General features: G+C 35.5%; 3 protein-coding genes and 2 long non-coding RNA genes across 7 annotated transcripts in view; 4 read left to right on the top strand and 1 right to left on the bottom strand.

The window, feature by feature from the left end:
* Positions 1 to 20,828: 20,828 nt before the first annotated feature.
* LOC144838542 (uncharacterized) lies at positions 20,829 to 22,204 on the bottom strand. The gene is made up of 4 exons (XR_013611654.1): positions 22,118 to 22,204; positions 21,485 to 21,514; positions 21,157 to 21,336; positions 20,829 to 20,886 (listed from the first exon to the last, which is right to left on the bottom strand). It is a non-coding gene; the product is annotated as an uncharacterized LOC144838542 (long non-coding RNA).
* An 886-nt stretch (positions 22,205 to 23,090) lies between these two features.
* LOC144845884 (uncharacterized) lies at positions 23,091 to 27,392 on the top strand. 3 transcript variants are annotated; one of them, XM_078703389.1, is made up of 6 exons: positions 23,091 to 23,203; positions 23,729 to 23,776; positions 24,600 to 24,810; positions 25,610 to 25,780; positions 26,005 to 26,216; positions 26,561 to 27,392. In XM_078703389.1, exons 2-6 carry the CDS (start codon positions 23,765 to 23,767, stop codon positions 26,786 to 26,788), a joined length of 834 nt encoding a protein of 277 aa, XP_078559515.1. In that variant the 5' UTR covers positions 23,091 to 23,203; positions 23,729 to 23,764; the 3' UTR covers positions 26,789 to 27,392. The 3 variants fall into 3 exon arrangements, with proteins under 3 accessions (XP_078559515.1, XP_078559523.1, XP_078559506.1); XM_078703397.1 differs by having other exon boundaries at positions 23,110 to 23,199; XM_078703380.1 differs by lacking the exons at positions 23,091 to 23,203; positions 23,729 to 23,776 and having other exon boundaries at positions 24,530 to 24,810.
* A 20,273-nt stretch (positions 27,393 to 47,665) lies between these two features.
* Positions 47,666 to 51,707, top strand: LOC144853348 (tRNA-specific adenosine deaminase 1-like). The gene is made up of 6 exons (XM_078711118.1): positions 47,666 to 47,689; positions 49,196 to 49,274; positions 49,493 to 49,547; positions 49,916 to 50,043; positions 50,534 to 51,326; positions 51,617 to 51,707. The coding sequence occupies exons 1-5, from the start codon at positions 47,666 to 47,668 to the stop codon at positions 51,244 to 51,246; spliced, it is 999 nt and encodes a 332-aa protein (XP_078567244.1). The 3' UTR covers positions 51,247 to 51,326; positions 51,617 to 51,707.
* A 2,451-nt stretch (positions 51,708 to 54,158) lies between these two features.
* LOC144835162 (uncharacterized) lies at positions 54,159 to 55,872 on the top strand. Its single transcript, XR_013611049.1, has 3 exons — positions 54,159 to 54,251; positions 54,473 to 54,658; positions 55,640 to 55,872. It is a non-coding gene; the product is annotated as an uncharacterized LOC144835162 (long non-coding RNA).
* A 7,648-nt stretch (positions 55,873 to 63,520) lies between these two features.
* Positions 63,521 to 63,826, top strand: part of LOC144849734 (dnaJ homolog subfamily C member 9-like) — an 8,854-nt gene continuing 8,548 nt past the window's right edge. The window contains exon 1 of the mRNA XM_078706800.1: positions 63,521 to 63,703. Within this exon, the coding sequence (XP_078562926.1) occupies positions 63,613 to 63,703 (91 nt within the window). The 5' untranslated portion in view covers positions 63,521 to 63,612. The remainder of the gene's footprint in view (positions 63,704 to 63,826) is intronic.

The following is a 63,826-nucleotide window of genomic DNA, read 5'->3' as shown; positions in this document are numbered from 1 at the left end:
GTTTGATTCTTATTTATTTCAAAATATTAAACTAGGTAACCTAATGAGTCTATGATATTCACTTAAACAGAAGTATTGACTTGATTTTGTAAATACAGGTGGTATTGGATTTATGTAATATGACAGGCCTACATGTGTAGGCTTTAGATAACCTTTGTAGGCCTGAGAGACTAGGCTAGACTAGCCTAGGCCTAAATATCTGTGATGTTACAAGACAACTGGCATGATTTCAAAATCTTCAATTAATGATATACTATATATAATAATTTTTATATAAGGTAACATTTATTGTTTAATTACACTATTATAATATTTGTAACGATTTATATCTTTCTGGTTATTGCAGGTTATTGTTTATTGCGAATGAAATCCCAACAAGCATCTTTTTAAGCTTCAAGTTTGAAACTAAAATCTATAGTACAGTTGTAAGTAACACACTTCAGACCTGTTTAATATTTTAAAATACTATATCAATCATGAAATTCTTATTAATATACAAAAATAGGCACATAAGCCAAACCAGAAGAATTTACTTATCTATTTATAAATGCATAACATTCGTAAACAAACAGTATGATATCAATAGTGGAGGTATAAATTGTCATTTCAGAAAATGGGCGAGCCTTGTGTTATCTGTAAAGAAACATTATCTGAAATTGTCGTCACTGTAGGGGAGAAAGGGCGAAAGACACTAGTCATTTCAAGTAAAGAACGAGGAGATGGATTGCATGATGTAATTGCAAAGGCAACACCACTCTCTGTCCATGCAGATACACGTAAGGATTCCATCGCAGCTAAAAAAGGAAAATCTGTTTGTCTGGAAGAAAGTGAGGAAGTGCCTCAGTTGCGTTCAAATAATTCCCAATTATTTAACATAAAAGATGAATGACTGTTCTGTACAGAGCGTATTATTTATGATAGCAAGATTGCATGTCATAGAAGAAAGTGGGTGAGCAATGTTGAAACTTTAACTTTCCAAGAAACAGTGTTACATCAGGCAAGAGAAAGAGGTGATGAATGGGGAGACCGTGTAGTAGAACGTATACAACTTTCGTATGATCTTGTTGCAGCATAGGCGAAGTACCATAGAATGTGTGCACAAATGTTCCTTAAGAATACTGAAAAGTCAGAAGAAAATATTAATATCAAAGACAAAGCATTCACTATGTTGTGCAAGTTTCTCAATGATAATGATGAATGTCAATATTCACTACAGGAGCTTTCAGACCACATGAACAAATATCTGAATGGAAATGAAGGGTACTCTTTAAAGCATCTGAAAATTAAACTCAAGAAACAGTATAGAGATGACATTGTTTTTACCAACAGATAGTTACAAAGAGGTACAACGGTTCGAGAATGCTCTGATATCAAGAGGTGAACCAACATATAACTAATGGTTTCACACAGTTTATATTTGACAATGCTGACTTCAATGTAGCAACAGTCACTGGTCACAACACATTCCATAGTATGGGTGGACTAGCATGTGTGACTCCTCCTGGGAGTGTAGATGATTCGCCAATACCACGTACGGTAAAATTACCATCGGCAGAAATAGTTGGAGCCTTTGGACACATCCCAATAAAAACGTATACAAAACCTGCTGTTTCCGGTTTAAAGACTGTTGTTGTAGATCCCATCAAGATCCACGACAAAAATCGCCAGGCTCTGTGTTCAGCAGTTGCACTTGACTACCTCTGGGTTGCTGGTTTTACTCTTGAACTCGCCCCGTGTCCGTCATGGAATGGGTTCATGCAAGTGGCTATGCGAGGTGGCATATATGAGACATCAAGGATAGAGACTCTACCGTTCATTAATTTGAACCCTTCAAATCCAAGTACTATCTACACTGCATTATCTTTTGCACAAGGACTATGTGAAAAGCATGGACTGATCATGTATGCCCGGTTACGTTTGACTAACCGTTGTATATCAAAGCAGCTGAGATTGTTTCTTCTTCGGAAGACAGTAATAGTGCGTCTCGGGGGATTCCACCTCCTTATGTCTTATCTGGGTAGCATAGGTAACATCATGTCAGGAGGTGGTCTAGCTGAGCTTTGGGAGACGGTATACGCAAAAGGAACTGTTGTACATATGTTAACTGGACATGCTTTTTCTCGAGCCTGTACGTGGTCACATCCTTACTTCAGCTGCCCTTATGTCTGTCTTGCTGGCTACACCAGGCACATTGGATAACATTGACAAAGATTCCATAGAACAAATTTGCAGAAGCTGCCTTGATCGGGAAAATGATTCCACTGAGTTAGCCAAAGATGAATGTGTAAATAGGTTACGAAATGTTTGCAACTACTTGATCATACTAAAAATCGAAGTAGAACTGGAAAGCTGTGGGCTCAATACATCACACAAGTGACTCATATACAACACTTCATTCGAGCTGAAAGAACAGGGCACTGGGAACTCCATCTTGGTTGTATAAAGGAAATGATTCCACATTTTCATGCCGCAGGACATCTTTCCTACGCCAAATCAGCAAGGTTGTACTTGCAGCAGATGGAAGGCTTAAATGACACAATGGCCACACACGAGTACAACCTATTTACCGAAAAGGGGTATTTCACCATTCGCCGATCAGATTCATTCTGGGGAGGAAACTTCTCCGATCAAACAATTGAACAGTCGTTGATGCGGTTACTGAAAACATCTGGAGGTATGACACATGGACGGGGTATTACCGACAGTACATTAACAAAGTGGGTTCATGCACTACCTGGCTGTGTTCCTATATGTGATGCACTAGAGCAATTTACAGGAGTACACACTGGTACATCAGAGCAACACAAAGACCTGCGGAAAAGTACCATATCAAGAGATACTAAAGATCACTCTGTCTTTGTTGAATGGTTGCAGTCTCAACCACCATTCACTGGATATGAAAAAGATCGTTTGGTTTCATTGTCAACAGGTATAGTTGCAGATGCATCTGTTAACTGTGACAATGCTGTAGAGATTGGCGAAAAAGCAGCATCAGAGATTTCAGGAAAGAAGTATACTGAGGTTAAGCTACGTCGTAACGACAAAGTAAAGACGATTGGTGCAAAGTCCAAGACGCTGAAAATTAGAGGGCAAAATGTGGACGTCAATCCGTCATTGCTGTTTAATAGAATAACATGTGTATTGAATAACAGTGATGACATGGCATCATTCCTTTCTTGTGAACTTGCTCTCCAACCACCTTCCCTTTTCCATGCAGGTGTGATGAGAAAGCCAACAAAACGTTCATTAGGACTTCTGCTAAAATCATTTACGCAACAGTCTTCTAATCTACCAGAGAATGGAATCTTTGTATTAGATGGTGGTAATTTACTTCAGTCAGTTATTTGGCCACATCCAGCCACTTATGCTGATGTATATCAGGCATATCTTACATATGTCCGTATACATTATGGAACTCAACCAACTGTAGTGTTTGACGGATATGGTAGCACTTCAACAAAGGTTGTTGAACAGAGACGTAGAGCACAGAGGTCCACATCTAGTGACATCTTATTTGATGATAATATGCCGACCACAACTACCCAAGCAGCATTTTTGGCTAACAGTAACAATAAGAAGAAGCTAATACACAATTTAGCTGAAAAAATGCTAGCAGGTGGCATGCACGTCAAACAAGCAGAGGCAGATGCAGACACACTAATCGTTTCAACAGCGTTAACTGTAGCAGAGGCAAAAAAGCTACCTGTTGTTGTCGTTGGTACAGACACTGATGTACTTGTCATGTTGGTGTCTCGGGCAACTCCTACCACAGATATGTACATGTTGTGTTGCAAAAATCCTGTAACTGTCTACAACATTAATGAAATTCAAAATGCTATAGGCGACACTAAGAATCACTTGATGTTTATACATGCTGTAACAGGATGCGACACGGTTTCTGCAATCTATCGACAAGGAAAGCGTAAAGCATTTAACATGATTCATAAAAGACAAGAAAATGAATTGATGGAAACGTTCACAACTACAAGTAGTCATGACGAGGTGAGAAAAGCTGGAGAAATGTTCATACTTAAACTGTATGGAGCAGCCCAACAATTTAAATCACTTGATGAATACCGACACATTGCATATAAACGGGCAATCAGTAGTAGTTCTATAAGTTCAGAATTTCAGTTGGCAAGTCTACCTCCAACTAGTGCGGCAGCAAAGCAACATTCGTACCGCACTTATTTAACAGTTCAGGATTGGATGGGTAATACACTTCCTCCTACAGAATGGGGATGGAGATTGCAAGATGGGTCTCTTGCACCAATTGAAACAGAACGTCCTGTTGCTCCTGATACTTTACTCAATATGGTATCATGTGGGTGCAAAGAGGATGACTGTAGAAGTTTGACATGCAGTTGTAAAAAACTTGGATTATTTTGCACTTCTATGTGTATTAAATGTTTTGGGCAAACATGCAACAACACCCAAACAATAATATTAGATGATCATGATGCGCAAGAAGCAACAAACACCAATGTTGAACTTGAAGATGGAACATCAGATGATGAATTACTGTAACAGAATGCTGCTGATCAATGTTGCAGAAAAAGGGTCTTTAAAATTTGTTTTGATAATCAAATGTGCCGTGTAGTTATTTGCCAATTGTTTGAATAACCAACTTTGATTGGCCCACTGTTATTCTCTGTACTTTGTTTGAATTGACATGTTTTCTTTTTGTAACAATTTACCTATTCACTGTGCTATGCCCAAAACATGTTTTTAGGCAGATTTAAACTGTTTGATTTTGATTTTATCTATTCATACTCTGCCTATGCAGCTCTTTGATTTTTCATTATAGGTGTTTGCTTAAGAGAATATCTCAATAACTTACTTCCGATCGTTTTAGGGCAAACTATTGTATTAGACTAAATAGAAACATATATATTACAAACAATTTGATACCAAAAGTAACGCTCTGCGACAAATATTTCTTGAGATACGGTAAAAGATATATGGATAGGTCAATAAGAGGTCAATAACCTCACTTCCGGTCATTTTGGGATAAAATATTTCATTACACCAAATAAAAATATGCATCTTCTCAACAATTTGGGCCTAATCTCAATTCTCTATGACAACCCATTACTGAGATATGATAAGCCCATGTCAAAGGTCAAACTGCCAGAAACTGCAGTAGTGGCCATTTTTTGGCAAAATGTTCTATTAGAGCAAATATGAATGTATAAATTGTGAACTATTTGACACCAAAATCATTTAACTATGACAAGCGGTTACAAAGTTATAGACCATTTAAAATGGCGTCCATTTTGGACGCCATCTTGGATTTCTCGGAGAGCACAAGGAGGATTTTTCAGGACTTTTAGTATGATGTTCCAATCATAGTTCTGGACCTTTCCTGAAAAAATCAGCTTGTTACCAGAAATGTCCGGGTCAAACTCTAATGCTCTTGGACGGTGATTGGGTTAATACAAATTAATACACTCCACTGGTACCGAATGATGATAATGTTTCAATTGATTTGTCATCAGACGGAAATCGCACCGAAGACGACGCCGATGATTGGCCGGCCTCATATAAATCAAGACACTCCACCGGTACAGAATGATGATAATGTTTCAATTGATTTGTCATCAGACGGAAATCGCACCGGAGACGACGCCGATGATTGGCCGGCCTCATATAAATCAAGACACTCCACCGGTACAGAATGATGATAATGTTTCAATTGATTTGTCATCAGACGGAAATCGCACCGGAGACGACGCCGATGATTGGCCGGCCTCATATAAATCAAGACACTCCACCGGTACAGAATGATGATAATGTTTCAATTGATTTGTCATCAGACAGAAATGGCACCGAAGACGACGCCGATGATTGGCCGGCCTCATATAAATCAAGACACTCCACCGGTACCGAATGATGATAATGTTTCAATTGATTTGTCATCAGACGGAAACTAAAACCGAAGATGCCACTGATGATTGGCCTACTACCAATACACTCCAATGGTACTGAATAATGTTTCAATACATTTGTCGGACAGAAATCGAACCGAAGACGACGACTAATACTGAAGCCCACTATCACAAAATAGTGGTAGTAAAAGACCATCGTGTATGTACAGCGCAACTTCGCCCGGAAATTCGCAATTTGTTATTATCCCGAGAATAAAAAAAACATTAAACCAACTGTGAAGAAACATAGGCTTTGCAATAATTGGAGTTACATCGTATATGCAAGGTTTACTGCTATATACAATCGTGTGCACTTCGGAAAACCATAGGCCCTTGGGTAAATATTAAGGCAGTATGTACATTTGAAGGGTGCGCAACATACGTATTTAGTATTCTATACCCGAAAAGAAAAAGTATTGTAAAGATAAACGTGGTAAGAGAAGGAACGATAGTTCACAAAGTCAAAGAAGGCGACGACATGAAGAGATAAAGAAGAAACGAAATCTGGTACTACCACTGCCATGTCGAAAATTAGCTGGAAATCAAGTTGTTCTTCGCCAAGATGCTACCGGTTCCATTGCAAAGTAAAAATACCTGGACTTTATAAAGATGTTTTAAGATCATGGAGTCAGTACAACTACGCAATTCCATGTTCCTTAAATGAGTTCTACTCACAGAGTATTTGGTACAATTCCCATTTAACACATTAACAAACTGTCTTTTAATACCACACTTTTCAGAGAAGGTTTGACATTTGTGTTCGACATATTTGGTGAAAATGGGAAAATATATTCGCTAAAGGAACTGCAAAAAAAGCAAGAGGTTTAAAATAAATGTTATGGATTATTTTAGGATAGGTACGTCTATTCCTAAAGAATGGAAACATAAAACAGCAAAATACATATGGTAACACTCGTGAAATCAGTAAATTAAAAAAATTACTTCAAATCGAACATAGTAGACAAACCATTGAAAAAGAAATGAAAATTGGTATACCTCTAAGTATGCAACATTTTTTCATAGAAGAGTAGCAACAAAAAGTTTCCTCTTTAAAATACACAAAATAGATTCACCTAAATGTCATGGTCTAAAAATGAATGCGAAAAAGACCAAAGTCGTGACTGTTTCTTGGCAAGTGGCAAATGAAAACAAGCAGAGCATAGAAATAAGTGTATCTGCATTGGAGGAAGTTAACAATTCCATGTACCTTGGTGCCAGGATACAAGGAGATGGAGATAACACCAAAGAAATCAGAAGTGGATTGGCCATAGGATTGCAAGCTCTCACTGGTTGAAAAAGCTGTGGCGTGGAAAAGTGTGACCAAGTTGCGCATTCTCAAAGCATGTGTCTTTACAGTGGCCACATATGCCTGCGAGACCTGGATACAAATTCTACCGAAGGAACTTGCGAGTTCAATGGAATCAACACCGCACGAATGATAGCATAAGAAAGGAGCTTAGAGTATCAAATGACTGGTTGCTGCAGTATGTAAAAAGCAGAAATTGTGCTATTTTGGTCACATTAAGCGGCAAGATGGAATGGAGAAGAGAGTGTTGGAAGTCCTTTAAAGGTTTTAATTTTAAACAATGTTAATATATGTTTTTGTATCGGAAAATGTCATAGTTTCGATGCATTAAAGACACTAATTTTGAGCTATAAGATTCAACTGTAACATTTCAGAAGACACACTGTATTTTATCATATTTAAAGTCATTGAAAGAGAATGAGAAATATTGAAATAGAAAAATATATAGCTTTTGAAAATGATAATATGCATGCATAAGCCTATAACCTAAAATGGAAAATTAGGAGTATAGTCTGCCATTGAACTACTCATGATTTGTATAAATTGTTGCTTGAATGAGTATCATTAATGTTATTGATGTTAATATAACACTATGAATGCCAACAGGGTTAATTTTAAAAATGTTTGTAATGTGGTAAAAGTACAGAATTATACCAAAAATACTATAGGCCTATACCAGAAATAAATATTATCTAAAACCTTAATTCAGTTACTGTAAAAACTCATTTTAGAAGGGGGAAGAGCAACAATTCAACCATATCTGTTTAAGTTTATGAAAAAAAGTTTCCACACAAGTCATTCTGCTAGTCCGTCTCTTACAGTTACATTGAAAACTAGAAAGCCACTCCGAGAGTGCATACCTCCGCCTACTGAAAAATTCTTCTACATCAGATTTAGTCACCGGAAAGTGTGTGTCCTAATGCTGTGTGTGATTTAGGCTAATTTCACTAAAAGCATATATATTCGAGTTTGGTGTAAAGGTTATGTAACCCGCCTTTCAACTAACAGCTTCAGCCGACTAACAATAGAACAGAAACGCAAAAAACAAAACTACTCGCATCAAAAAACTTGTACATTAAATCTAATTATGTTTTACAATTACAAATCACAAAATATAATTCTTGCCTCTTGTAACAAAATGAAGTTTTTTTGACAAGTAGTTCTCGAGAAAATACAATTTTAGTTTACTTTAATTTCACAAAAAACACTAGCAAATCTGAAAATAATTTTAAAAAGTGGTCCAGAATTGGGACCGTGGTCCGGATTGCCTCCAACATTTAACGGAGTGGTCCTTTACCACATATCTATCTGTATTTTCATTTTAGGAAAGACCCACTTTTCGATCGATCGTGAGGCCAAAACAAATGGCAGACTCCTAAATTTTCAGCGAAAATACCGGGTTTTCCCCCAATTTGTATCAACAGAGTCTGGCAAAAACAGAAAGACAATACAGTAAATGCAGCAACTATACAACGTCAGGCTAGGCCTATAGCTAGTGTACGATGTTCGTACGTTACCGATGTTTATCAGCTAGGCCTACAAAACTAAGCTAGGCTAGGCCTAAAAGACGGCCAAGGAGTGGACATTCAACGCGAGCTACTTAGGTAGTGCATAATTTACCATTAAAAGAATGACCTGGTTTAAATTGGTAAATTACATGCAGAGTTGACCATACAGATAGTCTGTCTTGGTTACAGCTAATGCTGAAAAGTTATTTAAAAAAAGTTTTATAGAATGATCATTTTGCAACTTGGGGTTGTGGAAAATTGCATTGTTAATTTAAATGCGACTTATTGTACCTCATTTGTTGTGCTAGGGTATATTTCAGTTAGTGTAGGCCTATATGGCTAACAACAAAATAGTATATTTCTATTCTAGTAGTGTCAGGAACTGATTTTTTTAAATTGTATTGGATCTATTTTTATTATACACATCGTTATGCCCTGTGGTGTAACAGTCGCGGATGTTTATATTTATGTTGGCGCCATTGTGATAAGGTCGTTGGATTGAAGTTGAAAGGCAAGAAATGCAAGCTACTACAACGTGAAGTAGAATACTTGGGCCAAGTAGTCAACGCTCAAGGAGTTTAAGTATCTGATGAGAAAGTGAAGCGAATTAGAGAGTGGCCGGCACCTAAAGCCGGCAGAGAAGTGAGTTCATTTTCAATTAATTTCAACCGTGAGTTTATATTAGAGGTTGATGCATCATTCAAGGGATTGGGTGCGTGTCTGATGCAGAAGGATGCCGAAGGAAAATCACACCCAATAGCCTATGCGAGTCGAGACCCTAGAGGCCCAGAGAAGAACTACAACGACTTATCTAGTTTTAAAGTAGAGTTGCTAGCTTTGAAGTGGGCCGTGACGGAAAGTTCAGTTCTTACATCCTTGGCAATAAATGTATCATCTACACGGACCACAAGCCACTAGTACACCTGGAAACAGCGAAACTGGGCGCTACGGAGCATAGGTGGGTTGCACAACTTGCTACATTTAACCTTGAAGTGAAATACAAACCTGGCAGAGACAACAAGTGTGCTGACGCATTAAGTAGTGCAGTTCCAGCTACAGAGATACTAAGCTGTGCAGTCGGTAAACATCCCAAGGAAGAGTTACTGTCTGTAGTTGAGGTCGATGCAGTCACAGTCAAAGAAGGTCGTCCAGTTATATTCCCCTTATACTGTAAACAACAACTACACCAATTACTTAGACTGTTACTTAGATTGTTTAGACTGTTAGAGTTAATTGCGATAGACTCAAGCTGGATAGAGGAAAGGGAGGGTTTGAAGACGTTTTAGTGAAGTGAACTGATGCCTACTCAAAGTTTTCAGTAGCTGTCGCTTGCAGAGATCAATCAGCACGCGGTGTAACAGTCGCGATCATAGAGAGGATGAGTATCAGTCATTATATGACAAAACATTTGTAACCCCGACTCTAAAAAGAGAGTCAACTGAAGGCAAACAGACACCAGTGATTCTGCTAACTTTTCTAATAAGACGTTCTATTAATTCTTTATCTTTGTTAATGGCAATAACTCCAACCCCCTACCTCACCCCCTCCCACCCCCAGACACAGTCTAGCTATGCTGCGCTTGAGGTAGGATGTGCCTTTGTTTGCTCCTCGTTGTTCTATTGTCTTTTACTGAACGTGCATGAACCATGGCAGCTAAGCCAAATACTCGCTCTACTGAATTTGAACAATTCGTTAAAATGTCGCTGAAATCGCTAATGGAAGGGCAGGAAATAATAAAAAATGAACTGAGCCAGGCAATTGAACATAATCCAGCAAGAATATTAGCAGTGGAACAAGCTGTGAATGCCAAGGCTGATCAACTAAAGCACGTGCACAATAAAATAGACGAACTATCTTCTTCTGTAGCTTAACTTGAACAGGAATCTAATAAATCCGAGAGGTTTAGTCGTCGCAATAATATTCAAATTGTCGGTTATAAGGAAGAAAAAGGTGAGAACTGTATTTCTTTGGCCACGAAGATTTTAAGTGACCATTTTGAATTTTCATTATCGCCTGTTGTCGAACGCGCACACCGAGTTGGCCGCAGTTCTGACGGGAAATCTCGACACATCGTCATCAAGCTTCTTAGCTACAACACCAAAGTGGCTGTTATGCGACAGAAGAATGTTGTATTGCAGAAGGAGCCATTTCATACTTTCTCTACTTGATCACCTTCAATGATAATAACATCAGCAGATGCCTTGAATTTAGTGCGAATATCTATAACCATTTCTTTGGTCTTTGCAACATTAAGTTTAGGATAGTTTCTATTACAGAACATTACAAAACGGTCAATTTCATATTTATAATGAATATAGTTGACATGTTTGATAAGACCAAGGCAAATTTGATGATTTAAAGTCTGAAGTGTAAAGGAAAGGTGCTAAAACCAGTGTTACTATTAATAATGTAAGATTTAACTTTGCTGTTCAGTTTAACATATATTGAAATATGTTTATTTGTTCATTTAACAACTTATTTGTCAACAAATGAGGTTGCATAGTATTGAAGGCCGAAGAAAGATCGAAATACATTCTGACACTGTGTTGGTGTTTAGTTTAGGATTGGATTGGATTGTTAATACTTTACGAATTCATTAGATACCAGGTTAAAGGGTTTAATTTAATATTGAGATAGGTACAAGTTAAAAAGTCTAACTTGATCCTGAGACAGATGATATTTCATAATTACCTGCGTGTAATTGAGACTTATCGGTATAATGATGTTGATTTGTTCTTACATGTGTATTTTCTCTGATTGTTATTTCAGGGGTTTGTTTTAGTGAGTTTTAAGTTTTCGTTCAATGGTTCGTCCAGTTTTCCAATAAACGTTATACAACATTATACAGAGAGTCGTTTCTTTCAATTCAAACTGATTCAATAAGAGGCTGTTTAAAGTCTATTTGAAATCAATTCAAAGAAGTAAAATATTTAATGTTTAAAATAAAAATGTACTGTGTATTAAAAAAGGACATGAAAAGTACAGTTTCTACTAACTCTCATCCGAAAATCAACATTTCTTGCAGAGGATTCGGAATGCCGTTTCAAAAACAAGGGCAGTCAGTTGTTCCAATACATGTAGAAGTAGACTATTGTCGGGCCATGATTGAAGGTGTTCTCCGAACATTTTAATTCTGAAGACTGTTAAAGCTATCTTAAACGGACGTGGTGAGTTGCCAATTACAAGTCACGAAATCCAAGGTTATACATAACCAGGTATCTGCGCCCCACATTTGATACACAACGTTCCTCGTAGGGTGAAAAACCTTACAAAATGCAAAATTCATGCTATTTTCTCTAGCTATCGAACATTCTCTGCAAGACAATTTGATGAGATGCGCGTTGAATACAATAACAAACTGTATACAAAATCCGTTAAATCTTCTGTCAAGTACTTGAACAAGGCCATTGAAAGAAGTCTATAAAAAAGATGTTCAAGAAACGAATGTAATTGACTACAGGAATCAAGAATCCACACTTCCCGATACTATAAGGAACAACGGTCTTTCAAAGAATTTGTGACGATGTCGATAATAAGAACCCATCCTCAAGATTCACAAGTAGGGGATTTGTGCAATATTACACAATATTTATATTTAAAGTATATCTGATGATGGATTGTCAAACAGAGCTGTCAGTACCAAGTAAGAAAAAATCAAGTTGTTCTTCATCTAGATTCTACCGGTTTCATTGTAAAGAAAATACCGAGACACTGACAAACAAATTTTCTACTAAGCAATGCTACTGCCATAAAGGGACGTGCCGGCATACCAGTTTGCGAAATGCTGAGTTCTGACATTTCTTGCAGCGGATTCGGAATGCCGTTTCAAAAACAAGGGCAGTCGCATCAGTTGTTCCAATACATGTAGAAGTAGACTATTGTCGGGCCATGATTGAAGGTGTTCTCCGAACAATTAATTCAGAATACTGTAAAAGCTATCTTAAACGGACGTTTCCTCACGTCCCATTACTATAAGGAACAACTCACCATGTTATGCGGTCTTTCAAAAAATAAGAAAGAAAAATAAGATTAAACGAGAACTTACCTGTTGTGAGAGATAACATGCCCTCCACGCCCTACCCTAAAATTAAATGAGCTTTAATAAATGGAAGACAGCGGTCAAATAAAGCATAATGGAATACATTACTTCTTACAAACACATGTACTATCGATAATATGCTGTTGATAAAGAAAGGATTTGTGCAAAATTATCCAAAGGTACAGCATGTCATAGCGGAGCGAAGCTTGCCAGGCCCGTAGTCAGGGGGGGTTTTTATGGTTCGGGCGAACCCCCCCCTTTACAGCGAACCCCCCTTAACCGACTGCGAACCCCCATCCCCGACATCCCCAATACCTCACCACCCTCATCTCTGAAAATCCTCCAAATACGTGCCCCACAATACAAAAGGTTATTTGTAAATTGAAAAATTCGTTAACTCGTTCGTGAATAACTCATACCTTATTGTTAAACAAATGAATTGGTTGCCGAAAAATAATACGAATTTTTGGTACCAGGATGTAACATGATATTGACGTGAGCTTGGGCACGAACGAATCGTACAAAGGACACCGCTAGACAACCGCGTACCTATTGTTTCGATCACTGGCAGTCAGCATGCATATATAGCCTTCCGACGTACATCAAAAAATGGAACGCTGCGGTTACCTACAATATGTATGTGTGGCTATGAAGTATAGTGGATTATAGTGAATTTAATATATTACACTATAATATCTATGGTATCATGTACTGTAGTTTACACCTATAGCATTCGATTATTTTTTTCTAGGCCACCAGCCGATACGTAGGCCTACTCAACTGTATCAATACCACCTATTTACATTGATATATTTAGTTTCCTCAACAAATTGCTGTAAATAAATATAGATAGAGCTATCAGGGGCGGTCGCAGGACTATTTTAAGAGGGTTGCCCAAAGACTCCAGGGCTGTAGACACTGAGTATTTGAGCAAGAAAATTGTTAAATGACACCCCTAGATGGCCGCAAATGGTACTCTCGCACGTAAAATTCATGATAATTTTTTTTTCGTTCAATGCGAACGTCACGGGGAGGTCCCCGATGAAGGTACTTTTGGTACGGTAATACATTCTAATAACTGTACTCAATTAATGTAAATTAATTATCAATTAATAATTTTAAAAAGTTATACAAAAAATATGAAGCTGTTGCTATAAATATATTGAGCAAAAGGTTAAATTGTATAATTTGGAATTTTAATTCATTTAAAAATGCTAAATAAAGTCAGATGTTAAAACCACCATTTCCAAACATTCATTTTTATTTATCCACTATAAACTTTACAAAAGTGTTGTTTTAAACCACACTCCAAATAAAACATAGAAAAGAATGATAGGACATTTGCAGAAAGAAGCAAACTTTGCTCTGCTACCGGTATAACACGGTTCAAATTTCGGAACGTCTATAAATTACTACGGAAATTCGGCCTAATATTTACGAACGTACGGAAATGAAGATAAATAGGGTACTACACGCATCAGAAATACAGAATACGCACAATTATGATTTGGCCTAAAAATTGGCCTTAGATTATGGAAAACCCCCGGCAAAACGCAATAATTATGGACAAATCGATTATTAGCCTTGGCAATATGCCTAATATTTAAAAGGAATGAATATAGGCTATATTTCGTTTGTCGATGAATTTTTGAATTCATGTATGAATGATTGATCTATTAGAGGTAATCTGTGATGGCTCTAGTAACACTGCTATGCGTGGGTAATTTGTGAATAACGTAGTATGCTACATACACGAGCCTAGATAGGGAAGATCTGTACTGTCATTCATTGCGAGAGGAGGGGGAAGTCCGGTAATGTGGCATGAAAAATGTAACAAGCCAGAGATGAAATAAAATCACTAACATTTAGCTGATTGTCGTTGTTTTAGTCGTCGTCAGAAGTTTATCGACCGACATCTATTTCTCATGTGTTGAGCGTTTCTTTAATTGAATAATTTTGGATTTTCAGTAAATTACCAATGGTTTATTCAAAGTCAAACTGTAACTAATCCCTCACTATTCAATCAAAATGTTATTATTATACTACTATATTGTTGAAAAATGGATTGCGTGACATGAAAATGGATTGATAGTAAAACGTAACAAAGATACATTCTTGTCTGGTTATTAGGTATTCATGCTCCGATGAAGCAGAGGATTATTTTTGTAGCGTTCCATTTAAAATGAAAAGAAATATTTTGGTTGTGAAGGTCGTTTTAACAATTAGGCTAATATCAAAACATTCAACAATAATAAAATGCCCTGCAACTCTGTAACTACTTTATGACTAAGCCTATCAAGTTCCGGGTCCGGATAGATATTGTATACGATGAAATGGAACTCAATTTTAAGAAAAAGGTTATTTGATACAAGAAATCAGCGGCAACAGCGACAGCAGCGTACGTGCAAAATATTCGGACAGATGGAAAGATAGAAAAGACACCGACAGCGAACGCTAGCCCGTCTGTAATGCTGGTGATTGTTATTGACAAGGCGGCTTCGCTAAAAGCTCTGGACATCCGGTCTTCAACTGAGCTGTGAATGTTTGTGTTTCTCCAAGCAGCTAACATAATAAACATATCATCTACAGGCCCGTAGTCAGGGGGGGTTTTTATGGTTCGGGCGAACCCCCCCTTAACCGACTGCGAACCCCCATCCCCGACATCCCCAATACCTCACCACCCTCATCTCTGAAAATCCTCCAAATACGTGCCCCACAATACAAAAGGTTATTTGTAAATTGAAAAATTCGTTAACTCGTTCGTGAATAACTCATACCTTATTGTTAAACAAATGAATTGGTTGCCGAAAAATAATACGAATTTTTGGTACCAGGATGTAACATGATATTGACGTGAGCTTGGGCACGAACGAATCGTACAAAGGACACCGCTAGACAACCGCGTACCTATTGTTTCGATCACTGGCAGTCAGCATGCATATATAGCCTTCCGACGTACATCAAAAAATGGAACGCTGCGGTTACCTACAATATGTATGTGTGGCTATGAAGTATAGTGGAATATAGTGAATTTAATATATTACACTATAATATCTATGGTATCATGTACTGTAGTTTACACCTATAGCATTCGATTATTTTTTTCTAGACCACCAGCCGATACGTAGGCCTACTCAACTGTATCAATACCACCTATTTACATTGATATATTTAGTTTCCTCAACAAATTGCTGTAAATAAATATAGATAGAGCTATCAGGGGCGGTCGCAGGACTATTTTAAGAGGGTTGCCCAAAGACTCCAGGGCTGTAGACACTGAGTATTTGAGCAAGAAAATTGTTAAATGACACCCCTAGATGGCCGCAAATGGTACTCTCGCACGTAAAATTCATGATAATTTTTTTTTCGTTCAATGCGAACGTCACGGGGAGGTCCCCGATGAAGGTACTTTTGGTACGGTAATACATTCTAATAACTGTACTCAATTAATGTAAATTAATTATCAATTAATAATTTTAAAAAGTTATACAAAAAATATGAAGCTGTTGCTATAAATATATTGAGCAAAAGGTTAAATTGTATAATTTGGAATTTTAATTCATTTAAAAATGCTAAATAAAGTCAGATGTTAAAACCACCATTTCCAAACATTCATTTTTATTTATCCACTATAAACTTTACAAAAGTGTTGTTTTAAACCACACTCCAAATAAAACATAGAAAAGAATGATAGGACATTTGCAGAAAGAAGCAAACTTTGCTCTGCTACCGGTATAACACGGTTCAAATTTCGGAACGTCTATAAATTACTACGGAAATTCGGCCTAATATTTACGAACGTACGGAAATGAAGATAAATAGGGTACTACACGCATCGGAAATACAGAATACGCACAATTATGATTTGGCCTAAAAATTGGCCTTAGATTATGGAAAACCCCCGGCAAAACGCAATAATTATGGACAAATCGATTATTAGCCTTGGCAATATGCCTAATATTTAAAAGGAATGAATATAGGCTATATTTCGTTTGTCGATGAATTTTTGAATTCATGTATGAATGATTGATCTATTAGAGGTAATCTGTGATGGCTCTAGTAACACTGCTATGCGTGGGTAATTTGTGAATAACGTAGTATGCTATATACACGAGCCTAGATAGGGAAGATCTGTACTGTCATTCATTGCGAGAGGAGGGGGAAGTCCGGTAATGTGGCATGAAAAATGTAACAAGCCAGAGATGAAATAAAATCACTAACATTTAGCTGATTGTCGTTGTTTTAGTCGTCGTCAGAAGTGTATCGACCGACATCTATTTCTCATGTGTTGAGCGTTTCTTTAATTGAATAATTTTGGATTTTCAGTAAATTACCAATGGTTTATTCAAAGTCAAACTGTAACTAATCCCTCACTATTCAATCAAAATGTTATTATTATACTACTATATTGTTGAAAAATGGATTGCGTGACAGGAAAATGGATTGATAGTAAAACGTAACAAAGATACATTCTTGTCTGGTTATTAGGTATTCATGCTCCGATGAAGCAGAGGATTATTTTTGTAGCGTTCCATTTAAAATGAAAAGAAATATTTTGGTTGTGAAGGTCGTTTTAACAATTAGGCTAATATCAAAACATTCAACAATAATAAAATGCCCTGCAACTCTGTAACTACTTTATGACTAAGCCTATCAAGTTCCGGGTCCAGATGGATATTGTATACGATGAAATGGAACTCAATTTTAATTTAGTGGCAGAAACAACATTTAGTATGAAATTAAGGCTGTTGCCCGGGCCACAAGGGAAACACCCCTGGGTCCGCCCCTGGCTATAATAAGCATTGAATTTGCCTTCTCACCCAAATTGTGCTTTTTTTGGGGGGCTTGTAACTTGAACGCAAAACAAAATACCGAGTGAATGATCAAACAATAGGCGGTGGTTCCGCACACAGAGCACGCGCATCTAACATACGGCGGCAACAAATGTTATCGTGAGGAGGAGGAAAAAAGTACGATCGTTTTGTTCAATCGTAGCATGCTGCATGAGAGTGTTTTTCCGGCCACTTAGAGGTGCCATTTATCATGAATGTTATGTACGAGAGTACCATTTCCGGACATCAAAGGGTGTCACTAAATTCGCCTCAGACCCCACCCGCGGCGCAGTGACCCAAATACTTATTGTCCGAACCCCCCCTTGACAGATCCTGGCTACGGCCCTGCTTGCAAACGTATATTGGATATCATCAAAAACTGCAATGATGGTGAATGGACATTATCAACATTAAAGTGCTTAAGAGACATTCCAAAAATACTACTTACACATAAACCTCGTCAAACAATAGACGCTTTTGGATCAGAATACACATTACATACATTATGAAGGTTTTCCAGCAAAGCCTGTACAAATCTGTATGCTCCAATAAACAGTGTGGCAAAATCCTACAAAGTTTATAACAAGCCAATCAATTGTGCTTAAGAGACATTTAAAAAATACTACTTAGCACTACAAATGATTGCGAAGCATGACGAGATTCTAAAAAATCACCCTTGCTGCCCTTTCAAACATAAATCCAAATATCCATCACCTAGAATTCAAAATGTTAATGAATAAAACATAATATTGCTATACCTTATAGTGACAGACCTCAATACTGTATCATCATGTCGATCACTGAGAATATGAAAACTGGCAGCAGAGTCTGTTGATACGCTTTAAAGCAGACGATATAAACAAAATAAAAACACGTGATATAACTAACTAATCCAGAGATTTTCGGAACTAGATGCCATGTGTTGCGTCTGGCAAGATGAAAGGGGATACCTGTACATTTATAGATGTTGTGCCGCTGCACAACAATTAAAAGATGAAGGTGTTAGCAAAATGACCAGGTACAATTACTTTGGCTACATGCAGTGTTTGTTGAAGGCATGGTGAAGGGATTTAAATCTACTGGTACATGTCTTGAACTGTTTTGATGTTGCACATACTTTTGTGTTATGTTCCTGTGCTTGGAGAATGACTGTAGTTGACGAGGGATTCTGGTGGTGAGAGGATGCATTACCATTACGGGGAATGCATCCTCTCACCTACTGATTTTGATGTTGGAAGTAAATGTTGGGATAGTATCTGTACTCACATTGGTCATGATGTAGCATCGGTGTTGTTTAGTCTAATAGTGCATCTATCTGTCTGACGGCTGTTTTATCAACTATGAACTTGTCTTGATGAAAAACATAAATAATAAACTCGTCCTAAATATTTAAAACCTAACCCTCTAAATAATCTCTCTCAAACTAAAAAAAAATATTTTAGAAAAAATATCAAGTAGAGAATCGATATAGCCTCAATACAAGCCTACTTTGTATATGAATGAATAAAACATACATTATACGTAAGCATTTTAACCGACCAATCAGAACAGGGTTGACGTCTTTTCTTGAACTTTGTTTGACATTTCCGAGCATCCTAATGCTTCCGAAAACATGCCGAAGATGACGTTCTTTGTGACGTCACAGCTCTTTTAAATAAAATCATAAAATTCACTTTTTGGCTCAGATATGTACTGTTTCGTATGTTTTTCAGAGTTTCCAACGCTCTTGAAACCATTGTAAGGCGTTCCATGCGATACAATGTCAAAATGTTGGCTACAACATACATATTTTCCGCTACGAAAATAATTAAAGTGTCCCGTTAAAGCTATATTCGTGTACAACGCCACCTACCGGTGGTTCCAGGGTACATTGCGTCTCAGAGGCCTATTTGAACCATGAGGTGAAAATGGCAGATAATTTGGTCGATTTTTCAATTGATAAATTACGATTACAGTACTCTTTAGATAGACATGTATTTGGTAGAGAAAACTTTTGATGTCAATTACCAACGTTTCAATCTATATATAAATCTTAACAATTTATCTGATGCCCAGTGTGTTGATAAATTTCGAACAAAAACATACAGAGGTTGGTACGAGTTCTGCGCTTGCCAGTAAACAGTGTATGCATTGTTGCTGCAGAAGATGCTCTATGTATGGCATTGAGACGCCTCGCTTTTCCTAATAAACTCACTGATCTTGAGCAATTGTTTGGTAGGCCTTCATCCACTCTATCCTTGGCCATCAATGAAACCATTGATTTAATTTACACTGAACACAATCACTTGCTTACTCAACTGAACCAACCATGGTTGGATGAAGATCATCTGTCATTCTACTCTGAGGTGATTCATGCAAAAGGTGCACCTCTGAATAATAATGCCGTCCTACGCGTTTCCAAGGTGTTTATTGTCTTCAATGGACACACAAGGAGTTTCAGTCGATTGTTCTCCCAAATGGACACATTGGACATTTATTTGGTAGAAGGACGTCGGCATGATGCATGCATTTTAAGACAAAGCGGCATTCAAGACCAACTTAGTGCACTGCCACAAACCATTACCATAGTTTTCATCTGCAATATTCGTCTTAAACAAATCAATGAAAGAAGAAAAATTGTAATAATTTAAAAGATATAACATTATTAAAAATTACTTTTTGGCAAATGCCAATCTATTAGTACGTTCCTTTCTTCTTTTTCTTTTTCTATTCTAAAAGCCGCCTCCTCCCTTTGCAACTGCAACTCCTGCCTCTTAACCTCCAATTTTTGTTCTCTATTCAGCTCCCTATTCTTCATACTGGTATACTCTTAAAGGGAATTTTTAGGAGTTTTTTCATTTGTTTTATCTGCAACAAAACATTTACATCACCAAATATGAAAACAAAAACAAAAAACAAAACAAAACTAAATAAAAGTATTCAGAAGATGTGTTTGAAAAAAAAGTATGGTTGGTCAGATTTCTAACAGGCATTAGATTTTTTAGAATATAAAAATATGGTAGCAATCAAGTAGATGTTGGTTGTATGGATGAGGTTGTAAGTATGAATTTTCCAGAAAAAGATCATTCTTCAAACAGACTACAGTTAATAATTATTACTTTTTAACTTTATTTTATCTTCTTCTTTATTTATTTATTAATATTATAGAGTAACCAACCTCTGTTTATTGGACACAAGGTTTCCAATGCTCTTTTCCGGACTTCAAGTCCCGATTCAGGCAAATCCTATGTTTTTTTTTGCTTAGTCTTGCTGTCTGCCTTCAGCACATCCCGATCTGCAAAATACATTGTATTTTTTCATAATGTAAGAGAAGGTTAATAAATAAAACATACTATTGCTATTATACCTCATTACTGTTTTTCTAAAAGATAATCTTAGTTTTGCCTTACATTAATTATTATTTTTCATTATTTAATTACCCGAAATAATTCAATGTTTGATATTATTATAATACCTTAAAAACAATCAGTCCTTGTCATAAATGTTTGTAACTTTAAAGAGAATCTGCCTGCAATAAGATATGAAGAATGCATAATATAATTACTTTCTTAGTGATTCTAGCTGCTGAGATCTTTTCTATATGCTCTTTTATAGATATGGTGTTGACTGGCAATGTGGATGGCCGAAATACCTAGAGGGCAACATTCAAATTAGAGGCAACATCATTCAATATTTCTGCCATCTCATATGGGTTTAATGTCTGTTGCTGCACAGTACCTTATTGCTAAAAGAAGAAAGTAAGGTAATGGATACTTCATGATTGATATTTGCAAGATACAGGTAGTCCTACAGAAAGCGCAATACTTAAAAAGAAAATAATCAACATCAATATCATTGTAATCAATGGATGATTATTCTGAATTAGGACTTACCTATTTTCTTTCTGATTCCAGTCCCAGCTCCTGTTGAATAAAATTGTAAATATTCATTGATGGTGAATACAATAATATGTACAGCTAAATACTTTTTTTAGAAAATGGCATTTAGTAAGGCCAAGTTAGGATCAATATGTCGATTATTCTGGCTTGTTATTAGGCCTAGGCCCTATAATAGCCTACTGTGTGTGGTAGTGGTGGATGGCTAGACGGTGTTGGGGGATTGTCTTGCAATTATATTTTAACCCAAACTTTCCAATAAATATTTACAAATCTATCTACAGTATTATCTAGGCTAGGCTTATAATTTATAGGCTAGGACTTAGGTAGGTAGGCCTATTTATTATGCTGTTCATCAGGCCGATCATCACTAGGCCTAGTATTAGTAATAATAGGCCTAATAATTAGGCCTACCTAGGACCTAGGCTTGCCTACCATCCGGGTACCTATGCCTAGGGTAGGATCTACCTACTAGGCCACATACATGCAGTAGCCTATACTAGGCCTACTCTATGCCTAGGCCTCCTAGCTAGCTAGTCCTAGCCTAATTAGCTTAAATATTGGGGGGGTTTTTTGGGCATTTTTTTTACCCATTCTAACACAGGTAAACTGAGTACTGATTTAGAATACTTTATTTTTTAAGATCAGGAGCAATGTGATTATGACTGCTCTCTATTCCTGCAACAAGTTGCGAGAGCGCAACAAGTGCTTTCCGACCGACGAATAGGCCTCGTGTACCAAAATTGTATAGCGCCGCTACTTAATCTTTGGTCGTACCCCCACCAACTTTGCTTGTACCACCACCTACGGTCAAGTAAGAACGGCCTTTCAGCACTACTAATCGCTTTGATAATACTGTATTATAATACTGAACAACAACCGAGGCGTGTGGAATTTCGAACATATTTTAAAAGTGGAGCTCCGCCCAGAAAATTTCTAATTTTCATACATTTCAACTGTCATTTAAAAATATCATCCCTGATCACACTTTATTCATTATGTTTTTGAAATTGTTTTCAATGTCTTTTCGCAGTTTAAGAAATAGGCCTACCTTGTAATTTCATATTCTTTTACATGTAAAATAGAGGGTATATTTGAATAATCCTAAAAAATTAATCTCTTCACTAAAAAAATCTTAAAATGTTTTTTATGTAATTTTTCCAGATCTTTCTTTCTGGTATTTTTTGTATAAAAAGTATTTCATTGCGCCATTTTGCGTAGGGCCTAAATACACACTTTCCGCTTTGTACTGCTTGGCCTATGTAGCTAGGCTGATATGATAGGCTCCTGGTTATACCTTTAATGCCAGTGTAATTACGTATGAATAAAACAATATAAAACCCAGTATTTATCATCTGAAATAATAATAATGTAGGCCTAAACTCGCGTAATAAATATTTAAAACGGAAATAGTTTTATTTCGATCTTGATGGGTTTTCGCTTTAAAAATCAGTTTTGCATAACGCAGTTAGTGCGCCTACATTCTTACAATGTGCCGGTCACGGTGTTTTAGTCCTTTGTTCTGAATGTCGGTTCATTTAGTTAGAATAAATGTACCCTGGTTTTCCCGAATTCCATATCACTATCAAAGCAAAATTAACACGTTCATGTTGAAATGTAAAGTGCAATCAATAGGATACTATATAAGTGCATGCTTACAAGGAGAAGTAACATTGTTCCAAAGGCAACATACTACAGTAGTACACTAATTTGTAAGTAAGTACAAAACATTATACTCATTGTGATATTTAAATTTGTATAGAACTAATCTATTTATTCTGTCAGAATATTTATTTATTCTTTTCCCCTCTGAAATTGTGTCATGTTAACTATCCAGATCTGTTACATCTATCTGTATAACATTTTTATTTATTATCCGGACATTTTCACGATGCACAATCAATAATGTGCTGTGAAATAATTTCGTGAACTGAAGAATCACGCTTATAATTTAGGACCTATCTTCCAAATCAGCCTTTATGATTACACAATAGTGTATCACATAATAATATCATGTAGGCCTAACTGTATAATGTTTCATTATAGCACGTTTCAGGCGTTTCATAAATTCCGATCGCGCACATTTGCTCAGGTAGGCCTACTGCTCATGGAACGTAAAAGAGTCCTTTATTTTGAAAACTATTAAACGATTTAATACTACACTAGACTGGGCTTTTGTATGAAGGACATTGGTAAATAATACACCCAATAAGATATCGTACTTTTTAATTTTCACTATAGAATGTTTGAATGACATCTTTTATTTAAGTCCATGCCATGGAAGCGCCGGTAAGTTGTATTTTTTGTAGAATTATGACTAACGAATCCCCATCAGCAGAATCATAACAATATACATGTTTAAGCCTGCCATTACGAAGTTAAATATTCTTCAAATTTGTTTGTGAGTCCATGTGTGCACTAGAATGGTCCTACATAAAGGCTGTCCACACGACCAAAACATTTCTTGGTAGAGCCACGATCTTTGCTGATTTTGGAAAATGTCGGTGTCGTTACCACACCTTTGCTACAAAGTGTTTGATAGCCTTGGTATAGGCCTAAGCTTCATTCTTCATTACCGTTATACATATATAATCAATATGCATGAATGTGCAATTTCACACCTGATGAAACAAAGTATTGTACTATGATTGATTGTTGAAACGTTTTGGAAATGGAAATAACACTCATGCAAAAATTGCACAGTGAACATGTCATCTAGCTTTACGGCGCGATTTGAATTTGGTATTTTTTGCACCATTAGTTAGATCGCCAAACTTGTTAGGATAACAGTTAATTACAATACCACATTTACTACATATACGCAACAAAAAATAGTATTTATATGTTGAAACTGAAAAGTTCATTTATTATGCGTCTATTATCTGTATATATGTTATCTTATTTTTATAATTCTTTTTTTTTAAGTAAGTACAATTCAAAAGATGTGTAACAATGTTATTACTTTTAGCTTGCCAACAATTGATAACTTTTTTCTTATCCTGTGACAACATTTTGTATAGCCCTATAGATTAATGTATTTTATCGATGATCCCACAAGAAAAAAATATATATATATAATATATATATGACATGTTTGTCTTGCATTTTAAAGATCGTGTTGACTCAACCAAGTGGAAATAGCCAGTCTGTTTTCCACTATGATCCAAAGTCCTTACAAGTGATCTACTCCATTCCAGCCCGTCACAAAAGTAGCCAGAAGTTGACGCAGGAATTGAACAGAACCGTTTCTGAACTATCGCAAAATGTTGAGATCCTTCGAAGTGAACTCCATGGAAATATAAGTTATGAACAATTTATGGCAGGTAAGTAAGAATCATTATTATTCGGGGCCCCAACAATAATCGACTAAACGCATTCACGATGTGGCACCAACGAGTACCGGTTCTCACACATAGTACAAAGAAATACAAGTAATTAACCAATCACAGGCAACAGTTGCAATGATCTATTGTGATCAATCAACGTTTTTTATGCTTAACCTAGTTTAAACACTGCCCCCCACATTAAATAAACTTCTTTTTTCCAAACTTTTGGGGAAGTTTTTTAAAACTGCATTCTGTGTTTAAAAGACTGCGATTGTATTTGCTGGGTTCACAGACATCAGTAATCTAGATGGTGAAGAAGGTGCATCGGCTGCTTCTGCAGTTTGCCAAAGTGTGTAAACTGGTCTACACTATCAAACTTTTGAACTGTCCTGCCAAACTCGGAAGAGAGTATAGAACTAGAGCTACATTGTGATAGACGCGCCAACAAACGTCGGGTTTTTCAAAGCAAACGTGTTTTTTTCACGGTATTGCAATTCCTGTTTGTATGCTAAAGTTGTAGTCCCCTAAGGCGGACACCATCATTCACAAAAGGTGCCAATTTAAACAGACGAGCGGTAATGGTAAACGGTGTAAACGGAAAAAAATAGAAACACAAAACGCGGAGTGGACAGGCGGTTACGAGAGTTTCGGTTGATAGATGGCCAAAGATTTTAGCACGTCTATGACCGATATTCTAAAAAAAAATCCATGGCCTTTTGATTTTCTAGCCATATATTTATAAACAGTATTTAATTATATTTTGTATATAAAATAACAATTAAATGTATTTTTATAGACATGCTTTGCCCTAGTGAGATTGTGTTGGCCAACCAACAGTTCATGCCATATGCGTACATAGACTTTGAATATTTGGATCCAGTTTTACCAGCTAAGAAAACTATATCACAGGGAAGGATGTTTCTTACCAACAGTAGGCTGATTATGCTGTCTAACGAAAGCACAAAGCGTATGTGTTACACTATTGTAGGCCTATTATTTAGTGCCATGGTGGTCCTTCGATCAGAGCTAGCCCAGGTTCTCAAATCTCAAGTCTTTTTTTATGTGTCCTAACAAATCCTAACTACATACTGAGGCCTACTTTTATAACAATAAGTGATGATACGATGCTTTGAAAATCAAGAACTGTAATTTCATTTTCATTTTGCTATTTTTATAATTTAAATTATTTAGAAACGGAAGTTGCTGCAGTTCCTCCAGACAGCACCAAGAAACCGAACAAATACTCTGTAAAATGTGAAGCTGGCGATGCTTTCCACTATCAGTTTCTACCACTAGAGAGTATTCGAGCTGTCGAGCTTGATGGCATGGTTGGGGCTTCCGTGACGTCATTTATCGATAGCCAGGCAGCATGTTGTCTGCTCAGGATGTGTAGTTGCTGTGGGGTAGGCCTAACTATTTACAATTTGAAATATTCGGTCTTGCGTTATTACAGTACTAAAGCTAAAATTATAATGATTAATGTTGTTGTTGTTAAGTAACTTCCATCAGCGTTTGAGCTGACGCGATGCTCAATCAACTCACTTGCGCTACGCACACGTCGTTACGTTGCGTTCAGATGAGAGCCAAGCCTTACTCAAATGTATCGTGTTTTAACTGCTATTTCTACATGGGTACCCTGAGAAGAAATGAGGTTTACAGTATTTACGTATTCGTTTATCCTGGTATAATATAGGCCTAAAGCCTGAAATGAAATATAACATGTTTGACAAAATCATTTTATCTTTAGTGTGGGATATGTCTGAGAAGTTGGTACGAAGTCGGTCGCTCATCCAACCCGTCAGTAAACCAGCGCATTTTGAAACTTAGTGTTGATATGCCGCCTTGGGGAAATCATTGCATTGTCAGCATCTACATGCAAGGATCCACCGATATGCTTGTCGTCAAAGACTTTCTTCGTGACTTACAAGCATATGGGCCATCAATGAAACTTCCAATGTTCGGGAAAGCATTCTAAGTCAACTATCTGTGATTTATAATCTTAATTTTGAATAGTAGACAAGTACTATTATAGTTAACGACTGTCCATGTTTATTTGTTTTTCTCTTTCGTAGGTGTAGCCCAGTTTATTCATTACTTCATTCCGTGACAACGATATAAAGATATTTAAAAAAACAACATGTGTTAACAAGCAAAATGTGTTTATAACATGTATATAGTATATATCTTTTAAAAACATAACATAAGTAGTCATATTTGCACATATCATCTTTCAAATTTGTTCTTTTTGGTCTACAATATATTTCTTTCTTTCTCTTTCCTCTTTCAGTGTTTAAAAGTACTAACAAAAGGTTAATACAATATTCTTTAAAATTGTCTTAATATCAAGTTCAAGTTCAATAAAATGTATTAATAATGGTAAGACAAATAATACAAAAATAATAAACAATAAGAAACAGTAATACAATACAAAAACAAAAAGAGGTAAATAAGTGAAAAAGGGAGAAAAGAAAGGAAGATAAAAAGACAAGCTTACATTAGCCCGTCTATTTTGAGCTCTATTTACATTACATAAGAATATTGGTTTGCTATTAAATTTCTGAGTTCTTCTCTGAACAAATTCCAAATCGTTGTTGATCTTTTTGTGTGACTTTTCTGTAGATTCAATCGATTTAGATTGAAAATACAAAAGGTGAACAATGAAATTAATTCATTTACATGTTTAGCAGTCTCGAATCTTGGCCAAATTATTCCATGCACGTTGTACACCTTTACACTTCAATAGCATGTGTTTGTCCGTTATTGGTTCAGTTCATACACTCGCCTTCGGTCGCCTCTCGCGGCCGTGGGGATACGATTGTGTCGTGGGGATGGCTACTCAAGTGGAATCCGGGATGATTAGTCCAAACCGAAGTTGTTAATATACATTTTATGGGGGGATTTATTAGGTTTTTAAAGTTGTTCAAACTACCATTTAATAACATATTGTATTGATATTGCTAATGTTGATAAAATAAAAAACGTAATATGCGATTATTATTTCGAAAACTTCGTAAATTCGCCACTGCCAACAGAGGAAGGAATATGTTTACATCGTTCACGTGGCTAAAAATGATCATAAATGACAAGAAACCTGCACCAGGAATATGAAATAGGCCTATTATAAGCCTACATTATCCTGGCGCCACCACTGTACTAGACTGCTGCCGAAAACAGTACATAAGCCAACATTTCTTTTGGCGCTAATGTAGTTTCGTACCTACCCCTTAACATTTCTCAAATTGTTTCAATTAATACAGTACCTTATCCGGGTTTGTCTACATCATCCAGTAAGCATACAATTGTAAAAATCGAAAATTTGTTTATTTATAACTATTTTTAATCAAATAATAATTTTTTAATCAAATAATAATTGAGCACCTTTCAAAAATCCATCGCTACGGGAAGAACAATGGCGCCGCCGGCCATAACATGTGGAGCTCGTTCACCTAGTTGTATTGTGTGTGTTATTTTTTTATTTTATCGAAAAATTAAAACCAACAAAAATCGAATTCAAAAATATTCATTTATTACTACATGTAGTGACACGGTAACATTTAATAGGGCGTCATTCGTTCACCCAACGAGTTTTACAATAACAAATCATTCCCTACTCAAATTACAATAACTAGAGGGTGAGCTCGCTTCGCTCGCTCCCCCTCTAGGAAGTGTAGACGATGGTTCTCGGAATGTTCTTCTTTTACGTTTTCTGTCGGTTACCATTATTGAAAATGCTTGACATTCGTAAAACTAAACTATTCTGTTTCACAGTGTCTTAGATGATTAATAACATTTTAAAGTATAGTCTTTATTATTTGGTAGGGCCCTTATAGGGCGGAGGTGGGGAGGCGGAGTTCATTTGACTCGAGGAAGGAGCTTATTCGAGGGATATATGTTAAATTTTTTAGTTTTAATAATATGGTAACATTTATAATCAAATGAAATCCTCTATCTAATAGATATGAAAAGTCGTAAAAAAGAATAACAAATGCTTGGTAAATTGTAGATAACAGTGCGATGAATTCTACTACAAATAGTATAATTGTGTTATTATAAATGTGGATGGGATGGACGTTTATTTAGATAGTTGGGTTGGCCGGGGGTGGGGGGGGGTGGTGATTATTATTCAAAGTGATGTTTTATTGGAGAGGCGTTTATTCAAATAAATATCATCCTAATAAGTATTAATACATTATTTAATTTAAACATCTTTTGAAACTAACTGCCGTGACAGGAGGGCGCTGTGAAGCTGAACACTAAGGTGACAGTCCACTTCACCCGGGAGAAAAATCTTATTTTTACGGTGTAAATACAGAATCATCCTAAAATCGAGTAAGTAATACTTCTTAAATAAGTGTTAGAGAACACAAATCGAGTTGTAGATACACGATCGGAATATCTTTTGACACAATTATTGAGCAAAATTCGACTAGCGTTATGTCAATGTATGGCGCTAAAAATCCCGCCGTTATGATTCCTGTTGTTACGGGTAACCCAGTTAACAAAAGAGACAGGCAAATCAATGAAGCGGAAAACGTAAACAAAGCTCAAGTTGTTGTAAAGCCCGTATTTGTAAAAGTTGATCAGATACCATCTAACAATAGATCATTTATGAAAGATGAAGAACTGTGTATTGCGCTAACGAAGATTATTCCTGCTGAGAGTATCGTTGGTGTGCAAAAAATTCGTAATCTATGGCGAATCTATGTGAATAACAGAACGGATAGAGTACAGCTGATTACTAAAGGAGTGAACATTAGAAATAGTAATATTGCGGTATTTGATAAAAATCCCTATATTACACATAATGCAATGGAAACTACGAGGATACTAGTCAAAGATATCCCGTTGTCGGTTGCAGATTCGGAGATAGTAAATCGCTTGAAATCACTGGGTTGCAAACCGGTAGGACAAGTGATGCGGCTGAAAATTAGGGTCAATGGACAGTTAACATCGTGGCTTAACGGGGATAGATCCATTTTTGTAGAAAAGATATCAACATCCATACCTAGACAAATCACTATAAATGGATTCAGAGCCCGTATATTCTACGATGGACAGGAGCTCAAATGTACCAAATGTCTGAAAATAGGACACCTAGCATATAAATGTACTTCGGAAATCGTATGTCACAAGTGCAATCAAAAAGGGCATACAAAAGACAGATGTCAAGGTTCACATCAGAGCTCTGCTGACTCAACAGGCTCACCAGGAACATATATAAACCGTATGTGGGAGTCAATTGTTAATACACCCATAACAACTGATCGCACATTCAGGTATGATGAAGAATCAGTGAAAGATGCAGTACCTGAACTAGTTAACAAGGAACGTCAAAATGGTAACGATGATGATGATGATGACGATGACAGCGATCATGTCTCCATCAACACGGATGACAACAGCAGCGACCATTCGGAAGAGGAAGTGAATAAACAACACGGAATTGACAATAATGCGGCAAGTGGAAAAGCGAAAGGAAAATCGAAAAGCACAGCTACTGACGATCGTGAACAAAAAAAAGTAACTGACTTCTTCGACACACCATTACATAAAGAAAATGGCAATCAAGAGGAAAAACAAAACACAAGTGAAAATGAAACGGCAAAAGAAGCAAGTGGAGCTAAGAGGAAAGAAAAAGAACAAGAATCCAAGGTAACACAGAAAGAAACATCATCGTCAAGTGTGAAGAGAAATCTAAGGAAAAAAAAGACAAAATAAAATGAAAACAAGCTTATAAATCAATAGGCATCTTCTTTCTTTTGTTTCAATTTTTTTCTACTGTTGTTTACATGAAATTATGATATATAATAAATATATTATGTTCTTATCATTTCATTTTTACAATTTGGATTCTGTAATTATAATAGTAATTTTAACACGAAAATTATTACAGTATTATATTATTTTGTTAATGTTAATGTATGTACGTGACTAACAAAATGTAAAAGAAATAATCAAAATGAATTTACATTGTATTACATTAAATATTAGAGGTCTCCGGACTAAAAATAAGCAAGTCAAAATATTCCAATGGTGTAAAGATCAAAAAGCAGACATAGTGCTATAACAAGAAACACACTTAACGAATGATCTAATTAGTAAGTCTAACTTTACATGGGAGGGCGAAGCGATACACAGCATAGGCAACTCACACAGCAGAGGTGTATCTATATTGATAAGAAAGGGTCTTGAATGTGATATTGATAAACAACTTATTGATCCTAATGGAAGATTTGTATTCATAAAACTATCAATGCAAGGAAAACAATTTATAATTATTAATGTATATGCTCCTAATGATAGCAAGAATAGGAGTACATTTTTCAGAAATATACATAAAAATTATAATCTATTTGTGGATGACAATTGTAAAAAGATTATCTTAGGTGGTGATTTGAATTGCATCATGAACAAAGATGTAGATCAAAAGGGGAGTATACATAGAACAGATAATTCAGTTCACACATTAAAAAATCTCATGAAAAATTTAAATCTGGCTGACGGATGGAGAATAATGAACTCCAAAAAATGCCATTTCACATGGAGACAAAAAGTTAGAAAAATTTATCGTAGGCTTGACCACTGGTTAATATCGGACGATCTTCTCCTTTGTGGAGACATCATATCATGCGACATTCGCCCGGCAATTTTAACTGACCATCAAGCGGTGTCTATAAAGTTAGATTTACACGAATCAAGGCGCGGCCCTGGTCTCTGGAAGTTTAACAATAATTATCTAAACGATGAAATTTACACGAAGTCCATAGAAAGTATAATTACAAATAATATTTCTGAACCATTAAATTCAGTTTTATTATGGGAACTTATAAAATCGAAAATAAAAGAATTTTCAATTGGCTACGGTAAGACAAAAAATAAGAAAAATAATATAAAAAAGGAAAAATTACAAAAAGACATAGATATATTAAACCAAAAAATCATCAACAGTGATGAAAGTGATGAAAATATTGAAAAAAATATTGAAAACAAAAAAAGGGAACTTGAATCTATATACGATACTGAAGCAAAAGGTGCACAAATACGTTCCAGAGCAATATGGGTTGAAGAAGGTGAACGCAATACAAAATTCTTTTTAGGTTTAGAAAAATCAAATAGTAAAAAAAAACAAATAAAGAATTTGCGTACTAATGGAGTCATGGTAACCAACCCAACGGATATCCTTAGTGAACAAGTATCGCACTTTAAAAAGCTATATGCAAATAGACAAATACCCCCTGAACAGATCAATAGGTACCTTGCTAAGACAAAAGCGAACGTACTCACCGAAGACGAAAAAAAAGTTTGTGAAGGTTACATCACAATTGAGGAATGTAGAAATGTGCTTTTAAAGATGAAAAATAATAAAACTCCCGGTTCGGACGGATTAAGTGTAGAATTTTATACCTTCTTCTGGGACCATATTGGAAAGTTAGTTTGTAAATCAATAAACGAAAGTTTTGAATCACAGGAACTCTCGTGCTCACAAAGAAGAGGCGTAATTACGCTTTTGTTTAAAGGTGGAGAACGACATAATTTAGATAACTGGCGACCGATAACGCTTCTTAATACAGATTATAAAATCCTCGCTCATGTTTTGAGCAATAGACTACGGCTAGTTATTACGTCCTTAGTTAATTCGGATCAAAAAGGTTATATAAAAGGGCGTTTTGCCGGAGAAAATGTTCGTCTAATGGAAGATTTACTTACATATACGGAAAAAAATGATATTGAAGGGGCTATGTTAGTACTAGATTTTAGGAAAGCATTTGACTCCATCAATAGAGAATTTATGTTTGCAGTTTTAAAAACAATGAACTTTGGTAACTCTTTTTGTGAATGGGTCAAAATTCTATATAATAACGTTGAATGTGTTACGGTCAATAATGGATGGGTGTCTGAATATTTTAATATGGGCAGGGGTATACGTCAAGGATGCCCTCTATCGGCGCTTTTATTCATTCTTGTCGTTGAAGTTATGGCATGTAACGTAAGGAATAACGACGTTTATAAAGGTATTAAGTTACCAAGTTTAAATGAACATGTACATAATATAGAGGCTAGAATTAGTCAATTAGCAGATGACACTGTTTTGTATGTTGGGGATGAAAATAGCCTTCATACAGCGGTCAACATAATCGAATCATTTTGTCTAATATCAGGGATGACTTTAAACAAGAAAAAAACAAAAGCCTTATGGATAGGAAAATGGAAAGACAGGTTTGATGAACCACTAGAATTATGTTGGGTTAAAGAACCGGTAAAAATCTTAGGAATATACGTAGGTTATGACTCGGAGTCATGTACACGTAAAAATTGGGATACAAAATTATTAGATCTTGAAAGAACGTTGAAATTGTGGAATTCAAGAAACCTGACACTGTACGGTAGAGTAACAGTGTTGAAGTCATTGGCGTTAACAAAACTAACTTATGCCGCTAACATTATCTGTGTACCACAATATGTAATTAATAAAGTCAATAGTTTAACATATGCGTTTATATGGAAAAACAATCGCGAGAAAATAAAAAGAAAAACATTAATGGGTGATAATAGCGAAGGTGGGATCAAAATGCCTGACTTTGGTCTACATGTGAAAGCATTAAATGCGTTGTGGATAAAAAGACTGCTAAGTAATGACGAAGGAAAATGGAAAATTATTCCGAAGTTTTTTATTCAGAAAACATGCCAAGAAAATATAATATTTAACATGTCTAGCTTACAATCTACAAACATTGTGTATGATATGCCAATATTTTACTACAATATGTTACAAGCTTGTACGAAATATAACAAATGCAATAAAAACCCTGTGCAAAGCTATGAAGAAATAATGAATGAGCAGTTGTGGGGTAACTCCTTGATACAATTAAAACATAAATCTCTATTGTATAAACACTGGATCGACAGTGATATCATCTTAATTAAAGATATCGTCAAGAAAAATAAATTTTTAACTTCAGAAGAATTGAAAATTAAATTAAAATGTAAATCCAATTGGCTAAACGAATACCTATGCATAATTAAGGCGATACCTAAAGAATGGAAACGCACTATAAAAATATCAAATAACTGTATCTTCAATATTATAGATGATACTGCTGAAAATCGGTTTGAAGTTATACAAACAAAAACAGTATATTTAAGTTTTGTAAAAGAGGTATTTGTTTTACCCCTTGCACAAAAAAAATGGGAACAATATTTCAATGATAATTATATAGATTGGAAATCATGTTGGCTAAATAAAATATGCAAAATGAAAGACAAAAAATTAGCTGAATTTAATTATAAACTATTACATAGAATCTTGGCAACAAACAAAAGGCTTTTTATATGGAAAATAAAGGATACCGGTACCTGTAAAAAATGTGGGGATATTCAAGATGAAAACCATATGTTATTTAGTTGTACATATATTCAAGAATTCTGGATAAAAATTTGTAATATTCTAAGATGTTTGGGGTATGACAATGTGTCATTTAGAAACATTGTACTTGGAACAGGAATTAGATTAATAGATTACATCTATTCCTTAACTGCATTTACTATATATAAAGACAAAATATTGTCAGAGTTGCATAAGTCCATATCTCTATGGAACTCTTTTAAATACAGTATTACATTACGAATAAAAGGTGACATATATATTGATAAAGTAAATGGAAGGAAAAGATGGCAGAAGATACGAAATATTATCTCGGATATGTAAAGTTAAAGCAAATAATTGTGTATTAACAACAAGTGATACATTATACATAGTGTGTTTAGCAGTCATCTGATAATGTGATAATCGTCTAAAATAAAAAAAAATAATAAGTTATTGTAAAAGAAAATACTACATTGTACTATTATAATTCATGCTGATAACTAATACTATATATAGCTTCAAATGTTTTATTAATAATTTAAAAAAAAAAAAAAAGGGTAGCTTGGTAGAAATATAAATTCATAAAGGAATTATATGTGTATATTAACAATTTATACTTAAATTTAATGTGTATAAAATATAATACCATAAGAAAATTATAATTTTGTTCATGTAAAAAGAAAGTGTTAAAGAAATGCTATGAACATGTTTAAAGTATAACATATTGATATTTGAGTTGAAATACTTGTATAGAGTTATGAAAATATAATTTTTATAATTATAATTATTATTGTATCTTAATGTATGGATAAGAAAAACTTGCATCTGTATTAATTGAGAGTAGAGAAACAAATATTAATGAAAATTGTGCATATTATATAAAGATAAATATTATTTACAAACATATGAATTTTTATAAGAAATAAAAGTGGGTAAAATCCCCACAAAAGAGAAAAAAAAAAAAACTGCCGTGACAGAGTGGGCCATTTCGGCCCAAGAAAGAAGACATTACGGCTTGCAACATGGGCAGACATCTCGGTCCTAACAGGACACAGATAGCCTACAGTTATTCCTGCCAGCTTACTTAATAAAACTCAGCTATCGGGATTTCACTCGATTAATGTCTTATCATCAAATCTCCCTATGTAATTTTATAATACTATTCCCCACAATATATTCCGATTCTTTATGGCGTATATTTAATTTGGTCTTTATTAATTTGCAGTATAATTTTTATTTTTTAACTACTGTAACTTTCACACGCGCGGTCCGTTCCTAAAATAAACAAAAAACTAAAATGGCTATGACTAATGGCCAACTTAAGCTCCAGTTCTACTATAGTATCTGTTTTTTTCTTCCGTCTTCCAAAGGGACACTGTATTGATTGATGGAAAGTGCCTGTTTCCAGTCACCTTTAGGGTCAAATCTATTATTTTAACTGCTCCCTTGTGTATAAAAGAGAGAAAATAGTTGAAACCAAGTTGCTGCAAGGTGAACTTATCATAAACCCGGAAATAACTTGACCGCCAAGAATTGAAATTGAGTAGAAAATCTACTGTTGAAATCATAAATGTTGTTAAAAAACTCTTTATAATATCTTGCTAAGATAGAAATATGGAAAAATAGCGTCGAACTGCACATTAATGTTATCAAATCTACGTTTCGCGGTACATCTGAGATAGATAAGGTAGGTATCCAAGGCGGAGATTTGTACCGAAGTTTTTGCATTGTGCTCGCCTATGTCAGAATTAACCATAATTTATATATAGATATAGATAGTGGATCTGTATGTAAAAGACGGTAATCTCTTCTTCCTTGGTCTCATTTGCCTTAATGAACTGTTTATTATTCATGTATGTTATGCAGTCTAGCGTGACCGTGTATTCAAATGAGGCAAATGTGCGTTTTTTACATGCAAGTATACGGTGTATCAGCTTAAAAATATTTCATATTTTATGTATTATGCTATATATTTGTTATACCATATTCTTTCCAATCAAGATTCACATTTCTAAAATGTGTTTCCCACTTCGATGGGGCATTAGATATAATAACTATTATAAGGTGTCTATAGTAAAATAAATGGTTGTTTTTACAATAAAGGTGTCTCTTAAAATCTATTTTGTCTCTTTCAATTTCATTATTTGTAATTATTTTCTTCCACTTGGAAGAAATTGCATTTACAGTATTAACAAAAACTAATTCAGACAATTTTGGTGTTTTGAAAGGTTGCCTTATGGACGATCAAGTGTGCTACACCTTCAGAAGATGACGATTCCCAGACTGGAACTATCTGCTGCAACTCTCGCATTCAAGTTTGCAAGTCTTGTACGAGAGGAAGTTGACACCACATTCAAAAGAGTAATATTCTGGACCGATAGCATATGTTAGTTATAAACTACATAAGAAACACAAAAACGAGATTTAGCAATTTTGAAGCAACTAGGCAATCAGACATACCCAGGAAGAGTAAGAAAGATTGAGCCAATAACAGGCTCTAAGCTTGATGCTGCCGACGGAAATAATAAGATATCTACAGTAGGAACGTCAAAACTACCAATGGGTAATGACAAATCTAATTTGGACCCCTTTAAGGATAAAGAGGGAATCAGAGTCGGTGGAACAATAGCAGAAGCATCTATTACAGTAGAAGCTAAACACCCAATACTGCTTACAAAGACATCCGTAGTGGCCGATAATAATCAATTATATTCACCAACGGGGTCATGTAGGAAGGAATGCCGTAAAAGTTTTGGATGTTAACAAGAGTATTCTCCGTGTGTTTACTTGTCGTAGGTATAATGGACGCTTGGAGTCTGCCTGAATTACCAAAGCATAAAATGATGAGTGGGACAAAGCCGTTTACTAGATCAGGACTACTTTTGTCCTATAGAAATCAAAAGAGGAGGAAGGATAGTCTTCAAACGATACGGAGGAGTTGTGTTCACATGCTTTAACACCAGGGCAATTTAGAAATGGTTGACTGATACGGACTCCTGCATAAATGCCAGACGGGATGCTGTATTAAAGGTGTTGGACAATGGAACCAATTTAGTATGGGCTGATAAGGAAAGGCAATGAAAGGTTGGAACAACTTACACTCAGATTCATGTACCATTAAGATGGAATTGATTGGTGATTTAATCCTTCATCTGCCTCTCACCAAAGGGAAGTAGGGAAAGAATTATCAGATTAGTAAGAAAGGTGTTGGATTGTTAAAGGAGCAGACAATAAGACTAAATGATGAAGGTCTGAAGGTGGAGGCGATTGCTGTCTGACGATCCTAATGAAGATCACCCATTAACCCAGAATCACCTATTACTGTATTCAGTGAGGCATATGTATCGTAAAAGATGGAGACAGGCGTAATACCTGGTTAATGTATTCTGCGCGAGATGGAGGAGGAGTAGGCCTACTTGACGACGTTGATGGAGCGTAGAATTGTGGATGTAGGAGACATTGTTATTCATTCATTCATTCAATATTTTATTTCGAAATCTCTGGTCCATTGAAAGTAAAAATTACATATAAATAAAATAAAATAAACAAGACAAATTACTACTACTCATTTCAGGATGGCATTCCACCTGGAGAGCATCTTCGACTTAACTAATTGCGGAGAATTACACAAGAGGACAGTGGTCAATGGCTAGAGAGTGTTAGAAATGTATAAAGGATGCAAGAGGACGGGTGAGATCCGGTTAAGCTGAGAGAACTGCAAGTGCTGAAATGGTAGGCCTACGGCCCATCACGAAGTTTATTGTGATTCTGGAAACAGAGAGTCAGTAGATCAGATGCTATATAATAGATTGTTCAATTGTTACCGTATTAGTTTATTGTTATTATTATTGAACTATTTTGCAAATGCTTTAATTCAGTATAGCATTAGAAGGTCGGGTACCAAGACAAAAAAAAGTTTGGTAGTGTAGGATAAGCTAATCGAGTCGCCGGCGTTGTTTTTTTTAAATTGATCATGCGTACTCTTGCATCGTAATCTTTGACATATGCAATCTAAAACCAGAGTACTAGAGCTTCCAAAGCTACGCGGCATTGTGACATGACGCGCCAACGAACGTCGGACTTAACAATTATTCACGGTATTGCAATTCCTGTTTGGTATGTTTGTTTGCTAAAGTTGTAGTCCCCTGAGGCGGACACCATCAGGTCCACAGAATGTGTTCTCTTAAGGCCAATTTACACATACGAGCGGTAAAGGTAAACGGAAAACAAAAATAGAAACACAAACCGCCGAGCAGACAGGTAGTTGAGCGGAGACTCGCTCAGGATAGATAAAGATTCTACGTGGGAAAAGCACGCGATTTTCCGCTTACCGTTTCCGATTTTCTAATTTCCTGTAATTATTTATATATTTAATTACGTTACAGATTTCAGTATTTTGTTTATAAATTGTTTTCATTTTGTAATAAAACATTGGTTATGAGAAATACCAATTAAATGTATTTTTTATAGACATGCTTTGCCCTAGTGAGATTGTGTTGGCCAACCAACAGTTCATTCCATATGCGTACATATACTTTCAATATTTGCATCCAGTTTTACCAGTTAAGAAAACTATATCACAGGGAAGGATGTTTCTTACCAACAGTAGGCTGAATATGCTGTCTAACGAAAGCGCAAAACGTATGTGTTACAATATCGTAGGCCTATTATGTAATTATGTAGTGGTCCTCCATTTGACGGACAAAATTCGTTTAAGAATCTTCAGGAAGATTGTTTCGATGTTGGTTTTTTTTGGGTGGGGGTGGGGTAGGGTGTTTTAAGGTGGGGACTTTTAATGTTTTGAACAAGATTTCACGGAAGGGTTGGTTGGTTTAGATTTATACAATAGAAAAATTTAAGAATGGTTGACTACTGAGACGACAGACATACATAGGTAAAAGTGACTTTTTGTATGTTTCCTAACAACTCTTAACTACATACTGAGGCCTACTTTTATAAAAATAAGTGATGATACGATGCTTTTAAACTTTAATTTCATTTTCATTCTGTTATTTTTATAATTTGAATTATTTTAGAAACGGAAGTTCTGCAGTTCCTCCAGACAGCACCAAGAAACCGAACAAATACTCTGTAAAATGTGAAGCTGGCGATGCTTTCCACTATCAGTTTCTACCACTAGAGAGCATTCGAGCTGTCGAGTTTGATGGCATGGTTGGGGCTTCCGTGACGTCATTTATTGATAGTAAGGCAGCATGTTGTCTACTCAGGATGTGTAGTTGCTGTGGGGTAGGCAGCATGTTGCCTACTCAGGATGTGTAGTTGCTGTGGGGTAGGCCTAACTATAGCCAGGCAGCATGTTGTCTACTCAGGATGTGTAGTTGCTGTGGGGTAGGCAGCATGTTGCCTACTCAGGATGTGTAGTTGCTGTGGGGTAGGCCTAACTATAGCCAGGCAGCATGTTGTCTACTCAGGATGTGTAGTTGCTGTGGGGTAGGCCTAACTATTTACAATTTGAAATATTCGGTCTTGCGTTATTACAGTACTAAAGCTAAAATTATAATAATTAATGTTGTTGTTGTTTCTTCTTCAACTTCTTCAACTTTTATTGCCAAAAACAGAAAAATATATATATATTAAATATAAATATATATTTTTAAAAAAGAAACAAATTACAACATGGCAATAGGAGGTTAAAAAATAGATTTCTCTAATCGAGTTTAACCCCCTTTACAAATATAAATTACAAAAAATACAGGTGGAATTGAAAAGAAAAACATAAAACGTACATTATTCTATATATTCATCAAATAAACATTTTTTAACTTGATAAGTAAAATCGGCGTTTAAGCTCATTTGGGAATACTGTAAGCGCACCAATCACCATTCACGATGCGATGGTGATTGGTCAACTCAATTGCGTTGCACCCACGTCGTTACGTTGCGTTCAGATGAGAACCAAGCTTTACTCAAATTTATCGTGTGTTAACTATTATTTCTTCATGGACACCCTGAGAATAAATGAGGTTTACAGTATTACATATTCGTTTATATCGGTGTGATATATTTAGCCTGCAATTAAATACATCATTTTATCTTTAGTGTGGGATATGTCTGAGAAGTTGGTACGAGGTCGGTCGCTCATCCAACCCGTCAGTAAACCAGCGCATTTTGAAACTTAGTGTTGATATGCCGCCTTGGGGAAATCATTGCATTGTCAGCATCCACATGCAAGGATCCACCGATATGCTTGTCGTCAAAGACTTTCTTCGTGACTTACAAGCATATGGGCCATCAATGAAACTGTCAATGTACGAGAAAGCATTCTAAGTGACTATCTTTACTCTATAAAAAGTTCAAGTTTTTGAATAGTTGACGTGTTTTTTTGTTGTTTCTCTTTCATGGGTGTAGCCCACTTTATTCATTCTTTCATTATTCTGTGACAACAATTAAAAAAATTAATAAAAACATGTGTTTATAGCATGTATATATTTTATAATATAAAGTTTGCGGTACACCACGTATATTTAGTTCTGAAAAGAACTGTTGATTTTCTCGACGTTTCGATCAATATATTTTGATCGTCCTTAGGAGTGAGAATTTAGAAAGTCCAAGAAACTAGCAATATCATCCTTTTTTTTATAAACCTTAATAAACTCATTAATTCTTAATACATCTGGAAAATACAACTTGGTATTATAAACTACGGTATAACACGGTGCTATGATTCAATGTATAACTACAAGGTTTTGGGGGTTGGCATCAACCCTACAGCACGGTAAAAATTAAAGACATGTTTAAATTTAGAGTGTTGTATAAACACAGTCAAAGAACATCAAGGCCAGGGGCGGTCGCAGGACTATTTTAAGGGTGTTGCCCAAGAGTCCAGGGCCATAATAGAAACCAAATATTTGCGCCACATTTGTTAAATGACACCTTTAGGTGGCCGGAAATGGTACACTCGCACGTAAAATTCACGCCAGAAATGACACTCTAATATCTATCAGCAGTATTTATCCCACCTATTTTTTCCGCCAGTAAAACACACGCGACTAAGGATAACATTTGTTTGCGTTCAGTTCCCGACTAATACAAATTAATTACTAGGCCTATTAATTAATAATTTAAAAAAGTTAGACAAAAATGTGAAGCTGCTGCTATAAATATATTGAGCAAAACTTTGAATTGTATTATTTTGAAATAAATGCTGAATAAGTCAGTAAAACTGTGTTACTTAAAACACACTCCAGAAAAGAAAATATGGTCGAAATTTGCAGAAAGAAGCAATTAAACACCGTTATTTTAAAGTTCGCAACGTCCGTAATTACTACGGAAACTCGGCCCAATTTTACGGACGTGGAAAACGGAAAATCTCATGAAAGACAATAGGCCCTATGTCATATTGGGTGGATTTCAAGGTAAGTAATGGTCTACTTTAAAACTTCGTTAATCGTTATGTATTATCATAGATATTGTAATTGTATCTATTGGCCTAAAAATAGAAATCATACCGTTAATTGGTATGTTGTTTCTTTTTTTTTTTTTTTTAATCTTTTGTGGTTAACTACCACCTTTATTCAACAATTACAGAATCTCATATATATATTTACATTATTTCCTGCATATTTTTTTGTTATGTTATCTATTACAAAATATATTGCATGTTTAATGAAAAAAGTTGTTTAGTTATGAAACGTTTGTTAACTTATTTATCATAATTGTGTATCTTTCAGTTTATATATTTGTATTTGATTTGCCCTTTAGGGAAATGCTTAACAAGTGGTGTAGTATACCAGGCCACTGTCACAAGAAATGGCACTAACAAAATTGAAACATATGTTGGACTGCCAGAAAATACATTTAAGTGTAGATACAATGGGCATACAAGCTCATTCTGTAATGAAAAGTATAAAAATAGTACAGCGCTTAGCTAACATGTTTGGAAACTAAAGATGACAACATTAAATATAATATTAAATGGCGAGTATTAGCCAAATGTAAGCCTTATTCCAATATAAGTAAACGCTGCAAACTATGTCTGCAAGAGAAATATTTCATTATATATAAGCCTGATATTTGCTCTCTTAAAGACCCCTTCCCTGCAATTTTGGACGTTTTTTTGGAAAATAATACATATATATCACTTTAAAAACATTAAACCATGTCATTCCTTGTCTTAAATGTACGTTTTATGGTAAATTATGATAAAAAGTGAGAAACAATGCACTACCTAAGTAGCTCGCGGCGATCGACCTCTCGTGGACGTTCTTAGGCCTAGCCTAGCTAGGCTTAGTTTTGTAGGCCTAGCTGGTAAACATCGGTAACGTACGAACATCGTACGCTAGCTATATACCTAGCCTGACGTTGTATAGTTGCTGCATTAATTGTCTTTCTATTTTTGCCAGACTCCGTTGATACAAATTGGGGAAAACCCGGTATTTTCGCGTCTTCCATTTGTTTTGGCCTCACGATCGATCGAAAAGTGGGCGAATTACAGGTGAAAAACAAAAATATCAATCCGCGCGCAATGCATTTTGGGATTTATAGCGGGCCGCTATAATTATTAGAATCGACTTATTTTTCACATTTTTAACCGTTTAAAGACGAAAAAAGTTATCGCAATAGGACCATATAGTATTATTTTTACATCAAATATAGTTTGTGATCTTAAATTAGATCTAAAAAACGTAGGGAAGGGGGCTTTAATCAAAGAAACGAATTATTTAGCACATGCAGACACAGAAGAAAATTCTTATTGATATATAAAGGTTACTAATTAAAATTGGTATGCTGTTTCACTATACAGATTGTCCCCTTAATATGAGTGCCGCCTTAATAATGGTCTGTCCCCTGAATAGGTGTTGACTGTTGTCAACACCAATATGTTTCCTGTCGTTCGTTTCATGAAAAAGTAATCCCTAGGGGTGTCCCAAAGAAGGAGTTTTATTGCTTCAATGGAATTTTAACATCTAGTAATACTGTTTTTTTAAACATTGATTGACTATTAGGTGCCTTGCTAACAAGGTGGGATGAGAAGGCAAATGAGATCATCTATTGTAGTGGATCGGTGGTAGGAAGAGAGTTCCTAGGAACCTGTAGCCCTACATATATCACACTATCTAAAGGAAATATCCTAAAATAAAAAATAAGAAATTCCTATCTAACTGAATATCCCTTAAGTGAAGTCCATATATTTATTGACTTAAGTGAAATATCTTGGTTAAGTGTATTTCAATTATTGCATCATACATTATGCAAATCATGATTCGTTGGATCAAGTCAGTATGGCTTAATTTGATAATTCAAATTTTGCTGAATTTTGTTTTTAATAATGAATTAATTTGCTAAAACATCCAATGTTAATAAACATTTTTGAAGAGAAATTAATGTATTTCTTGAGTTCTTTTAGATTTATTATTATTCATTTTCTGTTTCAACATCATCATCTATTTTTCTAGTGGATATTGAATAAACATAATAGTGTATGTATGTATAATATGTATAGCGTATCACATCATCACCATGGTCATATTCAACCTCATCAGCATTAACTGGTAAAATTTGTAGTCTCAGATGTGAATGAACATTGAACACGAAGGCAAATAATAAACGCAAAGGCAATATTTTGAAAATCTTTGAAATCTTATATTTGTAAGCATTTGATATAATATGAGACATAATATTTATCATTCTGGTTATAAAATATAATATATAGTTATAAACTCCAATGGTTTTGCAGTAATATTGATAAGTAGTTGATTCTGTATAATATTGCACTTGATTAGTGTTTGTAGCATAACAATGCAGAGAGGAACCTGTGGCGTGAAGTATTGTGAACAAGATCAATTCTGTCTTCATCATTTGCCGCAAGTTCACTGACATTGCTGGCGTCATTGGCACTGACTTCATTGGCACTGGCGTCATTGGCACTGGCATCATTGGCACTGGCGTCATTGGCACTGGCATCATTGGCACTGGCATCATTGGCACTGGCATCTGTGCTGTCGATATCTTCACCGGTAGTATCCTGGATTTCCTCTGTCAGTATTTTGTGGCAACTGATATTACGAATGCCTCGTCTAAGTCTGCGGAAAAGCCGCCTGAAAATTCCTGCTCGTGGTACATCTGTAGAATTCTGTTGAGCAGGGACATCACCAGCCAAATTGTCTGTATGGAATAAATGCAATGTTTGTTTTTAATAATATAGTACTATTTGTATTACTAATAAAAAAAACTAAAAACATAATAAAATGCATGTTTATTTTTATGTAATAAAATAAATCACCTTCGCTTGGCTTGCAGGTTGAAACGTCGTTTTCGAAAGTCTTACTATCCTTTTCATCTGCCTTGTCCATGGCGATGACATAACTGCTGTAGCGAATAATTTCAGCGACATACTGTCTGACTGCATTGATGTCAATCTCAACATCAGGGATGGGGTCATCAATTTCAACATCAAGGATGGTGTTGTAAATCTTGCCATCGGTGAGAGTGTCATCAATCTTGGGATCAGAGGCAGTTTCGTCAATCTTGGCGTTTGAGACAGTTAAGGTAATCTTGCCATCGGAGAGGGTGTCAACAATCTCGACATCAGAGACAGTGTTTTCAATCTTGCCGTTGGACAATGTGTCGTCAATATTCATGTCAGAGAGGGTGTTGTCAATCAAGGTGTTGGTTACATCAACAGTCTTCATGCTGGTTGAGATAATGCCGGAGATGTACTCATCCACGGCAATTTTGTCAATTTCTCCAATGTAATCCTTCACTTTTGTAGTGACTGCGACGGCATCTGGGGTACTATCGTCAAGGAACATGTTATTGTCAAAGACTTCAATGGCTGCAGCTTCTGCCTTGGTGGTGACATCCAGGTCACTGACCTTTCTTATGCCTTCTACATCTTGCACATGATTCTTAATATCTTCAGAACCACTGATGCATTGAGGTTCATCAAAAATGTCATTCAAGTCTGTAAAATGCAAACATTGTGTGACATTTTGTACATTATTACATCCATGTAAGGTTTTAAAAAAAACTTGTCAAAATAAGAGAAATAATTAAATTGATTGTAATAAGTACCTGAAAGTGCATCATAAAATATCTCATCCTCATCGTCGCTCCAATCCAATCCACTGTTCATATTTTTCACAGATGCACTTCTTGTTTTGGTGTTGCCAAGGAGTTTCGCCCAGCCGATTATTTTGGGTGGCTTTTTCAACTTGTCCTCTTTTACAATATTGTCATCACCTTGGATTGAATGCGCCATCTTTTTTACACTTTTCTTCGCTGGTTTTGGTGCAACTGGTGGCTTAATATGATGAAACTTGTCCTCTTTTACAATATTGTCATCATCTTGGATTGAATGCGCCATCTTTTTTACACTAGATTGATTGTAATAAGTACCTGAAAGTGCATCATAAAATATCTCATCCTCATCATCGCTCTCATCACCAGCAAGTGATGGTTTTGACTTATTCGGCATATCTTCAACCTTTTTATCAACAAAACTATTTGCCATATTTCGAGTTGATTTTCGTGTAACTGGGATGTCTTCAACACGAGAAGCCTGTAAAATTAAACGATGAATATGGGTATAATTAAAGCAGCTTACAGTACTAAAAAATGTCCATGTTCTTCTTAGAAAATAATCGTTAATTGTTTACCACACAACAATGTAATTACATATACACTATGTAAAATTACTTGTAAAATGTATATAAAATTCATAAAACAGTCAAATGAGGCATTAAAAAATAAACTTTAGGAAAAGGCCACCAGTTGAGAAAAATCATGATGATTGTGAGAGATGCACTAAATCCTGTGAATAACAGACACAAAAAGAAATGGCATTATTGTATGTCCGTACAGTACCTGTCTATTTACCTGCATTAAGTTCTGTGTCATATTTTTCACAGATGCACCTCTTGTTTTGGTGTTGCCAAGGAGTTTCGCCCAGCCGATTATTTTGGGTGGCTTTTTTAACTTGTCCTCTTTTACAATATTGCCATCACCTTGGATTGAATGCGCCATCTTTTTTACATTTTTCTTTGCTGGTTTTGGTGCAACTAGTGGCTTAATCTGGTGAAACTTGTCCTGGTTTACAATATTGTCATCACCTTGGATTGAATGCTCCATCTTTTTTACGCTTTTCTTCGCTGGTGTTGGTGCAACTGGTGGCTTAATATGATGAAACTTGTCCTCTTTTACAATATTGCCATCACCTTGGATTGAATGCGCCATCTTTTTTGCACTTTTCTTTAATGGTTTTGGTGCAACTGGTGGCTTAATCTGATGCAACTTGTCCCCTTTTACAATATTGCCATCATGGATTGAATAAGCCATCATTCTTACACTTTTCTTCGCTGGTTTTGGTGCAACTGGTGGCTTAATCTGATGAAACTTGTCCTCTTTCACAATACTGTCATCACCTTGGATTGAATGCGCCATCTTTTTTACATTTTTCTTTGCTGGTTTTGGTGCAACTGGTGGCTTAATCCTGTGCTGAGGACGTTCAACCTTTGGCTTGACTGCCAAATCATTGATGCTGGTCTTTGTAGCATCGTTTCCTTGTGCCTTTGTCTTCCCACTGAAACTAGATTTTGTTTTTAGTCCTTGGATGACAGGCCCGAACGTTTCGTTGACAATTATGTCTGCAAACATTTAAAAAGAATAAGTACACTGTAAAGCTACCTAGGCAATTTATCTTCTGGCCATACACAATTAATATAGGTCTATCCTATGGGTGAATATTTTCACAGTGAAGAAATTTATCGTGTCCAAAAAACCAAAAAAAATGTCATTCATTTCAACTATTATTTCTATTTATATAAAAAGTTTCTAAATGATTTCTCCACTCACCACGGTTCGTTGGAACCTTTTCCATTGTTTGTACGCAATAACTTAATTAAATTGATAATAATTACGAAGATAATTCGGAATTTATCGCTCAGTATTTCATACACAGTTGATATATCAAGCTGTAGATGATTTGTGTTGTTAAGTTGCTATAGCTAGCTGTTGTGATGGATACCTAGCGCGCAATTATGCTACCATGCGACGCGATGAACGCGTTGCGCGGTAAGCCAACAGGGGCGGTCACAGGACTGTTTATAACATGTATATATTTAATAATATAAAGTTTGCGGTACACCACGTATATTTAGTTCTGAAAAGAACTGTTGATTTTCTCGACGTTGATCAATATATTTTGATCGTCCTCAGAAGTGAGAACTCAGAAAGTCCAGGAAACTAGCAATATCATCCTTTTTTTATAAACCTTAATAAACTCATTAATTCTTAATACATGAGGAAAATACAACTTGGTATTATAAACTGCGGTATAACACGGTGCTATGATTCAATGTATAACTACAAGTTTTTGGGGGTTGGCATCAACCCTACAGCACAGTAAAAATTGTTTAAATTTAGAGTGTTGTATAAACACAGTCAAAGAACATCAAGGCGAAAGTTAATTAAGAGCAACCTTTCCACACTGTGTGTGATACGAAAATCTCATGAAAGACAATAGGCCCTATGTCATATTGGGTGGATTTCAAGGTAAGTAATGGTCTACTTTAAAACTTCGTTAATCGTTATCTATTATCATAGATATTGTAATTGTATCTATTGGCCTAAAAATAGAAATCATACCGTTAATTACTCCTTTTATTTAAAAAGTTCCCGCCCTCTTTCGAGCGATCTTGACAGCACGTGCATCCTCTCTCTGCATGCCTGCAGTGTTTTGTTTTGATCGTATCGATTTATAAACCAACAATTCAACAATGGATCACGACGTCAAGAACATGATAGCTAGATTATGTGTAAATCACTACGAGCAAGGTTTGCCTAAAAGAGGAAAGCCTCAGGCTAATCGTGAATGGACTATTTTAGCTGGAGTTGTTCAGGCTAGGCCCAGGCCATGCCGGCCCAATCTCCCGAATCCGACGAGATGCATTCGGCAGCCACAGAGTGTACAGCAAGGTGAGAGAACGGCCTAGCAGTAAGCCTACTGATAATAGATTGGACATTGTAGTGCTATACATGTTTGTAGTGTGTGTAAAAAAAACCTAGCGACTTTGTACTTGTTTGCAGAGGCGAAGAGAGACCTGAGACTGAGTCTCCACTCTCCCACCCCCATATAAAATTATAAATAATAACTAGAATTTAATTCGTCACTTTGACGAATTATAGGTGATCATTTTTATCATTTTAATGAGATTAACATTTTTTAAACATGCATGTACGTTAACATACGATCGTAAAAAGTTGATGTACGCCACCCTATGACATGATGCATATACACTTTAATAGTGCTGAGTTGTACCTATTATGTGTCATATACAATATGTACAGTATATACTGTATATCTATATACAGTGTAGCATAGGTGAAATTACGGGACCCACATCATGTTCTAATTTTTTGGTATGATGGAATTATCAAAATAAACTCGAAGATGACAATTTCGAAAGATAATGAATTGAGCAAAAAAATATAAGGATTGGAAGAGAATTTGACACATTGCGCGATCTTTGAAATTTGTATAACTTTGACTAAAGAAATTTTAAAACTACTTTTTAACTTCAACTGGCCATATGATAACATCACATCATCCGATAGGCTTAATTTTTATATGAATTCATATCTACATTTCATCAGCTTTCATAATAAGTTATAATCTTCAAAGTCACCTTTAATTCTGAAGAGCTGTAAGATATTCAAATGGATGTTGTACTGTAGCTGAAATTACACGACCTAGGTTATTCAAGTTTTTATGCTTGATGACAGCATCAAATTGAAAATGTTTACAACTCATGAGAAAGATAATTAATTGAGCAAGCACATACTAAAATTTGTGCGAAAATCGGGTTCAAATCCAGAGCAGAAAGTAGGCAAAATCCCCCCCCCCCCCCTTTCCTTCCCCAGTTAAAAAAAAAAATAAATGCAAATGATGAGACAAGTTCCTCACTCTTTTAGCCTGGTGGTCACCCCCCCCCCCCCCCCATTTATGAAATATAGATCTGCTACCACTTAATATAGTTTCTTTTCTTTGTTATGGTCTAGAACTTTACAAGGGTATATGAAGTTGTTGCCCTTGGCACTGGTTGTAAATGTGTTGGGCTGGATAAACTTAGCAAATCTGGCAAGTATCTTTTTAATCCTTATCTGTAATAAAGCTGTCTATTTATTAGTATTACATACAAATGTAAGCCATCTCAAGAAGTGTTAGTTGTGGTCAAGTATCAATGACAAATGGAGTAATTCTTTTATTTTGAGCGTGGAAATTAAGCTAAAACCGTGTCATTAGTTGCATGTTTCAACTGTAAGACTAACTTTCTGTTTATATTTACTGTAAATCAGGTGATGTAATTCATGATTACCATTCAGAGGTTGTTACTAGACGAGCATTTTTGAGGTAGGCCTACTATAACTCTAATATTACTCATTCTTAATAACTGTACGTAGCCTAGTAGATGCATAGCTTAGGCCTATATATATATATTTCAAAGGTGAAGAATAAATTAGTTCATCACTAAATTAATATTAATACAGGACTTGCATTTCAGGGGTTTTGTCAAGGTGGTAATTTATGCATTGTTGACAGCTTTTGATTGTTTTTTTACCCTTTACCTGTTAATTAACAAACATGCCCAACATGTTACTCTTTGGAATTTACTCAATAAATATGTTTATTATTTCTATTATTAATGTTATTTGTATTTTACTCTTATTATATTTATCTTTGACAAAAGTAGACATTTTTTTGTCATGTTTCTATTACAGGTATTTATATCATCAAATAAAGAAGAGCATTCTAAAAGAAGATAGCATTTTCTATGATATTAATACCAATGGAGAATTCCAGTTGAAACCAGATGTGGCATTCCACTTTTTTACCAGCCAAACACCTTGTGAGTGTATTTAGGCTAAGCGAGAACAACTTCCACTTGTAAATCCCCTATCTATTTTAAGTGAATGTTTATAATAAATATAAATAAAACATAAACATTCTTTTTTTTTACTTTTGTGAAAACAGCCCAGTTTTATTCTTCATTGTTCACAATCACATTACTGTAACATACATTACATCATGTGTCATTTGTCATTTATTTAATTTTGTTTTTCTACTTGTGTATCATCAGCTAATTGTACTATATATCATCAGCTAATTGTATTATATAATATTCATAATAGGTTATCATTTTTCCATAAGTCATTAGCCTATTTTTCTAGTTAACTAATGAATATCATACAAATATTTTAAAACCATTATTTCCCGTTTTCTTTTGACAGAAATCCTGTATTTTAGTTTTGTTTGTGTGTTGTGGGAGTATCCACATTATTATTCTCATGTTTCCATATTTACATGTTTTAATCAAACAATTGTTTTTTCCTTCAAAGGTGGTGATGCTTCAATTTTTGATACAGCAGATAGTGATAGTATACAGACAACACATGATCCAATGCCCAACATTGAACAGAGTAATATAGAGCAAAGTTCCTGCCGTAAATGTCTCCTTTTAAATTGTAAGTTTATGGAGGCAGGTACAAGTACTGAATGTAGTAATAGCCTTGGAGACAACTGTGATGCCAACGTTAGTAGTCGTAAAAGAAAAGCATCACCGGTACGCTGCGAGTTTCAATTGAAGACCGCCAAAATCTGCTCATCAGAAGTTGTTTCAAATACTGATGAAGATCAAGAAACTACTGATGAAATCAGTTTAACCAAAGAGCAATGTGAAAGTATTGGTTTTGGTGAAAACAAGAGGTTTGAAGATCATCGAACTGGAGCCAAATGTGTACCAGGAGACACTCAAGATCCCAAAGATTCCAGTGGTTACCATGCCGTTGGGGTTCTGCGCCTGAAGCCAGGCAGAGGAAGTCGGAGTCTCTCAATGAGCTGTAGTGACAAGTTTGCCAAGTGGAACATTCTTGGTTGTCAGGGAGCACTCCTCTCTCACTTCCTCGCTGAGCTAATAAAGTTCAAAAGCATTGTTATTGGAAAATGTAACTTCAATGAAGAGGCTACAAAAAGAGCCTTACTCAAAAGAATCGATGGCATTCATGAAAAACTAAGTTTTGCAGTACATGATAGTGTTTTTATATCATTCTAATGTTGAATTTAAACATTCAAAAGAGTACATCGAACAGAATCATATTAAGGCTCTTGGTAAAATGTCACCATGTGGATCAGGTATGAACAGATTTTCTTTTTAAGCATCAATTTATCAAAATACTTTAGCTAAATTGTATTGAGATAATATTACAAGCCAAGTCATTTTAATTAAAATGTGTATATATTTATATTAAGTTATGATTGACTGAAAGATTTTCCAGTAGTCTTTATTTGAATAAAGCCATATACATTGCTGCAGTCGCGTGCTCAAGTTTACCGACCGACATAGTCAGCTGTAGAGTCGCGTTACATGCGACTAATGAATGCGGTGTTGCTTAATTTAATTGCAACTTCTTACATATTTCCAGCTATTGTCTGGTCGGCAGTTCCTGATTGTCCACTTGAAGTCTCTGTAAAGGGAATCAAACAAGGTGTTACAACCAAGGATGTAGGTCAAAGAAATACAAGGTAGAAATTTCATATGATTTGTGTATCAGAATTCCATGCCACAATGTAGTTTACAAATAGCCTACAGTACTTAGTTACTTGCTTACAAAACTTAGTTTATAAATAGTAGGCCGAATTTACATCATTGTCATCAATACATCATTAGTATAATAATAGTTTGTATTTCACATCAAGACAGAATACAATTAATACAAAAACATTTAAACTAGAATTTAATAGAATTATAGGTGATCATTTTTATCATTTTAATGAAATTAAATTTGTTTAAACATGCATGTATGTTAACATACGATCGTAAAAAGTTGATGTACGCCATCCTATGGCATGATGCATATACGCTTATATAGTGCTGAGTTGTACCTATTATGTGTCATATACAATATGTACAGTATATACTGTATATCTATATACAGTGTAGCATAGGTGAAATTACGGGACCCACATCATGTTCTAATTTTTTGGTATGATGGAATTATCAAAATAAACTCGAAGATGACAATTTCGAAAGATAATGAATTGAGCAAAAAAATATAAGGATTGGAAGAGAATTTGATACGTAGAAGCGCAATGCGCGATCTTTGAATTTTGTATAACTTTGAATAAAGAAATTTAAAAACTACTTTTTAACTTCAACTGGCCATATGATAACATCACAACATCCGATAGGCTTATTTTTTATATGAATTCATATCTACATTTCATCAGCTTTCATAATAAGTTATAATCCTCAAGGTCACCTTTAATTCTGAAGAGCTGTAAGATATTCAAATGTATGGTGTAGGTAAAATTACACGACCTATGTTTTTTCAAGTTTTTACGCGTGATGACGTCGTCAAAATGAAAACACTGACAACTCATGAGAAAGATAAATAATTAAACAAGCACATACTGAAATTTGTGAGAAATTCGAGCACAAATAACCGAAATGCGCTCTGTTGAATGTGATAATCTATGACGAAATAGAAAAAAACCTAATTTTTAAATTCAAGTGGCCATTTGATGACGTCACAACATTTTGTACGTGAAATGTGTACAGTACATGAATTCATATCTACAACTCAATGGCTTCCAAAATAAGTTGAAAAAATTGGGGGTCATCGTGCATTCTGAAGAATTATTTTCATTTTAAAAATGCCTTATTTTTCACCATTTTCAGAACTTTAGTGAAATTAATGCGCGCATTTTGTCATTTTTAACCTGCTCGTATAGCGTTAATTTAAGTCGGAATGGACTCAAAATCGGTGAATGTACTAAGAATGGTGAGTAGCATGCGGTTTGTAAAAAAATCGTATTTTTTTACGCTTTTTAAGTATCGCGCTCGCAAACATTTTTTTGCGCAGTAATTTTTTGAAACACGCAAATGACCTAATTCATGCTCTAAATTGATCAAAACTTAATTTTGAGCTTTTTAAATTTTTAACACGCAATTTCACGCGCATGACCTTGAAACGCGCAAGTTTTTATTTGCTAATATTTTTACCCTTCACCTGAAGTTTACTTATAGAGAATTTTATTGATATTTTGTCACAAGTTATGGAGATATGATTGATAATGTAATTTCACAAAATGGTGTATAAATGACGTCACAGATGAGTGATCACGCTGAAAAGCTAACTAGGATTAAACTAAATTATTTTGAAGATATTGTGTTATTTTTGTGATTATTGACATTTAACTTTTTGAGATAATTGACACACAAAATCTGTACAGAAAGAAATAATGAAAAACATTATAAAGATTTCATACAATAACAATAGGTGATCATTTTATTCTAAATGATCACCTAATTAAAACATTTCTTGCCTCTAACAGGTGTAACATATGCAAATCAAAGTTATTTGAAACCTTCATGGAAATTGTCACTCTCATTACATCAGAGAATCTTCCAAATAGTTTAAAGTAAGTTTTATTTTACGGTACATTCATTTTGTAATTAATATGTGATATGTATCAGAATGTACCAATTTTTTGTTTTCAAACTTGGATTTTTCTTGAGTTTGCAAAACCAAAGTTTTCTAGTGTGTAGACTTCTACAAACTTGTTTCCTGCAGTTGCTGAAGTCAATTGATCTACACTTTAGAAAACTTTTCTTGACAAATTCTGAGTTTGCTCCAGTTTGCAAACAAAAGTTTGTCATTGTAGACTAGTATAAGAAGTCTATGTTACATAACTTTTCGCTTGCTAAGATAACTTCCAGTGTACTTGTTTTTTTGTTTTTTTTTCCCTAGAAGCAACACACTGACTACATATTGGGACTACAAGCAAGCATGTGTCAAATATCAAGATTCTTGGAACATGTTCTTGGAACACCTATTGAGTATTCTCAGTTCTCATAGGAATGCGATATTATTATATTTATTGCCTATTTGTACAGAGTTTATTTTTTATTGATGGGTGACCATACATTTACATTTGAATTTAACCAGATATAAACAAGTTGATGAAATCATCTGGGTAAAGACCAACCAGCTTCAGATGTTAATCTGAACAGGAAGGACAGGTCATTGGTTGAATCATGGGAAAGAACATTGTTTGGTAAATCAAGCTGTATTTATTTTGTAAATGTGTATTTATTGTGAATTCAGTTCTTTTCGTTTGATTTCCTTGTTTAGACTTAGTTTGAATCGTCTAGCTTATTGAGAAATCATAATCAAGTTATGACACTCATAAAGACAATTTGTTGGCTTTACTCTACAGAAAATCTTTGTGATTTATTTTTATGGAAACTATTTTATCTGTTATATTTATTCATGTAGGTTGGGGTCAAGGGTGACCATGCAGGGTATAATAGGGGCCTTGATTGTGATGTCATGTCATTGTAGCCGAAGTGAGAGAGAGACAAGTCACAAACCAGATGAAATATATGGATTGATTGAGCGACTTTCACCAGGAAAACGCAAGATTGAGTTGTTTGGGAGGATGCATAATGTACAGCCAAATTGGTATGTTGTTTCACTATACAGATTGTCCCCTTAATATAAGTGCCGCCTTAATAATGGTCTGTCCCCTGAGTAGGTGTTGACTGCTGTCAACACCAATATGTTTCCTGTCGTTCGTTTCATGGAAAAGTAATCCCAAAGAAGGAGTTTTATTGCTTCAATGGAATTTTAACATCTAGTAATACTGTTTTTTTAAACATTGATTGACTGTTAGGTGCCTTGCTAACAAGGTGGGATGAGAAGGCAAATGAGATCATCTATTGTAGTGGATTGGTGGTAGGAAGAGAGTTCCTAGGAACCTGTAGCCCTACATATATCACACTATCTAAAGGAAATATCCTAAAATAAAAAATAAGAAATTCCTATCTAACTGAATATCCCTTAAGTGAAATCCATATATTTATTGACTTAAGTGAAATATCTTGGTTAAGTGTATTTCAATTATTGCATCATAAATTATGCAAATCATGATTCGTTGGATCAAGTCAGTATGGCTTAATTTGATAATTCAAATTTTGCTGAATTTTGTTTTTAATAATGAATTAATTTGCTAAAACATCCAATGTTAAGTTTTTAAAGAGAAATTAATGTATTTCTTGAGTTCTTTTAGATTTATTATTATTCATTTTCTGTTTCAACATCATCATCTATTTTTCTAGTGGATATTGAATAAATATAAGTGTATGTATGTATAATATGTATAGTGTATCACATCATCACCATGGTCATATTCAACCTCATCAGCATTAACTGGTAAAATTTGTAGTCTCAGATGTGAATGAACATTGAACACGAAGGCAAATAATAAACGCAAAGGCAATATTTTGAAAATCTTTGAAATCTTATATTTGTAAGCATTTGATATAATATGAGACATAATATGTATCATTCTGGTTATAAAATATAATATATAGTTATAAAATCCAATGGTTTTGCAGTAATATTAATAAGTAGTTGATTCTGTATAATATTGCACTTGATTAGTGTTTGTAGCATAACAATGCAGAGAGGAACCTGTGGTGTGAAGTATTGTGAACAAGATCAATTCTGTCTTCATCATTTGCCGCAAGTTCACTGACATTGCTGGCGTCATTGGCACTGACTTCATTGGCACTGGCATCATTGGCACTGGCATCATTGGCACTGGCATCATTAGCACTGGCGTCATTGGCACTGGCATCATTGGCACTGGCGTCATTGGCACTGGCATCATTGGCACTGGCATCTATGCTGTCGATATCTTCACCGGTAGTATCCTGGATTTCCTCTGTCTGTGTTGTTTTGTGGCAACTGATATTACGAATGCCTCGTCTAAGTCTACGGAAAAGCCGCCTGAAAATTCCTGCTCGTGGTACATCTGTAGAATTCTGGTTAGCAGGGACATCACCAGCCAAATTGTCTGTAAGGAATAAATGCAATGTTTGTTTTTAATAATATAGTACTATTTGTATTACTAATTAAAAAAACATAATAAAATGCATGTTTATTTTTATGTAATAAAATAATTCACCTTCGCTTGGCTTGCAGGTTGAAACGTCGTTTTCGAAAGTCTTACTATCCTTTTCATCTGCCTTGTCCATGGCGATGACATAACTGCTGTAGCGAATAATTTCAGCGACATACTGTCTGACTGCATTGATGTCAATCTCAACATCAGGGATGGGGTCATCAATTTCAACATCAAGGATGGTGTTGTAAATCTTGCCATCGGTGAGAGTGTCATCAATCTTGGGATCGGAGGCAGTTTCGTCAATCTTGGCGTTTGAGACGGTTAAGGTAATCTTGGCATCGGAGAGGGTGTCAACAATCTCGACATCAGAGACATTGTTTTCAATCTTGCCGTTGGACAATGTGTCGTCAATATTAATGTCAGAGATGGTGTTGTCAATCAAGGTGTTGGTTACATCGACAGTCTTCATGCTGGTTGAGATAATGCCGGAGATGTACTCATCCACAGCATTTTTGTCAATTTCTCCAATGTAATCCTTCACTTTTGTAGTGACTGCGACGGCATCTGTGGTACTATCGTCAAGAAACATGTTATAGTTGAAGACTTCAAAGGCTTCAGCTGCTGCCTTGGTGGTGACATCCAGGTCACTGACCTTTCTTATGCTTTCTACATCTTGCACATGATTCTTAATAGCTTCAGAACCACTGATGCATTGAGGTTCATCAAAAATGTCATAAAAGTCTGTAAAATGCAAACATTGTGTGACATTTTGTACATTATTACATCCATGTAAGGTTTTAAATAAAACTTGTCAAAATAAGAGAAATAATTAGATTGATTGTAATAAGTACCTGAAAGTGCATCATAAAATATCTCATCCTCATCGTCGCTCCAATCCAATCCACTGTTGTCCTGCATAAAGTTCTGGGTCATATTTTTCACAGATGCACTTCTTGTTTTGGTGTTGCCAAGGAGTTTCGCCCAGCCGATTATTTTGGGTGGCTTTTTCAACTTCTCCTCTTTTACAATATTGTCATCACCTTGGATTGAATGCGCCATCTTTTTTACACTTTTCTTCGCTGGTTTTGGTGCAACTGGTGGCTTAATCTGATGAAACTTGTCCCCTTTTACAATATTGTCATCATCTTGGATTGAATGCGCCATCTTTTTTACACTAGATTGATTGTAATAAGTACCTGAAAGTGCATCATAAAATATCTCATCCTCATCATCGCTCTCATCACCAGCAAGTGATGGTTTTGACTTATTCGGCATATCTTCAACCTTTTTATCAACAAAACTATCTGCCATATTTCGAGTTGATTTTCGTGTAACTGGGATGTCTTCAACACGAGAAGCCTGTAAAATTAAACGATGAATATGGGTATAATTAAAGCAGCTTACAGTACTAAACAAGGCCAACAGCCATTAAGTCGCGTGCTACAATGCATAGTGATACCGGACCGACAGACAGACCGACCGACATAGTGAACTATAGAGTCCTGTCCACGCGACTAAAAATGTCCATGTTCTTCTTAGAAAAGAATCGTTAATTGTTTACCACACAACAAAGCGAGTCATATGGCCGAGCGGTTAAGGCAGGGGCGCCGTTTACCGTACCTAAAGAGCCAACAACAACATCGGCAAGGGTTCGAGGCCGACTCGCTCCTAGTTCTGGTGGTGGAACAAGTCTTCTCGGATAAGGACTATAAACCGTAGGTCCAGTGTACACAGTTATAACCTGTGTGTACTTTAAAGAACCCAGTTCATTATTCGAAAAAGAGTAGGGGGTTACCCCGGTGAACTGGTTCACACAATAGCCCCTGTATCAGGGGGATTACCACCTATCTGATAGGACAGTGATTAATTCACTATTGGTAATCCTTGGCCACATTGCCTAAAGACATAAAATAACAATAAAAATAAATAACAATGTAATTACATATACACTATGTAAAATACTTGTAAAATGTATATAAAATTCATAAAACAGTCAAATGAGGCATTAAAAAATAAACTTTAGGATATGGCCACCAGTTGAGAAAAATCATGATGATTGTGAGAGATGCACTAAATCCTGTGAATAACAGACAAAAAAAGAAATGGCATTGTTGTATGTCCGTACAGTACCTGTCTATTTACCTGCATTAAGTTCTGTGTCATATTTTTCACAGATGCACCTCTTGTTTTGGTGTTGCCAAGGAGTTTCGCCCAGCCGATTATTTTGGGTGGCTTTTTTAACTTGTCCTCTTTTACAATATTGCCATCACCTTGGATTGAATGCGCCATCTTTTTTACATTTTTCTTTGCTTGTTTTGGTGCAACTGGTGGCTTAATCTGGTGAAACTTGTCCTGGTTTACAATATTGTCATCACCTTGGATTGAATGCTCCATCTTTTTTACGCTTTTCTTCGCTGGTTTTGGTGCAACTGGTGGCTTAATCTGATTAAACTTGTCCTCTTTTACAATATTGCCATCACCTTGGATTGAATGCGCCATCTTTTTTGCACTTTTCTTTGATGGTTTTGGTGCAACTGGTGGCTTAATCTGATGCAACTTGTCCCCTTTTACAATATTGCCATCATGGATTGAATAAGCCATCATTTTTACACTTTTCTTCGCTGGTTTTGGTGCAACTGGTGGCTTAATCTGATGAAACTTGTCCTCTTTCACAATATTGTCATCACCTTGGATTGAATGCGCCATCTTTTTTACATTTTTCTTTGCTGGTTTTGGTGCAACTGGTGGCTTAATCCTGTGCTGAGGACGTTCAACCTTTGGCTTGACTGCCAAATCATTGATGCTGGTCTTTGTAGCATCGTTTCCTTGTGCCTTTGTCTTCCCACTGAAACTCGATATTGGTTTTAGTCCTTGGATGACAGGCCCGAACGTTTCGTTGACAATTATGTCTGCAAACATTTAAAAAGGATAAGCTACCTAGGCAATTTATCTTCTGGCCACACACAATTAATATAGGTCTATCCTAATGATGGGTGAATATTTTCACAGTGAAGAAATTTATAGTGTCAAAAAAAAATGTCATTCATTTTAACTATTATTTCTATTTATATAAAAAGTTTCTAAATGATTTCTCCACTCACCACGGTTCGTTGGAACCTTTTCCATTGTTTGTACGCAATAACTTAATTAAATTGATAATAATTACGAAGATAATTCGGAATTTATCGCTCAGTATTTCATACACAGTTGATATATCAAGCTGTAGATGATTTGTGTTGTTAAGTTGCTATAGCTAGCTGTTGTGATGGATACCTAGCGCGCAATTATGCTACCATGCGACGCGATGAACGCGTTGCGCGGTAAGCTATAGGCCATGTCAGAAGAGGAGAGCCAAGAAAAATCATTAATAGTTTTATAGACAAAATTAATACGGTAAAAGTACTAAAGTTACTACAATATTCATTCTCGTCAAGATAGAAGGAAGAAAAATTAAGAAATAGAAAAAGACGAGCTTACATTTCGATTAAAAAAAATTGTATTCATTAATTTCTTTTTTACATTAGCCCATTTATTTTGAGCTCTATTTACATTACCTAAGCATTCTAATACATTTCTGAGTTCTACTAGGAACAAGTTCCAAATCGTTGTTGATCTTTTTGTATACTTTTCTGTAGATTTAGCTTTGTAAATACAAAAGATTTTTACTTTTTGTTCTAGTAACTATACTATCCAATTACTAACTGTTTCGTTAAGTGTATAGCAGTGTGTGTTTGTCCGTTACTGGTTCAGTTCGACAGTAGTCGCATCCATAACTATGTAGAAAACAGCTTCCATGTCTTCATACGTTTTGTACATGCAAGTACTGTATACGGTGTATCAGCTTAAAATATGTTTTATACTATAAACTTTTTATACCATATTTCTTTCCAATTAAGATTTACATTTCTAAAATCTGTTTCCCATTTCGATTAACAAGATGGGGCAGTAGAAATATTATTAATAAGGTGGCTATAGTAAAATTAATTGTTGTGCTTTTTACAATAAAGTTGCTGTCTCTTAAAATCTATTTTGTCTCTGTCGATTTCATTATTGTAATTATTTTCTTCAACTCGTAATGAATTGCATTTATTAGCATAAACAACTCAATCGGGCCATTTTGTTGTTTTGAAATTTGTGGATCACAATATCAACCATGATTTACTATATGTTTTACTATTTTGTACCCTGCTTGTAAACAAACTTTTAAGATATATTGTTTTTTTCATTACATTGTATTAATTTGCTGTATTTCTACACCTCTTATTACATTTTGTGGGAATGTATAAAAGTACACAGTTACTTTTAACATTGTATACGTTTTAAATTCGAGTATACACTTCAGTTCTTTGTGAGCTTCAAAATTAACCTCAGTTATATCATGGATTAAAGAATAGAAGGATATGCATCGACGGTGACATCAAACGATTTTACAACGCGCTTGCCTATACTAAAGCACTGCTGCCAATCAAACAAACACGCTCATTGAACTTTGTGTCTCTAACCGCGGCCCTCTGTAAAACGCTGCGTTTTCAACTGTTACATTTTTTAGACCAAAACGTAACCATGTAGAAATCGTATGCGCAGTCTGAATGTTCTATTGACATGTCTGCGTCGATGATTAATTGACAACAAAAATATATTGCTGAACAATTCTGTTTTAGTTTCATCACAATCGGACTACGAAACGTTCACTTTCTTACGACTGGTAATTTTAAGTAGTTGGTAATATTAATAAAATATGCAATTTTTATATTTGAATTATCATTATTTGCCTGCCATCTTCTGTCATTAAAAATTGCGTTAATCTATAGAATATTAAATTATGCATTTGACCATGTATGTTGTTAGCGTGGCCGGTGTCCACACATACAACAATCGTGTTTTTAATATATGGCTAAGCAGTGGTTTCTTCATAAATCTCCTTAATTATCGATGTGATTATATTTAAATTGTAGTGCCTGGTGATTGGCTAGTGGTTATGTCATCCACATCACATCCAATCACCGGGCCTAATTGAATGAAAACAGCGATCCCTGATCCGGGATTGGCTGGCTATAGTTGCGATACGTTACCTAGCGGTCCTTTTGAAAAGTACACGCAGGGCAAACTTAATCACGAACAAACGAAGTACCTATTATTATTCACACAAGAAGTAAGACAACGGTGAGTATATAGATCATGATTACATGTTGTATCTACTACACTTAAGATTAGCAGTATCAATGTCGGCAAATCATATGGTTTACTAGTATTTAGTAAGCCTGGAAGGCCTAGGCCTAGTATTCTTGCTGATTTTGTAATTTTACATGTAGGCTGAGACAACAAATAGTTATTGTCTCAGAGATGTAGGGCTACTACAGGTCATAAAATGCTACTTTAATGTCATAAAAACATTAGCGAAGATCAATCGCGGCAGAAACCTATACTAATTACAATTATAGCATCTACAATTCTAAGCCAATAACAATATAGTATTGTTTTTATCTGGTATATTGATGAAGTAGGCCTACACTAGGGTCTTCACAATAACATACAATGTCATTTAATAACTGTTTTCAATAAACATTATACTCAGTGGCATGAGGCAGAGGCCTGAAGCCACTTGTTTAGGAAACCTAAGTGGCCCTCCAAGTTTCAAAGATCGAGGCCTGGGACGTTTTTAGCATTTTCGACATATTTTATGCCTGTTCCTCTGGGCACTGCTCATGGGCCCCAAGCTTCAGGGCCCCTGGGTTTAGCCAGTGAGCGCAGATAGTCGTTACGCCACTGATTATACTGTTCAAATATGTATGAATACATACAGTGCAACAATATTTTCTAGATAGAAAATGAGCAATCACCAGTTGTGTCTGCAAACGATTTGTAGCAGTAAAGTTTCTATGAAGGACCGGAAACCAAAGAACGCGCGAAAGAAGCGTAGCCAACAAGGTTAAATGTCGTTGCACATGTGCAGTAAACAATATATTAGGCACGCGACCGTTTCGTTGTTACCATGCGGTTAATTAAACTGTAACATTGTGGGCGGTCCGCGGCTTGTCGGCGAGAGTGAACCCTTGATCTCACGTCGATGCATATCCTTCTATTCTTTAATCCATGGTTATATTGACTGTTGTGTATTCAAATGGATACATATAATGTTTTGATACATATAATGTTTTGGTATACATTTCCATTTTACCCGGGTCATGCCCATGTTTAATAGTATGCAACTGGCAATAGTACAAATCATTTCATAAGAACATTTCATCTTTCACCGAATGATTATTTGTAACACGTCTGCATGAATATAAACATTAATTATTTGTTTAAAAGTATAGTGTGTTATAAACGAGAGGCATAATATAGATTGATCTAATAGTAATAAGAATAATAATATACAGTGTTAATGTAGGGCCTACTCATTAACTTGCTTGAACGTCATCTGAGCTCTCCATGCGGGGGAAAGGGTTGAGGGGCTTTGACACTGAGTCGGACCTCATCTTCTCCAACAGTGCGTAAATTAGGATTGTTGTATAAACATGGCTTAATCTAGTGTCCTGTCTTTCGAAATTAGAGGAGGAATTTAATCGCCTCTGCGTCCAAGACCAGGAAAACCAGGGTACCGTAATTTCACTCTTCCTTGCTTAGAACACTGTTTTTGTCGAAAATGTGATTTAGCCTAGTCTTGATAAAATAAATTTCGTCGACAAATTATGCCTATATTTTATACGTTAAGAATTGTTAAAGACCCCTTCCCTGCAATTTTGGACGTTTTTTGGAAAATAATACATATATATCACTTTAAAAACATTAAACCATGTCATTCCTTGTCTTAAATGTACGTTTTATGGTAAATTATGATAAAAAGTGAGAAACAATGCACTACCTAAGTAGCTCGCGGCGATCGACCTCTCGTGGACGGTCTTAGGCCTAGCCTAGCTAGGCTTAGTTTTGTAGGCCTAGCTGGTAAACATCGGTAACGTACGAACATCGTACGCTAGCTATATACCTAGCCTGACGTTGTATAGTTGCTGCATTAATTGTCTTTCTATTTTTGCCAGACTCCGTTGATACAAATTGGGGAAAACCCGGTGTTTTCGCTGAAAAGTTAGGAGTCTTCCATTTGTTTTGGCCTCACGTACGATCGATCGAAAAGTGGGCGAATTACAGGTGAAAAACAAAAATATCAATCCGCGCGCAATGCATTTTGGGATTTATAGCGGGCCGCTATAATTATTAGAATTGACTTATTTTTCACATTTTTAACCGTTTAAAGACGAAAAAAGTTATCGCAATAGGACCATATAGTATTATTTTTACATTAAATATAGTTTGTGATCTTAAATTAGATCTAAAAAACGTAGGGAAGGGGGCTTTAAGATGTACACCCTGTAATTTTTTTATTAAAAGTTTTTGGTCACAACACAAGACTCAAGAGGGCGGAGTGCGCGGGAAAACGAAATCTGAAAAACACATTAATTTTACAAATTCAATCGTTAAAAGATTGCCCGGCAAACCAGCGTACGTTATGGGGCTAATAGAGGATTGTGTGGAACACTTTGATGAAAAGAACTTGTATGCCGTACTTGCTGTAGAAACATCTGCAAAACCAAATGAATGTAAGTACTAGTCTCTAGGCCTAAGCCTATCATGTAGCTAGCTAGCCTCAGTCTAGGCTAGCCTGGCCTCCTGGCGATGTACAGACGATCGGCTTTTTTTTTTTAAACGATCCGGCCCAACTT

This window comes from Antedon bifida, chromosome 1 (assembly GCF_963402885.1).
Source record: "Antedon bifida chromosome 1, ecAntBifi1.1, whole genome shotgun sequence".
Taxonomy (NCBI): domain Eukaryota; kingdom Metazoa; phylum Echinodermata; class Crinoidea; order Comatulida; family Antedonidae; genus Antedon; species Antedon bifida.
Note: the sequence above shows the minus strand (reverse complement) of the source record. Positions and strands in the feature narration are given on the sequence as shown.

Bases quoted from the DNA above. Each gene is read 5' to 3' on its own strand.
- LOC144845884 (XM_078703380.1), top strand. From the start codon at position 24,573: ATGACATGTTTGTCTTGCATTTTAAAGATCGTGTTGACTCAACCAAGT. The intron at 25,781-26,004 runs GTATGTGTTACA...TAAATTATTTAG, and splicing joins GTCTAACGAAAGCACAAAGC to AAACGGAAGTTGCTGCAGTT. The intron at 26,217-26,560 runs GTAGGCCTAACT...TTTTATCTTTAG, and splicing joins GGATGTGTAGTTGCTGTGGG to TGTGGGATATGTCTGAGAAG.
- LOC144853348 (XM_078711118.1), top strand. From the start codon at position 47,666: ATGTCATATTGGGTGGATTTCAAG. The intron at 49,548-49,915 runs GTAGGCCTACTA...TTTCTATTACAG, and splicing joins ACTAGACGAGCATTTTTGAG to GTATTTATATCATCAAATAA. The intron at 50,044-50,533 runs GTGAGTGTATTT...TTTCCTTCAAAG, and splicing joins TTTTACCAGCCAAACACCTT to GTGGTGATGCTTCAATTTTT.